Genomic DNA, 72089 nt, shown 5'->3' with positions numbered 1-72089 from the left:
CCCCGAGCAGGCCCCTGAAAACACGAAAGTGAGAGAAAACTCTGAAAAGTGAAAAACTTTTTCACAATGGATTTTCTCCAAAACACTTTTATCCAGTATTAGACCTTCCCAGCAATGCCCCCAGACCCGCCAACCCAGGCGAAAACAAGTCTAACACCTCCAAACAGCCAAAAAGCAAAACCGGAAAAAGTGAGACAATAATTAAGGCCTCATTCCCAAATCTCTCAGCGCCCGCTCTGCAGCTAGGCCCTAACTCCCCTTTGCCACCATTAATTTTCTTCAAACCACTTGCAATGATAACTATCCATACCCAGCGTTGCTCCAAGAACCCCCAACCCCCCAAACACCAGGAACACCCCGAGCAGGCCCCCCAAAACACGAAAGTAAGCGAAAACAATGAAAAGGGAAAAACTTTTTCACCATGGATTTTCTCCAAAACACTTTTATCCAGTATTAGACCTTCCCAGCAATGCCCCCAGACCCGCCAACCCAGGCGAAAAGAAGTTTAACACCCCCAAACAACCAAAAAGCAAAACCGGAAAAAGTGAGACAATAATTTAGGCCTCATTCCCAAATCACTCATTGCGCGCTCTGCAGCTAGGCCCTAACTCCCCTTTGCCACCATGAATTTTCCTCAAACCAGTTGCAATCAAAACTATCCATATCCAGCGTTGCTCCAAGAACCCCCAACACCCTCAAACACCAGGTACCCCCTCAAGCAGGCCCCGGAAAACACAAAAGTGAGCGAACACTCTGAAACGTGAAAAACTTTTTTACCATGGATTTTCTCCAAAACACTTTTATCCGATATTAGACCTTCCCAGCCATGCCCCCAGACCCGTCAACAAAGGCGAAAACAAGTTTAACACCCCCAAACAGCGAAAAAGCTAAATTGGAAAAAGTGAGACAATAATTTAGGCCTCATTCCCAAATCACTCAGTGCGCGCTCTGCAGCTAGGCCCTAACTCCCCATTGCCACCATGAATTTTCCTCAAACCAGTTGCAATCAAAACTATTCATATCCAGCGTTGCTCCAAGAACCCCCAACCCCCCAAAACACCAGGAACCCCCCCCAAGCAGGCCCCCGAAAACACAAAAGTGAGCGAAAACTATGAAACGTGAAAATCTTTTTCACCATGGATTTTCTCCAAAACACTTTTATCTGATATTAGACCTTCCCAGCCATGCCCCCAGACCCGTCAACAAAGGCGAAAACAAGTTAAACACCTCCAAACAGCCAAAAAGCAAAACTGGAAAAAGTGAGACAATAATTTAGGCCTCATTCCCAAATCACTCAGTGCGCGCTCTGCAGCTAGGCCCTAACTCCCCTTTGCCACCATGAATTTTCCTCAAACCAGTTGCAATCAAAACTATTCATATCCAGCGTTGCTCCAAGACCCCCCAACCCCGCCAAACACTAGGAACCCCCCAAGCAGGCCCCCCAAAACACAAAAGTGAGTGAAAACTCTGAAAAGTGAAAAACTTTTTCACCATGGATTTTCTCCAAAGCACTTTTATCCGATATTAGACCTTCCCAGCAATGCCCCCAGACCCATCAACAAAGGCGAAAACAAGTTTTACACCCCCAAACAGCCAAAAAGCAAAACCGGAAAAAGTGAGACAATAATTAAGGCCTCATTCCCAAATCTCTCAGCGCCCGCTCTGCAGCTAGGCCCTAACTCCCCTTTGCCACCATTAATTTTCTTCAAACCACTTGCAATGATAACTATCCATACCCAGCGTTGCTCCAAGAACCCCCAACCCCCCAAACACCAGGAACACCCCGAGCAGGCCCCCGAAAACACGAAAGTGAGTGAAAACTCTGAAACGTGAAAAACTTTTTCACCATGGATTTTATCCAAAACACTTTTATCCGATATTAGACCATCCAGCCATGACCCTAGACCCGTCAACAAAGGCGAAAACAAGTTTAACACCCCAAAACAGCCAAAAAGCAAAATTGGAAAAAGTGAGAAAATAATTTAGGCCTCATTCCCAAATCACTCAGTGAGCGCTCAGCAGCTAGGCCCTAACTCCCCTTTGCCGCCATGGATTTTCTTCAAACCGCTTGCAATCAAAACTATCCATACCCAGCGTTGCTCCAAGACCCCCCCACCCCCCCAAACTCCAGGAACCCCCCCAAGCAGGCCCGCGAAAACACAAAAGTGAGCGAAAACTCTGAAACGTGAAAACTGTTTCACCATGGATTTTCTCCAAAACACTTTTATCCGATATTAGACCTTCCCAGCAATGCCCCGAGACCTGTCAACAAAGGAAAAACAAGTTTAACACCTCCAAACAGCCAAAAAGCAAAACTGGAAAAAGTGAGACAATAATTTAGGCCTCATTCCCAAATCACTCAGTGCGCGCTCTGCAGCTAGGCCCTAACTCCCCATTGGCACCATGAATTTTCTTCAAACCACTTGCAATCAAAACTATCCATACCCAGCATTGCTCCAAGACCCGCCAACCCCCCAAACACCAGGAACCCCCCAAGCAGGCCCCCCAAAACACGAAAGTAAGCGAAAACAATGAAAAGGGAAAAACTTTTTCACCATGGATTTTCTCCAAAACACTTTTATCCAGTATTAGACCTTCCCAGCAATGCCCCCAGACCCGCCAACTCAGGCGAAAACAAGTCTAACACCTCCAAACAGCCAAAAAGCAAAACCGGAAAAAGTGAGACAATAATTAAGGCCTCATTCCCAAATCTCTCAGCGCCCGCTCTGCAGCTAGGCCCTAACTCCCCTTTGCCACCATTAATTTTCTTCAAACCACTTGCAATGATAACTATCCATACCCAGCGTTGCTCCAAGAACCCCCAACCCCCCAAACACCAGGAACACCCCGAGCAGGCCCCCCAAAACACGAAAGTAAGCGAAAACAATGAAAAGGGAAAAACTTTTTCACCATGGATTTTCTCCAAAACACTTTTATCCAGTATTAGACCTTCCCAGCAATGCCCCCAGACCCGCCAACCCAGGCGAAAAGAAGTTTAACACCCCCAAACAACCAAAAAGCAAAACCGGAAAAAGTGAGACAATAATTTAGGCCTCATTCCCAAATCACTCATTGCGCGCTCTGCAGCTAGGCCCTAACTCCCCTTTGCCACCATGAATTTTCCTCAAACCAGTTGCAATCAAAACTATCCATATCCAGCGTTGCTCCAAGAACCCCCAACACCCTCAAACACCAGGTACCCCCTCAAGCAGGCCCCGGAAAACACAAAAGTGAGCGAACACTCTGAAACGTGAAAAACTTTTTTACCATGGATTTTCTCCAAAACACTTTTATCCGATATTAGACCTTCCCAGCCATGCCCCCAGACCCGTCAACAAAGGCGAAAACAAGTTTAACACCCCCAAACAGCGAAAAAGCTAAATTGGAAAAAGTGAGACAATAATTTAGGCCTCATTCCCAAATCACTCAGTGCGCGCTCTGCAGCTAGGCCCTAACTCCCCATTGCCACCATGAATTTTCCTCAAACCAGTTGCAATCAAAACTATTCATATCCAGCGTTGCTCCAAGAACCCCCAACCCCCCAAAACACCAGGAACCCCCCCCAAGCAGGCCCCCGAAAACACAAAAGTGAGCGAAAACTATGAAACGTGAAAAACTTTTTCACCATGGATTTTCTCCAAAACACTTTTATCTGATATTAGACCTTCCCAGCCATGCCCCCAGACCCGTCAACAAAGGCGAAAACAAGTTTAACACCCCAAAACAGCCAAAAAGCAAAATCGGAAAAAGTGAGAAAATAATTTAGGCCTCATTCCCAAATCACTCAGTGAGCGCTCAGCAGCTAGGCCCTAACTCCCCATTGGCACCATGAATTTTCTTCAAACCACTTGCAATCAAAACTATCCATACCCAGCATTGCTCCAAGACCCGCCAACCCCCCAAACACCAGGAACACCCCGAGCAGGCCCCCCAAAACACGAAAGTAAGCGAAAACAATGAAAAGGGAAAAACTTTTTCACCATGGATTTTCTCCAAAACACTTTTATCCAGTATTAGACCTTCCCAGCAATGCCCCCAGACCCGCCAACCCAGGCGAAAAGAAGTTTAACACCCCCAAACAACCAAAAAGCAAAACCGGAAAAAGTGAGACAATAATTTAGGCCTCATTCCCAAATCACTCATTGCGCGCTCTGCAGCTAGGCCCTAACTCCCCTTTGCCACCATGAATTTTCCTCAAACCAGTTGCAATCAAAACTATCCATATCCAGCGTTGCTCCAAGAACCCCCAACACCCTCAAACACCAGGTACCCCCTCAAGCAGGCCCCGGAAAACACAAAAGTGAGCGAACACTCTGAAACGTGAAAAACTTTTTTACCATGGATTTTCTCCAAAACACTTTTATCCGATATTAGACCTTCCCAGCCATGCCCCCAGACCCGTCAACAAAGGCGAAAACAAGTTTAACACCCCCAAACAGCGAAAAAGCTAAATTGGAAAAATTGAGACAATAATTTAGGCCTCATTCCCAAATCACTCAGTGCGCGCTCTGCAGCTAGGCCCTAACTCCCCATTGCCACCATGAATTTTCCTCAAACCAGTTGCAATCAAAACTATTCATATCCAGCGTTGCTCCAAGAACCCCCAACCCCCCAAAACACCAGGAACCCCCCCCAAGCAGGCCCCCGAAAACACAAAAGTGAGCGAAAACTATGAAACGTGAAAAACTTTTTCACCATGGATTTTCTCCAAAACACTTTTATCTGATATTAGACCTTCCCAGCCATGCCCCCAGACCCGTCAACAAAGGCGAAAACAAGTTAAACACCTCCAAACAGCCAAAAAGCAAAACTGGAAAAAGTGAGACAATAATTTAGGCCTCATTCCCAAATCACTCAGTGCGCGCTCTGCAGCTAGGCCCTAACTCCCCTTTGCCACCATGAATTTTCCTCAAACCAGTTGCAATCAAAACTATTCATATCCAGCGTTGCTCCAAGACCCCCCAACCCCGCCAAACACTAGGAACCCCCCAAGCAGGCCCCCCAAAACACAAAAGTGAGTGAAAACTCTGAAAAGTGAAAAACTTTTTCACCATGGATTTTCTCCAAAGCACTTTTATCCGATATTAGACCTTCCCAGCAATGCCCCCAGACCCATCAACAAAGGCGAAAACAAGTTTTACACCCCCAAACAGCCAAAAAGCAAAACCGGAAAAAGTGAGACAATAATTAAGGCCTCATTCCCAAATCTCTCAGCGCCCGCTCTGCAGCTAGGCCCTAACTCCCCTTTGCCACCATTAATTTTCTTCAAACCACTTGCAATGATAACTATCCATACCCAGCGTTGCTCCAAGAACCCCCAACCCCCCAAACACCAGGAACACCCCGAGCAGGCCCCCGAAAACACGAAAGTGAGTGAAAACTCTGAAACGTGAAAAACTTTTTCACCATGGATTTTATCCAAAACACTTTTATCCGATATTAGACCATCCAGCCATGACCCTAGACCCGTCAACAAAGGCGAAAACAAGTTTAACACCCCAAAACAGCCAAAAAGCAAAATTGGAAAAAGTGAGAAAATAATTTAGGCCTCATTCCCAAATCACTCAGTGAGCGCTCAGCAGCTAGGCCCTAACTCCCCTTTGCCGCCATGGATTTTCTTCAAACCGCTTGCAATCAAAACTATCCATACCCAGCGTTGCTCCAAGACCCCCCCACCCCCCCAAACTCCAGGAACCCCCCCAAGCAGGCCCGCGAAAACACAAAAGTGAGCGAAAACTCTGAAACGTGAAAACTGTTTCACCATGGATTTTCTCCAAAACACTTTTATCCGATATTAGACCTTCCCAGCAATGCCCCGAGACCTGTCAACAAAGGAAAAACAAGTTTAACACCTCCAAACAGCCAAAAAGCAAAACTGGAAAAAGTGAGACAATAATTTAGGCCTCATTCCCAAATCACTCAGTGCGCGCTCTGCAGCTAGGCCCTAACTCCCCATTGGCACCATGAATTTTCTTCAAACCACTTGCAATCAAAACTATCCATACCCAGCATTGCTCCAAGACCCGCCAACCCCCCAAACACCAGGAACCCCCCAAGCAGGCCCCCCAAAACACGAAAGTAAGCGAAAACAATGAAAAGGGAAAAACTTTTTCACCATGGATTTTCTCCAAAACACTTTTATCCAGTATTAGACCTTCCCAGCAATGCCCCCAGACCCGCCAACCCAGGCGAAAAGAAGTTTAACACCCCCAAACAACCAAAAAGCAAAACCGGAAAAAGTGAGACAATAATTTAGGCCTCATTCCCAAATCACTCATTGCGCGCTCTGCAGCTAGGCCCTAACTCCCCTTTGCCACCATGAATTTTCCTCAAACCAGTTGCAATCAAAACTATCCATATCCAGCGTTGCTCCAAGAACCCCCAACACCCTCAAACACCAGGTACCCCCTCAAGCAGGCCCCGGAAAACACAAAAGTGAGCGAACACTCTGAAACGTGAAAAACTTTTTTACCATGGATTTTCTCCAAAACACTTTTATCTGATATTCGACCTTCCCAGCCATGCCCCCAGACCCGTCAACAAAGGCGAAAACAAGTTAAACACCTCCAAACAGCCAAAAAGCAAAACTGGAAAAAGTGAGACAATAATTTAGGCCTCATTCCCAAATCACTCAGTGCGCGCTCTGCAGCTAGGCCCTAACTCCCCTTTGCCACCATGAATTTTCCTCAAACCAGTTGCAATCAAAACTATTCATATCCAGCGTTGCTCCAAGACCCCCCAACCCCGCCAAACACTAGGAACCCCCCAAGCAGGCCCCCCAAAACACAAAAGTGAGTGAAAACTCTGAAAAGTGAAAAACTTTTTCACCATGGATTTTCTCCAAAGCACTTTTATCCGATATTAGACCTTCCCAGCAATGCCCCCAGACCCATCAACAAAGGCGAAAACAAGTTTTACACCCCCAAACAGCCAAAAAGCAAAACCGGAAAAAGTGAGACAATAATTAAGGCCTCATTCCCAAATCTCTCAGCGCCCGCTCTGCAGCTAGGCCCTAACTCCCCTTTGCCACCATTAATTTTCTTCAAACCACTTGCAATGATAACTATCCATACCCAGCGTTGCTCCAAGAACCCCCAACCCCCCAAACACCAGGAACACCCCGAGCAGGCCCCCGAAAACACGAAAGTGAGTGAAAACTCTGAAACGTGAAAAACTTTTTCACCATGGATTTTATCCAAAACACTTTTATCCGATATTAGACCATCCAGCCATGACCCTAGACCCGTCAACAAAGGCGAAAACAAGTTTAACACCCCAAAACAGCCAAAAAGCAAAATTGGAAAAAGTGAGAAAATAATTTAGGCCTCATTCCCAAATCACTCAGTGAGCGCTCAGCAGCTAGGCCCTAACTCCCCTTTGCCGCCATGGATTTTCTTCAAACCGCTTGCAATCAAAACTATCCATACCCAGCGTTGCTCCAAGACCCCCCCACCCCCCCAAACTCCAGGAACCCCCCCAAGCAGGCCCGCGAAAACACAAAAGTGAGCGAAAACTCTGAAACGTGAAAACTGTTTCACCATGGATTTTCTCCAAAACACTTTTATCCGATATTAGACCTTCCCAGCAATGCCCCGAGACCTGTCAACAAAGGAAAAACAAGTTTAACACCTCCAAACAGCCAAAAAGCAAAACTGGAAAAAGTGAGACAATAATTTAGGCCTCATTCCCAAATCACTCAGTGCGCGCTCTGCAGCTAGGCCCTAACTCCCCATTGGCACCATGAATTTTCTTCAAACCACTTGCAATCAAAACTATCCATACCCAGCATTGCTCCAAGACCCGCCAACCCCCCAAACACCAGGAACCCCCCAAGCAGGCCCCCCAAAACACGAAAGTAAGCGAAAACAATGAAAAGGGAAAAACTTTTTCACCATGGATTTTCTCCAAAACACTTTTATCCAGTATTAGACCTTCCCAGCAATGCCCCCAGACCCGCCAACCCAGGCGAAAAGAAGTTTAACACCCCCAAACAACCAAAAAGCAAAACCGGAAAAAGTGAGACAATAATTTAGGCCTCATTCCCAAATCACTCATTGCGCGCTCTGCAGCTAGGCCCTAACTCCCCTTTGCCACCATGAATTTTCCTCAAACCAGTTGCAATCAAAACTATCCATATCCAGCGTTGCTCCAAGAACCCCCAACACCCTCAAACACCAGGTACCCCCTCAAGCAGGCCCCGGAAAACACAAAAGTGAGCGAACACTCTGAAACGTGAAAAACTTTTTTACCATGGATTTTCTCCAAAACACTTTTATCCGATATTAGACCTTCCCAGCCATGCCCCCAGACCCGTCAACAAAGGCGAAAACAAGTTTAACACCCCCAAACAGCGAAAAAGCTAAATTGGAAAAAGTGAGACAATAATTTAGGACTCATTCCCAAATCACTCAGTGCGCGCTCTGCAGCTAGGCCCTAACTCCCCATTGCTACCATGAATTTTCTTCAAACCACTTGCAATCAAAACTATCCATACCCAGCGTTGCTCCAAGACCCGCCAACCCCCCCCAAACACCAGGAACCCCCCAAGCAGGCCCCCCAAAACACGAAAGTGAGCGAAAACAATGAAAAGGGAAAAACTTTTTCACCATGGATTTTCTCCAAAACACTTTTATCCAGTATTAGACCTTCCCAGCAATGCCCCCAGACCCGCCAACCCAGGCGAAAGGAAGTTTAACCCCCCCAAACAACCAAAAAGCAAAACCGGAAAAAGTGAGACAATAATTTAGGCCTCATTCCCAAATCACTCATTGCGCGCTCTGCAGCTAGGCCCTAACTCCCCTTTGCCACCATGAATTTTCCTCAAACCAGTTGCAATCAAAACTATCCATATCCAGCGTTGCTCCAAGAACCCCCAACACCCTCAAACACCAGGAACCCCCCAAGCAGGCCCCCCAAAACACGAAAGTGAGCGAAAACAATGAAAAGGGAAAAACTTTTTCACCATGGATTTTCTCCAAAACACTTTTATCCAGTATTAGACCTTCCCAGCAATGCCCCCAGACCCGCCAACCCAGGCGAAAAGAAGTTTAACACCCCCAAACAACCAAAAAGCAAAACCGGAAAAAGTGAGACAATAATTTAGGACTCATCCCCAAATCACTCAGTGCTCGCTCTGCAGCTAGGCCCTAACTCCCCATTGCCACTATGGATTTTCTTCAAACCACTTGCAATCAAAATTAATCATACCCAGCATTGCTCCAAGACCCCCCAACCCCCCAAACACCAGGAACCCCCCGAGCAGGCCCCTGAAAACACGAAAGTGAGAGAAAACTCTGAAAAGTGAAAAAAAAATTCACAATGGATTTTCTCCAAAACACTTTTATCCAGTATTAGACCTTCCCAGCAATGCCCCCAGACCCACCAACCCAGGCGAAAACAAGTCTAACACCTCCAAACAGCCAAAAAGCAAAACTAGAAAAAGTGAGACAATAATTTAGGCCTCATTCCCAAATCACTCAGTGCGCGCTCTGCAGCTAGGCCCTAACTCCCCTTTGCCACCATGAATTTTCCTCAAACCAGTTGCAATCAAAACTATTCATATCCAGCGTTGCTCCAAGAACCCCCAACCCCCCAAAACACCAGGACCCCCCCAAGCAGGCCCCCGAAAACACAAAAGTGAGCGAAAACTATGAAACGTGAAAAACTTTTTCACCATGGATTTTCTCCAAAACACTTTTATCCGATATTAGACCTTCCCAGCCATGCCCCCAGACCCGTCAACAAAGGCGAAAACAAGTTAAACACCTCCAAACAGCCAAAAAGCAAAACTGGAAAAAGTGAGACAATAATTTAGGCCTCATTCCCAAATCACTCAGTGCGCGCTCTGCAGCTAGGCCCTAACTCCCTTTTGCCACCATGAATTTTCCTCAAACCAGTTGCAATCAAAACTATTCATATCCAGCGTTGCTCCAAGAACCCCCAACCCCCCAAAACACCAGGAACCCCCCCCCAAGCAGGCCCCCAAAAACATGAAAGTGAGCGAAAACTCTGAAAAGTGAAAAACTTTTTCACCATGGATTTTCTCCAAAACACTTTTATCCAGTATTAGACCTTCCCAGCAATGCCCCCAGACCTGTCAACCCAGTCTAAAACCATTTTAACACCCCCAAACAGCCAAAAAGCAAAACCGGAAAAAGTGAGACTTGGAATAATTTAGCCTCATTCCCAAAACCATCCGTGCACGATCTGCAGCTAGGCCCTAACTCCCCTTTGCCGCCATGGATTTTCTTCAAACAACTTGGAATCAAAACTATCCATACCCAGCTTGGCTCCAAGCCCCCTCAGCCCCCCAAACACCAGGAACCCCCCAAGGAGGCCCCCGAAAACATGAAAGTGAGCGAAAACTCTGAAACGTGAAAAACTTTTTCAAGATGGATTTTCTCCGAAACACTTTTATCCGATATTAGACCTTCCCAGCCATGCCCCCAGACCCGCCAACAAAGGCGAAAACAAGTTTAACACCTCCAAAGAGCCAAAAAGCAAAACCGGAAAAAGTGAGACAATAATTTAGGCCTCATACCCAAATCACTCAGTGCGCGCTCTGCAGCTAGGCCCTAACTCCCCTTTGCCACCATGAATTTTCTTCAAACCACTTGCAATCAAAACTATCCATACCCAGTCTTGCTTCTAGAACCCCCAACCCGCCAAACACCAGGAACCCCCCCAAGCAGGCCCCCAAAAACACGAAAGTGAGCAAAAACTCTGAAAAGTGCAAAACATTTCCACCGTGGATTTTCTCCCAAAAACTTTTATCCGGTATTAGACCTTCCCAGTATTGCCCACAGACCCGTCAACCCAGGTGAAAACAAGTTTAACACCCCCAAACAGCCAAAAAATCAAAACCAGAAAAAGTGGGACTAGAAAAATGTAGGCCTCATTCCCAAATCACTCCGATCTCTCTCTGCAGCTAGGCCCTAACTCCCCTTTGCCACCATGGAGTTTCTTCAAACCACTTGCAATCAAAACTATCCATACCCAGCGTTGCTCCAAGACCCCCCAACCCCCCCAAACACAAGGAACCCCGCAAGCAGGTCCCCGAAAACACGAAAGTGAGTGAAAACTCTGAAACGTGAAAAACTTTTTCACCATGTATTTTCTCCAAAACACTTTTATCCGATATCAGACCTTCCCAGCCATGCCCCCAGACCCGTCAACAAAGGCGAAAACAAGTTTAACACCCCCAAACAGCCAAAAAGCAAAACCGGAAAAAGTGAGACAATAATTTAGGCCTCATTCCCAAATCACTCAGTGAGCTCTCTGCAGCTAGGGCCTAAATCCCCTTTGCCTCCATGAATTTTCTTCAAACCACTTGCAATGAAAACTATCCATACCCAGCGTTGCTCCAAGAACCCCCACCCCCCAAGCACCAGGAACCCCCCCCCCCAAGCAGGCCCGCGAAAACACAAAAGTGAGCGAAATCTCTGAAAAGTGAAAAACTTTTTCACCATAGATTTTCTCCAAAACACTTTTATCCAGTATTAGACCTTCCCAGCAATGCCCCCAGTCCTGTCAACCCAGGCGAAAATAAGTTTAACACCTCCAAACAGCCAAAAAGCAAAACCGGAAAAAGTGAGACAGAATAATTTAGGCCTCATTCATAAATCACTCCGTGCACACACTGCAGCTCGGCCCTAACTCCCCTTTGCCTGCATGAATTTTCTTCAAACCACTTGCAATCAAAACTATCCATACCCAGCGTTGCTCCAAGAACCCCCACCCCCCCAAGCACCAGGAACCCCCCCCAATCAGCCCCCCAAAACACAAAAGTGAGCGAAAACTTGAAAAGTGAAAAGCTTTTTCACCATGGATTCTCTCCAAAACACTATTATCCGGTATTAGACCTTCCCAGCAATGCCCCCAGACCCCTCAACCCAGGCGAAAACAAGTCTAACACCCCCAAACAGCCAAAAAGCAAAATCGGAAAAAGTGAGACAATAATTAAGGCCTCATTCCCAAATCACTCAGTGCCCGCTCTGCAGCTGGGCCCTAACTCCCCTTTGCCACCTTGGATTTTCTTCAAACCACTTGCAATCAAAACGATCCATACCCAGCATTGCTCCAAGACCCCCCAACCCTCTCAAACACCAGGAACCCCCCCAAGCAGGCCTCTGAAAACATGAAAGTGAGCGAAAACTCTGAAAAGTGAAAAACATTTTCACAATGGATTTTCTCCAAAACACTTTTATCCGGTATTAGACCGACCCAGCAATGCCCCCAGACCCGTCAACCCAGGCGAAAACAAGTTTAACACCCCCAAACAGCAAAAAAGCAAAACCGGAAAAAGTGAGACAGAATAATTTAGGCCTCATTCCCAAATCACTCAGTGCGTGCTCTGCAGCTAGGCCCTAACTCCCCTTTGCCACCATGAATTTTCTTCAAACCATTTGCAATCAAAACTATCCATACCCAGTGTTGCTCCTCCTAGAACCCCCAACCCCCCCAAACACCAGGAACCCCCCCAAACAGGCCCCCCAAAACACAAAAGTGAGCGAAAACTCTGAAAAGTGGAAAACTTTTTCACCCTGGATTTTCTCCAAAACACTTTTATCCGATATAAGACCTTCCCAGCCATGCCTCAGACCTGTCAACAAAGGTGAAAACAAGTTTAACACCCCCAAACAGCCAAAAAGCAAAATCGGAAAAAGTGAGACAATAATTTAGGCCTCATTCCCAAATCATTCAGTGCGCGCTGTGCAGCTAGGCCCTAACTCCCCTTTGCCGCCATGGATTTTCTTCAAACCACTTGCAATCAAAACTAATTATACCCAGCGTTGCTCCAAGACCCCCCCCTCCCACCTCCCCAATCGCCAGGAACCCCCCAAGCAGGCCCGCAAAAACACGAAAGTGAGCGAAAACTCTGAAACGTGAAAACTGTTTCACCATGGATTTTCTCCAAAACACTTTTATCCGATATTAGACCTTCCCAGCAATGCCCCGAGACCTGTCAACAAAGGCGAAAACAAGTTTAACACCTCCAAACAGCCAAAAAGCAAAACTGGAAAAAGTGAGACAATAATTTAGGCCTCATTCCCAAATCACTCAGTGAGCGCTCTGCAGCTAGGCCCTAACTCCCCATTGCCACCATGAATTTTCTTCAAACCACTTGCAATCAAAACTATCCATACCCAGCGTTGCTCCAAGACCCCCCAACCCCCCAAAACACCAGGAACCCCCCCAAGCAGGCCCCAGAAAACACAAAATTGAGCGAAAACTCTGAAAAGTGCAAAACATTTCCACAGTGGATTTTCCCCAAAAAACTTTTATCCCGTATTAGACCTTCCCAGCAATGCCCCCAGACCCGTCAACCCAGGTGAAAACAAGTTTAACACCCCCAAACAGCCAAAAAGCAAAACCGGAAAAAGTGGGACTAGAATAATTTAGGCCTCATTCCCAAATCACTCCATGCTCTCTCTGCAGTTAGGCCCTAACTCCCCTTTGCCACCATGGATTTTCTTCAAACCAGATGTAATCAAAACTATCCATACCCAGCGTTGGTCCAAGAACCCCACACCCCCCCAAACACCAGTAACCCCCAAGCAGGCCCCAGAAAACACAAAAGTGAGCGAAAACTCTGAAACGTGAAAAACTTTTTCACCATGGATTTTCTCCAAAACACTTTTATCCAATATTAGACCTTCCCAGCAATTCCCCCAGACCCGTTAACAAAGGCGAAAACAAGTTTAACACCTCCAAACAGCCAAAAAGCAAAACCGGAAAAAGTGAGACAATAATTTAGGCCTCATTCCCAAATCACTCAGTGCGCGCTCTGCAGCTAGGCCCTAACTCCCCTTTGCCACCATGAATTTTCTTCAAACCACTTGCAATCAAAACTATCCATTCCCAGTGTTGCTTCTGGAACCCCCAACCCCCCAAACACCAGGAACCCCCCAAAGCAGGTCCCCCAAAACACGAAAGTGAGCAAAAACTCTGAAAAGTGCAAAACATTTCCACCGTGGATTTTTTTCCCAAAACTTTTATCCGGTATTAGACTTTCCCAGTGTTGCCCACAGACCCGTCAACCCAGGTGAAAATAAGTTTAACACCGCCAAACAGCCAAAAAGCAAAACCAGAAAAAGTGGGACTGGAAAAAATAAGGCCTCATTCCCAAATCACTCCGATCTCTCTCTGCAGCTAGGCCCTAACTCCCCTTTGCCACCATGGATTTTCTTCAAACCAGATGTAATCAAAACTATCCATACCCAGCGTTGGTCCAAGAACCCCCAACCCCCCCAAACACCAGTAACCCCCAAGCAGGCCCCCGAAAACACAAAAGTGAGCGAAAACTCTGAAACATGAAAAACTTTTTCACCATGGATTTTCTCCAAAACACTTTTATCCAATATTAGACCTTCCCAGCAATTCCCCCAGACCCGTTAACAAAGGCGAAAACAAGTTTAACACCTCCAAACAGCCAAAAAGCAAAACCGGAAAAAGTGAGACAATAATTTAGGCCTCATTCCCAAATCACTCAGTGCGCGCTCTGCAGCTAGGCCCTAACTCCCCTTTGCCGCCATGAATTTTCTTCAAACCACTTGCAATCAAAACTATCCATTCCCAGTGTTGCTTCTGGAACCCCCACCCCCCTAAGCACCAGGAACCCCCCCCCAAGCAGGCCCCCGAAAACACAAACGTGAGCGAAATCTCTGAAAAGTGAAAAACTTTTTCACCATAGATTTTCTCCAAAACACTTTTATCCGGTTTTAGACCTTCCCAGCAATGCCCCCAGACGCCTCAACCCAGGCAAAAACAAGTTTAACACCTCCAAACAGCCAAAAAGCAAAACCGGAAAAAGTGAGACAGAATAATTTAGGCCTCATTCCCAAATCACTCCGTGCACACACTGCAGCTCGGCCCTAACTCCTCTTTGCCACCATGGATTTTCTTCAAACCACTTGCAATCAAAACTATCCATACCCAGCGTTGCTCCAAGAGCCCCCAACCCCCTCAAACACCAGGAACCCCCCCAAGCACGCCTCTGAAAACATGAAAGTGAGCGAAAACTCTGAAAAGTGAAAAACATTTTCACAATGGATTTTCTCCAAAACACTTTTATCCGGTATTAGACTTACCCAGCAATGCCCCCAGGCCCGTCAACCCAGGCGAAAACAAGTTTAACACCCCCAAACAGCAAAAAAGCAAAACCGGAAAAAGTGAGACAGAATAATTTAGGCCTCATTCCCAAATCACTCAGTGCGTGCTCTGCAGCTAGGCCCTAACTCGCCTTCGCCACCATGAATTTTCTTCAAACCATTTGCAATCAAAACTATCCATACCCAGTGTTGCTCCTCCTAGAACCCCCAACCCCCCCAAACACCAGGAACCCCCCCAAACAGGCCCCCAAAAACACGAAAGTGAGCGAAAACTCTGAAAAGTGAAAAACTTTTTCACCATGGATTTTCTTCAAACCAGATGTAATCAAAACTATTCATACCCAGCGTTGGTCCAAGAACCCCCAATCCCCCCAAACACCAGTAACCCCCAAGCGGGCCCCCGAAAACACAAAAGTGAGCGAAAACTCTGAAACATGAAAAACTTTTTCACCATGGATTTTCTCCAAAACACTTTTATCCAATATTAGACCTTCCCAGCAATTCCCCCAGACCCGTTAACAAAGGCGAAAACAAGTTTAACACCTCCAAACAGCCAAAAAACAAAACCGGAAAAAGTGAGACAATAATTTAGGCCTCATTCCCAAATCACTCAGTGCGCGCTCTGCAGCTCGGCCCTAACTCCCCTTTGCCACCATGAATTTTCTTCAAACCACTTGCAATCAAAACTATCCATTCCCAGTGTTGCTTCTGGAACCCCCACCCCCCTAAGCACAAGGAACCCCCCCAAGCAGGCCCCCGAAAACACAAACGTGAGCGAAATCTCTGAAAAGTGAAAAACTTTTTCACCATAGATTTTCTCCAAAACACTTTTATCCGGTATTAGACCTTCCCAGCAATGCCCCCAGACGCGTCAACCCAGGCAAAAACAAGTTTAACACCTCCAAACAGCCAAAAAGTAAAACCGGAAAAAGTGAGACAATAATTTAGGCCTCATTCCCAAATCACTCCGTGCACACACTGCAGCTCGGCCCTAACTCCCCTTTGCCTCCATGAATTTTCTTCAAACCACTTGCAATCAAAACTATCCATACCCAGCGTTGCTCCAAGAGCCCCCAACCCCCTCAAACACCAGGAACCCCCCCAAGCAGGCCTCTGAAAACATGAAAGTGAGCGAAAACTCTGAAAAGTGAAAAACATTTTCACAATGGATTTTCTCCAAAACACTTTTATCCGGTATTAGACTTACCCAGCAATGCCCCCAGACCCGTCAACCCAGGCGAAAACAAGTTTAACACCCCCAAACAGCAAAAAAGCAAAACCGGAAAAAGTGAGACAGAATAATTTAGGCCTCATTCCCAAATCACTCAGTGCGTGCTCTGCAGCTAGGCCCTAACTCGCCTTCGCCACCATGAATTTTCTTCAAACCATTTGCAATCAAAACTATCCATACCCAGTGTTGCTCCTCCTAGAACCCCCAACCCCCCCAAACACCAGGAACCCCCCCAAACAGGCCCCCAAAAACACGAAGGTGAGCGAAAACTCTGAAAAGTGAAACACTTTTTCACCATGGATTTTCTCCAAAAAACTTTTATCCAGTATTAGACCTTCCCAGCAATGCCCCCAGACCTGTCAACCCAGTCTAAAACAATTTTAACACCCCCAAACAGCCAAAAAGCAAAACCGGAAAAAGTGAGACAATAATTAAGGCCTCAATCCCAAATCACTCAGTGCCCGCTCTGCAGCTGGGCCCTAACTCCTCTTTGCCACCTTGGATTTTCTTCAAACCACTTGCAATCAAAACTATCCATACCCAGCTTTGCTCCAAGCCCCCTCAGCCCCCCCAAACACCAGGAACCCCCCAAGCAGGCCCCCGAAAACACAAAAGTGAGCGAAAACTCTGAAACGTGAAAATCTTTTTCGCCATGGATTTTCTCCAAAACACTTTTATCCGATATAAGACCTTCCCAGCCATGCCCCCAGACCTGCCAACAAAGGTGAAAACAAGTTTAACACCCCCAAACAGCCAAAAAGCAAAATCGGAAAAAGTGAGACAATAATTTAGGCCTCATTCCCAAATCACTCAGTGCGCGCTCTGCAGCTAGGCCCTAACTTCCCTTTGCCGCCATGGATTTTCTTCAAACCACTTGCAATCAAAACTATCTATACCCAGAGTTGCTCCAAGACCCCCCCCCAGCCCCCCCAAACTCCATGAACCCCCCCAAGCAGGCCAGCAAAAACACGAAAGTGAGCGAAAACTCTGAAACGTTAAAACTGTTTCACCATGGATTTTCTCCAAAACACTTTTATCCGATATTAGACCTTCCAGCCATGCCCCTAGACCCGTCAACAAAGGCGAAAACAATTTTAACACCCCCAAACAGCCAAAAAGCAAAATCGGAAAAAGTGAGACAATAATTTAGGCCTCATTCCCAAATCACTCAGTGCGCGCTCTGCAGCTAGGCCCTAACTTCCCTTTGCCGCCATGGATTTTCTTCAAACCACTTGCAATCAAAACTATCTATACCCAGAGTTGCTCCAAGACCCCCCCCCCAACCCCCCCAAACTCCATGAACCCCCCCAAGCAGGCCAGCAAAAACACGAAAGTGAGCGAAAACTCTGAAACGTTAAAACTGTTTCACCATGGATTTTCTCCAAAACACTTTTATCCGATATTAGACCTTCCCAGCAATGCCCCGAGACCTGTCAACAAAGGCGAAAACAAGTTTAACACCTCCAAACAGCCAAAAAGCAAAACTGGAAAAAGTGAGACAATAATTTAGGCCTCATTCCCAAATCACTCAGTGTGCGCTCTGCAGCTAGGCCCTAACTCCCCATTGCCACCATGAATTTTCTTCAAACCACTTGCAATCAAAACTATCCATACCCAGCGTTGCTCCAAGACCCCCCAACCCCCCAAACACCAGGAACCCCCCAAGCAGGCCCCCCAAAACACGAAAGTGAGCGAAAACTCTGAAAAGGAAAACCTTTTCCACCATGGATTTTCTCCAAAACACTTTTATTCGGTATTAGACCTTCCCGGCAATGCCCCCAGACCCGCCAACCCAGGCGAAAACAAGTTTTAAACCCCCCAAACAGCCAAAAAGCAAAACCGGAAAAAGTGAGACAATAATTTAGGCCTCATTCCCAAATCACTCAGTGTGCGCTCTGCAGCTAGGCCCTAACTCCCCTTTGCCACCATGAATTTTCCTCAAACCAGTTGCAATCAAAACTATTCATGTCCAGCGTTGCTCCAAGAACCCCCAAATCCCCAAAACACCAGGAACCCCCCCAAGCAGGCCCCCGAAAACACAAAAGTGAGCGAAAACTCTGAAACGTGAAAAACATTTTCACCATGGATTTTCTCCAAAACACTTTTATCCGATATTAGACCTTCCCAGCCATGCCCGCAGACCCGTCAACAAAGGCGAAAACAAGTTTAACACCCCCAAACAGCCAAAAAGCAAATCTGGAAAAAGTGAGACAATAATTTAGGCCCCATTCCCAAATCACTCAGTGCGCGCTCTGCAGCTAGGCCCTAACTCCCCATTGCCACCATGGATTTTCTTCAAACCATTTGCAATCAAAACTATCCATACCCAGTGTTGCTCCTCCTAGAACCCCCATTCCCCCAAATTCCAGGAACCCCCCCCAAGCAGGCCCCCAAAAACACAAAAGTGAGCGAAAACTCTGAAAAGTGAAAATCTTTTTCAACGTGGATTTTCTCCAAAACACTTTTATCCAGTATTAGACCTTCCCAGCAATGCCTCCAGACCTGTCAACCCAGTCTAAAACAATTTTAACACCCCAAACAGCCAAAAAGCAAAACCAGAAAAAGTGAGACTTGGAATAATTTAGCCTCATTCCCAAAACCACCCGTGCACGATCTGCAGCTTGGCCCTAACTCCCCTTTGCCGCCATGGATTTTCTTCAAACAACTTGGAATCAAAACTATCCATACCCAGCTTGGCTCCAAGCCCCCTCAGCCCCCCAAACACCAGGAACCCCCCAAGGAGGCCCCCGAAAACATGAAAGTGAGCGAAAACTCTGAAACGTGAAAAACTTTTTCACCATGGATTTTCTCCAAAACACTTTTATCCGATATTAGACCTTCCCAGCCATGCCCCCAGACCCGCCAACAAAGGCGAAAACAAGTTTAACACCTCCAAACAGCCAAAAAGCAAATCCGGAAAAAGTGAGACAATAATTTAGGCCCCATTCCCAAATCACTCAGTGCGCGCTCTGCAGCTAGGCCCTAACTCCCCATTGCCACCATGGATTTTCTTCAAACCATTTGCAATCAAAACTATCCATACCCAGTGTTGCTCCTCCTAGAACCCCCAATCCCCCCAAACACCAGGAACCCCCCCCAAAAACACAAAAGTGAGCGAAAACTCTGAAAAGTGAAAAACTTTTTCACCGTGGATTTTCTCCAAAACACTTTTATCCAGTATTAGACCTTCCCAGCAATGCCCCCAGACCTGTCAACCCAGTCTAAAACAATTTTAACACCCCAAACAGCCAAAAAGCAAAACCGGAAAAAGTGAGACTTGGAATAATTTAGCCTCATTCCCAAAACCATCCGTGCACGATCTGCAGCTAGGCCCTAACTCCCCTTTGCCGCCATGGATTTTCTTCAAACAACTTGGAATCAAAACTATCCATACCGAGCTTGGCTCCAAGCCCCCTCAGCCCCCCAAACACCAGGAACCCCCCAAGGAGGCCCCCGAAAACATGAAAGTGAGAGAAAACTCTGAAACGTGAAAAACTTTTTCACCATGGATTTTCTCCAAAACACTTTTATCCGATATTAGACCTTCCCAGCCATGCCCCCAGACCCGCCAACAAAGGCGAAAACAAGTTTTACACCCCCAAACAGCCAAAAAGCAAAACCGGAAAAAGTGAGACAATAATTTAGGCCTCATTCCCAAATCACTCAGTGTGCGTTCTGCAGCTAGGCCCTAACTCCCCTTTGCCACCATGGATTTTCTTCAAACCAGATGTAATCAAAACTATCCATACCCAGCGTTGGTCCAAGAACCCCACACCCCCCCAAACACCAGTAACCCCCAAGCAGGCCCCAGAAAACACAAAAGTGAGCGAAAACTCTGAAACGTGAAAAACTTTTTCACCATGGATTTTCTCCAAAACACTTTTATCCAATATTAGACCTTCCCAGCAATTCCCCCAGACCCGTTAACAAAGGCGAAAACAAGTTTAACACCTCCAAACAGCCAAAAAGCAAAACCGGAAAAAGTGAGACAATAATTTAGGCCTCATTCCCAAATCACTCAGTGCGCGCTCTGCAGCTAGGCCCTAACTCCCCTTTGCCACCATGAATTTTCTTCAAACCACTTGCAATCAAAACTATCCATTCCCAGTGTTGCTTCTGGAACCCCCAACCCCCCAAACACCAGGAACCCCCCCAAGCAGGCCCCCCAAAACACGAAAGTGAGCAAAAACTCTGAAAAGTGCAAAACATTTCCACCGTGGATTTTTTTCCCAAAACTTTTATCCGGTATTAGACTTTCCCAGTGTTGCCCACAGACCCGTCAACCCAGGTGAAAACAAGTTTAACACCGCCAAACAGCCAAAAAGCAAAACCAGAAAAAGTGGGACTGGAAAAAATAAGGCCTCATTCCCAAATCACTCCGATCTCTCTCTGCAGCTAGGCCCTAACTCCCCTTTGCCACCATGGATTTTCTTCAAACCAGATGTAATCAAAACTATCCATACCCAGCGTTGGTCCAAGAACCCCCAACCCCCCCAAACACCAGTAACCCCCAAGCAGGCCCCCGAAAACACAAAAGTGAGCGAAAACTCTGAAACGTGAAAAACTTTTTCACCATGGATTTTCTCCAAAACACTTTTATCCAATATTAGACCTTCCCAGCAATTCCCCCAGACCCGTTAACAAAGGCGAAAACAAGTTTAACACCTCCAAACAGCCAAAAAGCAAAACCGGAAAAAGTGAGACAATAATTTAGGCCTCATTCCCAAATCACTCAGTGCGCGCTCTGCAGCTAGGCCCTAACTCCCCTTTGCCGCCATGAATTTTCTTCAAACCACTTGCAATCAAAACTATCCATTCCCAGTGTTGCTTCTGGAACCCCCACCCCCCTAAGCACCAGGAACCCCCCCCAAGCAGGCCCCCGAAAACACAAACGTGAGCAAAATCTCTGAAAAGTGAAAAACTTTTTCACCATAGATTTTCTCCAAAACACTTTTATCCGGTATTAGACCTTCCCAGCAATGCCCCCAGACGCCTCAACCCAGGCAAAAACAAGTTTAACACCTCCAAACAGCCAAAAAGCAAAACCGGAAAAAGTGAGACAGAATAATTTAGGCCTCATTCCCAAATCACTCCGTGCACACACTGCAGCTCGGCCCTAACTCCCCTTTGCCACCATGGATTTTCTTCAAACCACTTGCAATCAAAACTATCCATACCCAGCGTTGCTCCAAGAGCCCCCAACCCCCTCAAACACCAGGAACCCCCCCAAGCACGCCTCTGAAAACATGAAAGTGAGCGAAAACTCTGAAAAGTGAAAAACATTTTCACAATGGATTTTCTCCAAAACACTTTTATCCGGTATTAGACTTACCCAGCAATGCCCCCAGGCCCGTCAACCCAGGCGAAAACAAGTTTAACACCCCCAAACAGCAAAAAAGCAAAACCGGAAAAAGTGAGACAGAATAATTTAGGCCTCATTCCCAAATCACTCAGTGCGTGCTCTGCAGCTAGGCCCTAACTCGCCTTCGCCACCATGAATTTTCTTCAAACCATTTGCAATCAAAACTATCCATACCCAGTGTTGCTCCTCCTAGATCCCCCAACCCCCCCCAAACACCAGGAACCCCCCCAAACAGGCCCCCAAAAACACGAAAGTGAGCGAAAACTCTGAAAAGTGAAAAACTTTTTCACCATGGATTTTCTTCAAACCAGATGTAATCAAAACTATTCATACCCAGCGTTGGTCCAAGAACCCCCAACCCCCCCAAACACCAGTAACCCCCAAGCGGGCCCCCGAAAACACAAAAGTGAGCGAAAACTCTGAAACATGAAAAACTTTTTCACCATGGATTTTCTCCAAAACACTTTTATCCAATATTAGACCTTCCCAGCAATTCCCCCAGACCCGTTAACAAAGGCGAAAACAAGTTTAACACCTCCAAACAGCCAAAAAGCAAAACCGGAAAAAGTGAGAAAATAATTTAGGCCTCATTCCCAAATCACTCAGTGCGCGCTCTGCAGCTCGGCCCTAACTCCCCTTTGCCACCATGAATTTTCTTCAAACCACTGGCAATCAAAACTATCCATTCCCAGTGTTGCTTCTGGAACCCCCACCCCCCTAAGCACAAGGAACCCCCCCCAAGCAGGCCCCCGAAAATACAAACGTGAGCGAAATCTCTGAAAAGTGAAAAACTTTTTCACCATAGATTTTCTCCAAAACACTTTTATCCGGTATTAGACCTTCCCAGCAATGCCCCCAGATGCGTCAACCCAGGCAAAAACAAGTTTAACACCTCCAAACAGCCAAAAAGTAAAACCGGAAAAAGTGAGACAGAATAATTTAGGCCTCATTCCCAAATCACTCCGTGCACACACTGCAGCTCGGCCCTAACTCCCCTTTGCCTCCATGAATTTTCTTCAAACCACTTGCAATCAAAACTATCCATACCCAGCGTTGCTCCAAGAGCCCCCAACCCCCTCAAACACCAGGAACCCCCCCAAGCAGGCCTCTGAAAACATGAAAGTGAGCGAAAACTCTGAAAAGTGAAAAACATTTTCACAATGGATTTTCTCCAAAACACTTTTATCCGGTATTAGACTTACCCAGCAATGCCCCCAGACCCGTCAACCCAGGCGAAAACAAGTTTAACACCCCCAAACAGCAAAAAAGCAAAACCGGAAAAAGTGAGACAGAATAATTTAGGCCTCATTCCCAAATCACTCAGTGCGTGCTCTGCAGCTAGGCCCTAACTCGCCTTCGCCACCATGAATTTTCTTCAAACCATTTGCAATCAAAACTATCCATACCCAGTGTTGCTCCTCCTAGAACCCCCAACCCCCCCAAACACCAGGAACCCCCCCAAACAGGCCCCCAAAAACACGAAGGTGAGCGAAAACTCTGAAAAGTGAAAAACTTTTTCACCATGGATTTTCTCCAAAAAACTTTTATCCAGTATTAGACCTTCCCAGCAATGCCCCCAGACCTGTCAACCCAGTCTAAAACAATTTTAACACCCCCAAACAGCCAAAAAGCAAAACCGGAAAAAGTGAGACAATAATTAAGGCCTCAATCCCAAATCACTCAGTGCCCGCTCTGCAGCTGGGCCCTAACTCCTCTTTGCCACCTTGGATTTTCTTCAAACCACTTGCAATCAAAACTATCCATACCCAGCTTTGCTCCAAGCCCCCTTAGCCCCCCCAAACACCAGGAACCCCCCAAGCAGGCCCCCGAAAACACAAAAGTGAGCGAAAACTCTGAAACGTGAAAATCTTTTTCGCCATGGATTTTCTCCAAAACACTTTTATCCGATATAAGACCTTCCCAGCCATGCCCCCAGACCTGCCAACAAAGGTGAAAACAAGTTTAACACCCCCAAACAGCCAAAAAGCAAAATCGGAAAAAGTGAGACAATAATTTAGGCCTCATTCCCAAATCACTCAGTGCGCGCTCTGCAGCTAGGCCCTAACTTCCCTTTGCCGCCATGGATTTTCTTCAAACCACTTGCAATCAAAACTATCTATACCCAGAGTTGCTCCAAGACCCCCCCCCAGCCCCCCCAAACTCCATGAACCCCCCCAAGCAGGCCAGCAAAAACACGAAAGTGAGCGAAAACTCTGAAACGTTAAAACTGTTTCACCATGGATTTTCTCCAAAACACTTTTATCCGATATTAGACCTTCCAGCCATGCCCCTAGACCCGTCAACAAAGGCGAAAACAATTTTAACACCCCCAAACAGCCAAAAAGCAAAAGCGGAAAAAGTGAGACAATAATTTAGGCCTCATTCCCAAATCACTCAGTGCGCGCTCTGCAGCTAGGCCCTAACTTCCCTTTGCCGCCATGGATTTTCTTCAAACCACTTGCAATCAAAATTATCTATACCCAGAGTTGCTCCAAGACCCCCCCCAACCCCCCCAAACTCCATGAACCCCCCAAGCAGGCCAGCAAAAACACGAAAGTGAGCGAAAACTCTGAAACGTTAAAACTGTTTCACCATGGATTTTCTCCAAAACACTTTTATCCGATATTAGACCTTCCCAGCAATGCCCCGAGACCTGTCAACAAAGGCGAAAACAAGTTTAACACCTCCAAACAGCCAAAAAGCAAAACTGGAAAAAGTGAGACAATAATTTAGGCCTCATTCCCAAATCACTCAGTGTGCGCTCTGCAGCTAGGCCCTAACTCCCCATTGCCACCATGAATTTTCTTCAAACCACTTGCAATCAAAACTATCCATACCCAGCGTTGCTCCAAGACCCCCCAACCCCCCAAACACCAGGAACCCCCCAAGCAGGCCCCCCAAAACACGAAAGTGAGCGAAAACTCTGAAAAGGAAAACCTTTTCCACCATGGATTTTCTCCAAAACACTTTTATTCGGTATTAGACCTTCCCGGCAATGCCCCAAGACCCGCCAACCCAGGCGAAAACAAGTTTTAAAGCCCCCAAACAGCCAAAAAGCAAAACCGGAAAAAGTGAGACAATAATTTAGGCCTCATTCCCAAATCACTCAGTGTGCGCTCTGCAGCTAGGCCCTAACTCCCCTTTGCCACCATAATTTTTCCTCAAACCAGTTGCAATCAAAACTATTCATGTCCAGCGTTGCTCCAAGAACCCCCAAACCCCCAAAACACCAGGAACCCCCCCAAGCAGGCCCCCAAAAACACAAAAGTGAGCGAAAACTCTGAAACGTGAAAAACATTTTCACCATGGATTTTCTCCAAAACACTTTTATCCGATATTAGACCTTCCCAGCCATGCCCCCAGACCCGTCAACAAAGGCGAAAACAAGTTCAAACACCCCCAAACAGCCAAAAAGCAAATCTGGAAAAAGTGAGACAATAATTTAGGCCCCATTCCCAAATCACTCAGTGCACGCTCTGCAGCTAGGCCCTAACTCCCCATTGCCACCATGGATTTTCTTCAAACCATTTGCAATCAAAACTATCCATACCCAGTGTTGCTCCTCCTAGAACCCCCAATTCCCCCAAACACCAGGAACCCCCCCCAAGCAGGCCCCCAAAAACACAAAAGTGAGCGAAAACTCTGAAAAGTGAAAATCTTTTTCAACGTGGATTTTCTCCAAAACACTTTTATCCAGTATTAGACCTTCCCAGCAATGCCCCCAGACCTGTCAACCCAGTCTAAAACAATTTTAACACACCAAACAGCCAAAAAGCAAAACCGGAAAAAGTGAGACTTGGAATAATTTAGCCTCATTCCCAAAACCACCCGTGCACGATCTGCAGCTTGGCCCTAACTCCCCTTTGCCGCCATGGATTTTCTTCAAACAACTTGGAATCAAAACTATCCATACCCAGCTTGGCTCCAAGCCCCCTCAGCCCCCCAAACACCAGGAACCCCCCAAGGAGGCCCCCGAAAACATGAAAGTGAGCGAAAACTCTGAAACGTGAAAAACTTTTTCACCATGGATTTTCTCCAAAACACTTTTATCCGATATTAGACCTTCCCAGCCATGCCCCCAGACCCGCCAACAAAGGCGAAAACAAGTTTAACACCTCCAAACAGCCAAAAAGCAAATCCGGAAAAAGTGAGACAATAATTTAGGCCCCATTCCCAAATCACTCAGTGCGCGCTCTGCAGCTAGGCCCTAACTCCCCATTGCCACCATGGATTTTCTTCAAACCATTTGCAATCAAAACTATCCATACCCAGTGTTGCTCCTCCTAGAACCCCCAATCCCCCCAAACACCAGGAACCCCCCCCAAAAACATAAAAGTGAGCGAAAACTCTGAAAAGTGAAAAACTTTTTCACCGTGGATTTTCTCCAAAACACTTTTATCCAGTATTAGACCTTCCCAGCAATGCCCCCAGACCTGTCAACCCAGTCTAAAACAATTTTAACACCCCAAACAGCCAAAAAGCAAAACCGGAAAAAGTGAGACTTGGAATAATTTAGCCTCATTCCCAAAACCATCCGTGCACGATCTGCAGCTAGGCCCTAACTCCCCTTTGCCGCCATGGATTTTCTTCAAACAACTTGGAATCAAAACTATCCATACCGAGCTTGGCTCCAAGCCCCCTCAGCCCCCCAAACACCAGGAACCCCCCAAGGAGGCCCCCGAAAACATGAAAGTGAGAGAAAACTCTGAAACGTGAAAAACTTTTTCACCATGGATTTTCTCCAAAACACTTTTATCCGATATTAGACCTTCCCAGCCATGCCCCCAGACCCGCCAACAAAGGCGAAAACAAGTTTTACACCCCCAAACAGCCAAAAAGCAAAACCGGAAAAAATGAGACAATAATTTAGGCCTCATTCCCAAATCACTCAGTGTGCGCTCTGCAGCTAGGCCCTAACTCCCCTTTGCCACCATGAATTTTCTTCAAACCACTTGCAATCAAAACTATCCATACCCAGTGTTGCTCCAAGACCCCCCAACCCCGCCAAACACTAGGAACCCCCCCCAAGCAGGCCCCCAAAAACACAAAAGTGAGTGAAAACTCTGAAAAGTGAAAAACTTTTTCACCATGGATTTTCTCCAAAGCACTTTTATCCAATATTAGACCTCCCCAGCAATGCCCCCAGACCCATCAACAAAGGTGAAAACAAGTTTTACACCCCCAAACAGCCAAAAAGCAAAACCGGAAAAAGTGAGACAATAATTAAGGCCTCATTCCCAAATCACTCAGTGCCCGCTCTGCAGCTAGGCCCTAACTCCCCTTTGCCACCATGGATTTTCTTCAAACCACTTGCAATCAAAAGTATCCATACCCAGCGTTGTTCCTAGACCCCCCAACCCCCCCCAAACACCAGGAACCCCTCCAAGCAGGCCTCCGAAAACACAAAAGTGAGCGAAAACTCTGAAAAGTGAAAAACATTTCCACCATGGATTTTCTCCAAAACACTTTTATCCGGTATTAGACCTTCCCAGCAATGCCCCCAGACCCGTTAACCCATGCGAAAACAAGTTTAACACCCCCAAACAGCAAAACCGGAAAAAGTGAGACAGAATAATTTAGGCCTCATTCCCAAATCACTCAGTGCGCGCTCTGCAGCTAGGCCCTAACTCCCCTTTGCCACCATGAATTTTCTTCAAACCATTTGCAATCAAAACTATCCATACCCAGTGTTGCTCCTCCTAGAACCCCCAACCCCCCCAAACACCAGGAACCCCCCCAAGCAGGCCCCCAAAAACACGAAAGTGAGCGAAAACTCTGAAAAGTGAAAAACTTTTTCACCATGGATTTTCTCCAAAACAGTTTTATCCAGTATTAGACCTTCCCAGCAATGCCCCCAGACCTGTCCACCCAGTCTAAAACAATTTTAACACCCCCAAACAGCCAAAAAGCAAAACCGGAAAAAGTGAGGCTTGGAATAATTTAGCCTCATTCCCAAATCCCTCCGTGCACGCTCTGCAGCTAGGCCCTAACTCCCCTTTGCCGCCATGGATTTTCTTCAAACCACTTGGAATCAAAACTATCCATACCCAGCTTTGCTCCAAGCCCCCCCAGCCCCCCAAACACCAGGAACCCCCCAAGCAGGCCCCCGAAAACACAAAAGTGAGCGAAAACTGAAATGTGAAAAACTTTTTCACCATGGATTTTCTCCAAAACACTTTTATCCGATATTAGACCTTCCCAGCCATGCCCCCAGACCCGCCAACAAAGGCGAAAACAAGTTTAACACCCCCAAACAGCCAAAAAGCAAAACTGGAAAAAGTGAGACAATAATTTAGGCCTCATTCCCAAATCACTCAGTGCGCACTCTGCAGCTTGGCCCTAACTCCCCTTTGCCACCATGAATTTTCTTCAAACCACTTGCAATCATAACTATCCATACCCAGCGTTGCTCCAAGAACCCCCAACCCCCCAAACACATGGAACACCCCGAGTAGGCCCCCGAAAACAAGAAAGTGTGGGGTTCTTGGAGCAACGCTGGATATGGATTATTTTGATTGCAACGGGTTTGGGGAAAATTCAAGGTGGCAAAGGGGAGTTAGAACCTAGCTGCAGAGTGCGCAATGAGTGATTTGGGAATAAGACCTAAATTATTGTCTCACTTTTTACAGTTTTGCTTTTTGGCTGTTTGGAGGTGTTAAACTTGTTTTCGCCTTTGTTGACAGGTCTCGGGGCATTGCTGGGAAGGTATAATATCGGATAAAAGTGTTTTGGAGAAAATCCATGGTGAAACAGTTTTCACCATGGAGTTTGGGGGGGTTGGGGGGGTCTTGGAGCAACGCTGGGTATGGATAGTTTTGATTGCAAGTGGTTTAAAGAAAATCCATGGCGACAAAGGGGAGTTAGGGCCTAGCTGCCGAGCGCGCACTGAGTGATTTGGGAATGAGGCCTAAATTATTGTCTCACTTTTTCCGATTTTGCTTTTTGGCTGGTTAGGGGTGTTAAACTTGTTTTCGCCTTTGTTGACGGGTCTAGGGGCATGGCTGGAAGGTCTAATATGGGATAAAAGTGTTTTGGAGAAAATCCATGGTGAAAAACTTTTTCACGTTTAAGAGTTTTCACTCACTTTCGTGTTTACGGGGGCCTGCTCGGGGTGTTCCTGGTGTTTGGGGGTTTGGGGGTTCTTGGAGCAACACTGGGTATGGATAGTTATGATTGAAAGTGGTTTGAAGAAAATTCATGGTGGCAAAGGGGAGTTTTAGGGCCTAGCTGCAGTGTGCGCACTGAGTCATTTGGGAATGAGGCCTAAATTATTGTCTCACTTTTTCCAGTTTTGCTTTTTGGCTGTTTGGGGGTGTTAAACTTGTTTTCCCCTTTGTTGGCGGGTCTGGGGGCATTGCTGGGAAGGTCTAATACCGAATAAAAGTGTTTTGGAGAAAATCCATGGTGAAAAAGTTTTTCACGTTTCAGAGTTTTCACTCACTTTCGTGTTTTCGGGGGCCTGCTCGGGGGGTTCCTGGTGTATGGGGGGTTGGGGGTTTTGGAGCAACGCTGGGTATGATTACTTTTGTTTGCAAGTGGTTTGAAGAAAATCCATGGCGGCAAAGGGAAGTTAGGTCCTAGCTGCAGAGCGCGCACTGAGTGATTTGGGAATGAAGCCTAAATTATTGTCTCACTTTTTCCGATTTTGCTTTTTGGCAGTTTGGGGGTGTTAAACTTGTTTTCGCCTTTGTTGACGGGTCTAGGGGCATGGCTGGATGGTCTAATATCGGATAAAAGTGTTTGGGAGAAAATCCATGGTGAAAAAGTTTTTCACGTTTAAGAGTTTTCACTCACTTTCGTGTTTTCGGGGGCCTGCTCGGGGTGTTCCTGGTGTTTGGGGGGTTGGGGGTTCTTGGAGCAACGCTGGGTATGGATAGTTATGATTGAAAGTGGTTTGAAGAAAATTCATGGTGGCAAAGGGGAGTTAGGGCCTAGCTGCAGAGTGCGCACTGAGTGATTTGGAAATGAGGCCTAAATTATTGTCTCACCTTTTCCGGTTTTGCTTTTTGGCTGTTTCGGGGTGTTAAACTTGTTTTCGCCTGTGTTGACGGGTCTGGGGGCATGGCTGGGAAGTTCTAATATCGGATAAAAGTGTTTTGGAGAAAATCAATGGTGAAAACGTTTTGCACTTTTCAGAGTTTTCGCTCACTTTCGTGTTTTCGGGGGCCTGCTCGGGGTGTTCCTGGTGTTTCGGGGGTTGGGGGTTCTTGGAGCAATGCTGGGTATGGATAGTTATGATTGAAAGTGGTTTGAAGAAAATTCATGGTGGCAAAGGGGAGTTAGGGCCTAGCTGCAGAGTGCGCACTGAGTGATTTGGGAATGAGGCCTAAATTATTGTCTCACTTTTTCCGATTTTGCTTTTTAGCTGTTTGGGGGTGTTAAACTTGTTTTTGCCTTTGTTGACGGGTCTGGGGGCATGGCTGGGAAGGTCTAATATCAGATAAAAGTGTTTTGGAGAAAATCCATGGTGAAAAAGTTCTTCACGTTTCACCTCTAAGGTTCAGGAAGGGACAGTCAACGTTTTATTAACATTACACATTATATATAGTAAAACTTTACAATTGAATCCAATACAGTAGGCGTAACAGGCGAAAAGAGAGAGATAAGAACACATGTGCATAATAGGAGGCGTGAAAAAGGCGTACACATGGGCGTGTACTGTACATGTCAGAGAAACACCACAAGAATCGTCACATGTGGGTGGATGCATAGGGAAAAGTTGCAGAATCAGCAGACACCCTTAACCGGGATGCGCGCGCAACTAGCATGACGTGAAACTGGGGGCTTTGACTTTAGCACTAGTGGAGGAGACTGGTGTCTGGAGTGTCAGGGCAACCTGTACCTATAGCATATCTGGTATCTGTTGTTTGGAGGATGTAATGTCTGGAGTAAAAGTTCTCTCGGGCAGGGGCCATCCAATACTGAAAGCTGGTGCATGCATACGTGTCTTGGTGCAACGTGCGGAGCCATGGGCCTACCATGGTAACGGGTTCAGTAAATCACTTGCAGGAGGACAGGAAGGCCGGGCCCTTTGCTCTGCAGCCGGGAATATGTTTACCTATTCCAATAGACTGGAATGTGTTTTCGAGGAGGCTGAGCAGATAACTGTAGGCAAAACATGAATTTGGCAGGTAGTCCAGGCCGAGCCGGGCACCGCTGCGCTGGCAGGAAGTAAGGCAGGGGTCAGGGATGCGTACAGCTTTCGGAGACAGGAGAGATGAGGCAGAGAGGCCTCGTTTAAGGGCCTAGCTCGACTGGGCCAGGAAACATGGAGAAAACGTGTGCGAATTTCAGATGTGCACCATATAAAGACGGTGGCACCGTATGCCTAGGAACATAATTAACAGGATTTCTTTGCATGACTGGATAGCTAACACGTTAAGGATGGACACAAATGTATTTGCGTCTGTCTAGCATGTACAGAACAGAAGTTACACGACATACATGGAACATGGGTGCATGGACAGGGTGCGAGTGGGGGACACATTAGCTACCTGAAAATTTCTATTACCTCAGCACACAGACTACAAGGTAGGTCAAATTCGCAATCCAATGTCCTGATGGGCTCCAATTCAAAAGGGCCCCAGAACCGCCATCACTGTCCCGGTGGGGTGCGCCTCCACGCCTGGACAGCCGTGAATATATTCCTTTGCACCTTTGTCCGAAACGAAGCACACTCAAATTGGTTTAAAATAACCATGCAACCAGCCAGAATCTGCATGAACCTTCCATTTTTAATTATTCGCCCAACGCATTTCAAATATTCCATATCCTTCTTTACGGTCTGACCGCACATGAAGAAATCGATCAAAGGGAGTCTCTCTGAATACCCAACAGAAAGAAAGATTTTACAATTCAGCTCAGCTGAGGAACTGATAGTTCATAATGCTATATGGGATATGTAGTCCGTCATGTATTGTCAATATTAACAATCAATAATGTAACAACAACCATGATAAGTTGTGAAGGCACACAGACTTCTAGGTAGGTCAAATCCGCAATCCGATGTCCTGATGGGCTCCAATTCATAGAGCCCCAGACCCGCCATCACAGTCCAAGCGGGGGTGCACTTATATGGCTGGACGGCCGTGAATATATTCCTTTTCACCTTTGTCCAAAATGAGGCGCACTCACATTGTATTAAAATAACCATGCAACCAGCCAGAATCTGTGTGAACCTACCATTGTTTATTTTTCGCCCAACGCGTGCCAGATTTTCCATATCCTTGTTCAGGGGCTGACGACACATGAAGAAATCGATCACAGGGACTCTCTCTAAATACCTAACAGAAAGAAAGATTTTACAATTCAGCTCAGGTGAGCGACTGATAGTTCTTATAGCTATCTGTGATATGTAGTCCATTATGTATTGTCAATATTAACAATCAATAATGTAACAACAACCATGAGAAGTTGTGAAGGCACACAGACTACAAGGTAGGTCAAATCATCAATCCGATGTCATGATGGGCTCCACTTCAAAGGGCACAAGACCCGCTATCACAGTCCCGGGGGGGGGGGGGAGGGGGGGCCCATCAAGGACTGGATGGCCATGAATATATTCCTTTCCACCTTTGTCCAACACGAGGCGCACTCTCATTGGATTAAAATAACCATGCAACCAGCCAGAATCTGCGTGAACCTTCCATTTTTAATTATTCGCCCAACCCATTTCAGATATTCCATATCCTTGTTCACGGGCTGACGACACATGAAGAAATCGATCACAGGGACTCTCTCTAAATACCTAACAGAAAGAAAGGTTTTACAACTCAGCTCATGTAAGCGACTGATAGTTCGTATTGCTATCTGTGATATGTAGTCCATTATGTATTGTCAATATTAACAATCAGTAATGTAACTACAACCATGATAGGTTTTGAAGGCACACAGACTACAAGGTAGGTCAAATCCGCAATCCAATGTCCTGCTGTGCTCCAATTCAAAGGGCCCCAGACCCGCCATCACTGTCCCGGCGGGTGCGCCTCCACGCCTGGACTTCCGTGAATATATTCCTTTCCACCTTTGTCCAAAACGAGGCACGCTCACATTGGATTAAAATAACCATGCAACCAGCCAGAATCTGCATGAACCTTCCATTCTTAATTATTCGTCCAACGCGTTTCAGAGATTCCATATCCTTGTTTATGGGCTGACCGTACTTGAAGAAATCGATCAAAGGGAGTCTCTCTGAATACCCAACAGAAAGAAAGATTTTACAAATCAGTTCAGGTGAGAGACTGATAGTTCATAATGCTATATGGGATATGTAGTCCGTCATGTATTGTCAATATTAACAATCAATAATGTAACAACAACCATGATAAGTTGTGAAGGCACACAGACTACAAGGTATGTCAAATCCGCAATCCGATGTCCTGATGGGATCCAATTCAAAGGGCCCCAGACCCGCAATCACAGTCCCGGCAGGGCTGCACTTCCACGGCTGGACGGCCGTGAATATATTCCTTTCAACCTCTGTCCAAAACGATGCGCACTTACATTGGATTAAAATAACCATGCAACCAGCCAGAATCTGCGTGAACCTTCCATTATTAATTATTCGCCCAACGCGTATCAGATATTCCATATTCTTGTTCATGGGCGGATAACACATGAAGAAATCGATCACAGGGACTCTCTCTAAATACCCAACAGAAAGATAGATTTTACAATTCAGCTCAAGTAAGCGACTGATAGTTCGTAATGCTTTATGGGATATGAAGTCCATCATGAATCGTCAATATTAACAATAAATAATATAACAACAACCATGATAAGTTGTGAAGGCACACAGGCTACAAGGTAGGTCAAATCCGCAATCCAATGTCCTGATGGGCTCCACTTCAAAGGGCACCAGACCCGCTATCACAGTCCCGGGGGGTGGGGGGGGGGTGCGCCTCAATGGCTGGACGGCCATGAATATATTCCTTTCCACCTTTGTCTAACACAAGGGGCACTCACATCGGATTAAAATAACCATGCAACCAGCCAGAATCTGCGTGAACCTTCCAATTTTTTATTTTTCGCCCAACGCGTGCCAGATTTTCCATATCCTTGTTCAGGTGCTGACGACACATGAAGAAATCGATCACAGGGACTCTCTCTAAATACTCAACAGAAAGATTTTACAATTCAGCTCAGGTGAGGGGCTGATAGTTCATAATGCTATATGGGATATGCAGTCCGTTATGTATTGTCAATATTAACAATCAATAATGTAACAACAACCATGATAAGTTGTGAAGGCACACAGACTACAAGGTAGGTCAAATCCGCAATCTGATGTCCTGATGGGCTCCAATTCAAAGGGCCCCAGATCCGCCATCACAGTCCCGGCGGGGTTGCACTTCCACGGTTCCACGGCAGGACGGCCGTGAGTATATTCCTTTCAACCTCTATCCAAAAGGATGCGCACTTACATTGGATTAAAATAACCATGCAACCAGCCAGAATCTGCATGAACCTTCCATTTTTAATTATTCGCCCAACGCATTTCAGATATTCCATATTCTTGTTCACGGGTTGATAACACATGAAGAAATTGATCACAGGGACTCTCTCTAAATTAGTTTGTAATGCTATATGGGATATGTAGTCCATCATGAATCGTCAATATTAACAATAAATAATGTAACAACAACCTTAATATTTTGTGAAGGCACACAGACTACAAGGTAGGTCAAATCCGCATTCCAATGTCCTGATGGGCTCCACTTCAAAGGGCACCAGACCTGCTATCACAGTCCCGGGGGGGGGGGAGGGGTGGTGCGCCTCAACGGCTGGACGGCCATGAATATATTCCTTTCCACCTTTGTCCAACATGAGGCGCACTCCCATTGGATTAAAATAACCATGCAACCAGCCAGAATCTGCGTGAATATTCCATTTTTAATTATTCGCCCAACCCGTTTCAGATATTCCATATCCTTGTTCATGGGCTGACGACACATGAAGAAATCGATCACAGGGACTCTCTCTAAATACCCCCCAGAAAGGAAGATTTTACAATTCAGCTCAGGTGAGCGACTTATAATTTGTAATGCCATATGGGTAATGTAGTCCATCATGTATCGTCAATATTAACAATCCATACTGTAACTACAACCATGATAAGTTGCGAAGGCACACAGACTACAAGGTAGGTCAAATCCGCAATCCAATGTCCTGATGGGCTCCAATTCAAAGGGCCCCAGGCCCACGATCACAGTTCCGTCGGGGGTGCGCCCCCACTGCTGGACAGACATGAATATATTCCTTTCCACCTTTATCCAAAATGAGGTGCACTCACATTGGATTAAAATAACCATGCAACCAGTCAGAATCTACGGTACCTGCCATTTTTAATTATTCGCCCAACACGTTTCAGATATTCCATATCCTTGTTCACTGGCTGACGACACATGAAGAAATTGATCACAGAGACTGTCTCTAAATACTCACAAGAAAGAAAGATTTTAAAATTCAGCTCAGGTGAGCGACTGATAGTTTGTAATGCTATGGGAAATGTAGTCCATCATGTATCATCAATATTAACAATCAGTAATGTAACAAAAACCATGATAAGTTTTGAATGCACACAGATTACAAGGTAGGTTAAATCCGCAATCCGATGTCCTGATGGGCTCAAATTAAAAGGGCCCCAGACCCGCCATCCCAGTCCCAGCGGGGGTGCGCCTCAACGACTGTACGCCTTGAATATATTCCTTTCCACCTTTGTCCAACACGAGGCGCACTCACATTGGATTAAAATAACCATGCAACCAGCCAGAATCTGCGTGAATATTCCATTTTTAATTATTCGCCCAACCCGTTTCAGATATTCCATATCCTTGTTCATGGGCTGACGACACATGAAGAAATCGATCACAGGGACTCTCTCTAAATACCCCCCAGAAAGGAAGATTTTACAATTCAGCTCAGGTGAGCGACTTATAATTTGTAATGCCATATGGGTAATGTAGTCCATCATGTATCGTCAATATTAACAATCCATACTGTAACTACAACCCTGATAAGTTGTGAAGGCACACAGACTACAAGGTATGTCAAATCCGCAATCCGATGTCCTGATGGGATCCAATTCAAAGGGCTCCAGACCCGCCATCACAGTCCCGGCGGGGCTGCACTTCCACGGCTGGACGGCCGTGAATATATTCCTTTCAACCTCTGTCCAAAACGATGCGCACTTACATTGGATTAAAATAACCATGCAACCAGCCAGAATCTGTGTGAACCTTCCATTATTAATTATTCGCCCAACGCGTATCAGATATTCCATATTCCTGTTCATGGGCGGATAACACATGAAGAAATCGATCACAGGGACTCTCTCTAAATTCCCAACAGAAAGATAGATTTTACAATTCAGCTCAAGTAAGCGACTGATAGTTCGTAATGCTATATGGGATATGTAGTCCATCATGAATCGTCAATATTAACAATAAATAATATAACAACAACCATGATAAGTTGTGAAGGCACACAGACTACAAGGTAGGCCAAATCCGCAATCCAATGTCCTGATGGGCTCCACTTCAAAGGGCACCAGACCCGCTATCACAGTCCCGGGGGGGAGGGGGGGTGCGCCTTAACGGCTGGACGGCCATGAATATATTCCTTTCCACCTTTGTCTAACACGAGGGGCGCTCACATTGGATTAAAATAACCATGCAACCAGCCAGAATCTGCGTGAACCTTCCAATTTTTTATTTTTCGCCCAACGCGTGCCAGATTTTCCATATCCTTGTTCAGGTGCTGACGAGACATGAAGAAATCGATCACAGGGACTCTCTCTAAATACTCAACAGAAAGAAAGATTTTACAATTCAGCTCAGGTGAGGGACTGATAGTTCATAATGCTATATGGGATATGCAGTCCGTCATGTGTTGTCAATATTAACAATCAATAATGTAACAACAACCATGATAAGTTGTGAAGGCACACAGACTACAAGGTAGGTCAAATCCGCAATCTGATGTTCTGATGGGCTCCAATTCAAAGGGCCCCAGACCCGCCATCACAGTCCCGGCGGGGTTGCACTTCCACGGTTCCACGGCTGGACGGCCGTGAGTATATTCCTTTCAACCTCTATCCAAAAGGATGCGCACTTACATTGGATTAAAATAACCATGCAACCAGCCAGAATCTGCATGAACCTTCCATTTTTAATTATTCGCCCAACGCATTTCAGATATTCCATATTCTTGTTCACGGGTTGATAACACATGAAGAAATTGTTCACAGGGACTCTCTCTAAATTAGTTTGTAATGCTATATGGGATATGTAGTCCATCATGAATCGTCAATATTAACAATAAATAATGTAACAATAACCTTGATAATTTGTGAAGGCACACAGACTACAAGGTAGGTCAAATCCGCAATCCAATGTCCTGATGGGCTCCACTTCAAAGGGCACCAGACCTGCTATCACAGTCCCGGGGGGGGGGGGGGGGGGGGTGGTGCACCTCAACCGCTGGACGGCCATGAATATATTCCTTTCCACCTTTGTCGAACACGAGGCGCACTCACATTGGATTAAAATAACCATGCAACAAGCCAGAATCTGCATGAATATTCCATTTTTATATATTCGCCCAACCCGTTTCAGATATTCCATATCCTTGTTCATGGGCTGACGACACATGAAGAAATCGATCACAGGGACTCTCTCTAAATACCCCACAGAAAGAAAGATTTTACAATTCAGCTCAGGTGAGCGACTTATAATTTGTAATGCCATATGGGTAATTGTTATATTTAACCTGTCTTCTTTCTACCTCTGGGGTTTCATGGTCACATGGCTTGCATGTGTGGTTGTGTGTTGGGAGTTATAAACTTCTTTACTCATATTTTTAATGAAGTGTACCCTGCCTCTTTTATGGTTTTGGGATTATGAATGTATCCCAGTTATGGTTCACGGGGAGAGTTGTACCCCGTTATAGTTTAGAGTATGCTCTTTAAAATTTAAGGGTACCCCATTAGTATTTGGGGACGGAGCAGTGGCTACTCCATGGTGCAGTTCACGGGGAGAGTTGTACCCCGTTACGGAGCAAAGTTGACTCCACTAAGTTTGTGTTTGTGTTTCCCAAGGAAAGGGGATGGGACTTGGGACTAGTTGTGTTTGGGATGTGTTGTGTTTGTCTTATGTTTGTAACTGTTTGGGATGTGTTTGTTCTCCATCTGTGGAATGGATGCTATGTGTACTTTCATATGGATGTGTACACACAAGCTAATTTTATTTATTGTATTTCCATCTTGTTGATTTCCCTAAAGAAAGGAGATGTGTTATATTTAATCTGTCTTCTTTCTACCTCTGGGGTTTCATGGTCACTCACATGATGTCACCACTAGAACCTGGGTGACATCATGGAGTGTTTGTGGCTTAGCCTGGTGACAACTGGCAGTTGGAACCAGGCAGGCTGAGCGGCAAGCTAGTCACTCCTGGTGGGTCTTCTCTGTAACTTGACTTATCATCTTGAAGACTTCAATAAAGTAACCTACATGATACCAGGCTCCAGCACCTATTTACAACAGTAATGTAGTCCATCATGTATCGTCAATATTAACAATCCATACTGTAACTACAACCATGATAAGTTGTGAAGGCACACAGACTACAAGGTAGGTCAAATCCGCAATCCAATGTCCTGATGGGCTCCAATTCAAAGGGCCCCAGACCCGCCATCACAGTCCTGGCAGGGGTGCACTTCCACGGCTGGACGGCTGTGAATATATTCCTTTCAACCTCTGTCCAAAACGATGCACACTCACATTGGATTAAAATAACCATGCAAGCAGCCAGAATCTGCGTGAACCTTCCATTTTTAATTATTCGCCCAACGCGTTTCAGATATTCCATATCCATGTTCATGGGCTGAAGACACATGAACAAATCGTTCACAGGGACTCTCTCTAAATACCTAACAGAAAGAAAGATTTTACAATTCAGCTCAGGTGAGCGACTGATAGTTCGTATTGCTATCTGTGATATGTAGTCCATTATGTATTGTCAATATTAACAATCAATAATGTAACAACAACCATGAGAAGTTGTGCAGGCACACAGACTACATGGTAGCTCAAATCTGCAATCCAATGTCCTGATGGGCTCCAATTCAAAGGGCCCCAGGCCGTTCCGTCGGGGGTGCGCCCCCACTGCTGGACGGCCATGAATATATTCCTTTCCACCTTTGCCCAAAATGAGGTGCACTCACATTGGATTAAAATAACCATGCAACCAGTCAGAATCTGCGTGAACCTTCCATTTTTAATTATTCACCCAACGCGTTTCAGATATTCCATATTCTTGTTCACGGGCTGATGACACATGAAGAAATCGATCGCAGGGACTCTCTCTAAATACTCACAAGAAAGAAAGATTTTACAATTCAGCTCAGGTGAGCGCCTGATAGTTCATAATGCTATATGGGTTATGTAGTCCATCATGTATTGTCAATATTAACAATCAATAATGTAAAATTGGAAAGAGCTTGGCGGAAGGAATATGATTCCAATTCCCGGAGGCAGTATACTCAGGCACTCGCTAGCTATAAGCAGGCAATTATAGCAAGGAAGGCCGAGTTCCTTGAGGAGAGGATCATAACCGCTAGAAATCCCCAGAAAGAAGTCTTCAGAGTCCTTACGGAACTCAGGAAGAACAAGAAGCAGACTACAGAGTTCCTGCAGGAGGACTGCCAAAAATTCCAAGATTTCTTTGTTATTAAGATTTCGGATCTTGTAGCCGAAATTGATGCGACCCCTGAGATTGACTGCCCCTCACAGGATATACCTGCTAGAATGACAGTGACTGCCCCATTAACTGCCTTACCCTTGATTACGAAGGAAAGGCTAACAGCTCTCCTGGGTCGGGTCAAATCGGGCTCCCAGGCGGACCCGTGCCCACCAGAAGTGTTCAAACTTGCACTGCCTGGTATAGAGGAAGACGTGCTGAGCCTTTTGAACACTTCCTTACGAATATGACAAGTACCATCTTCCTTTAAGGAGGCCCGGCTGATACCTCTGCTGAAAAAAACAGGGGCGGATGTGAAATGCCTAAAAAATTTCAGGCCTATATCTCAGCTGCCATTTTTGGCAAAGTGGTGGAGCAACATGTACTCACTATCCTGTCAGAACATCTAGAAAGGAACATCTTGCTTGAACCGAACCAGGCTGGGTTCTGTGCGAATCACAGCACGTTATGCTGTCTATTTTGGATGAATTGAGGAACAGGGCAGATAAGAAAATCTCAGGTGCCCTGGTGCTGTTGGACCTCTCCGCGGCATTTGATACCGTGTGTCATGAACAACTTTTGTCACGGTTGATGGACTTTGGCATTCAGGGCACGGCACATGCCTGGTTCTCCTCTTTCCTCCAGGGGAGGTCACAGAGAGTGCAGCTTGGTGATCTTCTTTCCACCACTACATCAATTACCTGCGGAGTGCCGCAGGGGTCTGCCCTGTCACCCTTCCTTTTTAACATCTATCTACAGCCTCTGATTAGATTGCTTAACAAGATTGACTGCCAGGTGTACAATTATGCAGACGACACCCAGATCGTGATCCAACTGGAGGATGGTCCGGGTGCTTTCGCAAGATTGCAAAACATCTTGAAGTACACAGTCAATTGGATGTCCATGAACTCGCTAAAGATCAACCCGGATAAGACCGAGGTATTGCCTATCACCATCGCGGGCAACCCATGGAACAACCAATTTTGGCCAAAAGAACTAGGGTCTCCGCCGGAACCTGCGGCCGTGGTAAAAAGCTTGGGCATCCAGGTGGATGGCAAGCTGTCCATGCAGAAACAAGTTATGGCTGTCGTGGGAACCTGTGTTGGTCTCCTTCGACAACTCAGAAAAGTCTCCCCGCTGTTGTCTTTTTCCACCTTGAGGCATGCGGTTTCTGCCTTGATATTAGCCAGGCTGGCCTATGGCAACTCGCTATACATAGGGCTGCCACAAAAACTTCTTAATAAAATGCAAGTGGTCATGAACGACGCAGCCAGGCTTATTTTTAAAAAGTCAAGGAACACCCATGCATCCCCCCTCATGCGAGAACTGCACTGGTTGTCAGTTAAGCAGAGGGTGATGTTCAAGAGGCTATGCATTGTACACAAAGCCCTTTATGGTAAGGCGCCAATTTACATGAAATCTCGCCTAACTCCCTATAGGCCAGCTAGGGCGCTTCGATCTACAGATGACACTATTTCACTCAGCCACGTTGTAGATTGACCACAGTGGGTGGTCGTGCTTTCTCCTATACACTCCCTGCAGCTTGGAATAAGTTGCCAATGGTCTTGCAGAAGAAAACAAATTTATTGTCCTTCCGAAAGAAACTAAAAACAGTACTTTTTCAGCAAGCGTGGGGTGGCCTGTAATTTTATGACTAGTTGTGCTCCACTGTACTCCTTGTTCGATCCTGACAAAGCGCTTAGAGACCCCTGGGTTATAACGCGCTATATAAATTAAATAAATAAATAAAATGAATAAACAACAACCATGATAAGTTGTGAAGGCACACAGACTACAAGGTAGGTCAAATCCGCAATCCAATGTCCTGATGGGCTGCAATTCAAAGGGACCCAGACCCGCCATAACAGTCCCGGCGGTGGTGCGCTCCCACGGCTGGACAGCCGTGAATATATTCCTTTCAACCTTTGCCAAAACGAGGCGCACTCACATTGGATTAAAATAACCATGCAACCAGCCAGAATCTGCGTGAACCTTCCATTTTTAAATATTCTTCCAACGCGTTTCAGATATTCCATATCCTTGTTCAGGGGCTGACGACACATGAAGAAATCAATCACAGGGACTCTCTCTAAATACCCAACAGATAGAAAGATTTTACAATTCAGCTCAGGTGAGCGACCGATAGTTCCTAATGCTATATGGGATATGTAGTCCATTATGTATTGTCAATATTAACAATCAATAATGTAACAACAACCATGATAAGTTATGAAGGCACACAGACTACAAGGTAGGTGAAATCCGTAATCCAATGTCCTGAAGGGCTCCAAGTCAAAGGGCCCCAGACCCGCCATCACGGTCCCGGCGGGGTGCGCCTCAATGACTGGACGGCCGTGAACTTATTCCTTTCCACCTTTCTCCAAAACGAGGCACACTCACATTGGATTAAAATAACCATGCAACCAGAAGGAATCTGCGTGAACCAGCCATTTTTAAATATTCGCCCAACGCGTTTCAGATATTCCATATCCTTGTTTACGGGCTGATGGCACATGAAGAAATCGATCAAAGGGAGTTTCTCTGAATACCCAACAGAAAGAAAGATTTTACAATTCAGCTTAGGTGAGAGACTGATAGTTCATAATGCTATATGGGATATGTAGTCCGTCATGTATCATTAATATTAACAATCAATAAAGTAACAACAACCATGATAACTTGTGAAGGTCCACAGACTACAAGGTAGGTCAAATCCACAATCCGATGTCCTGATGGGCTCCAATTAAAAGGGCACCAGACCCGCTATCACAGCCCCGGGGGATGGGGGGGGGGGGGTGCGCCACAATGGCTGGACGGCCATGAATATATTCCTTTCCACCTTTGTCCAAAACGAGGCGCACTCACATTAGATTAAAATAACCATGCAACCAGCCAGAATCTGCGTGAACCTTCCATTTTTAGATATTCGCCCAACCCGTTTCAGATATTCCAAATCCTTGTTCATGGGCTGACGACACATGAAGAAATCAATCACAGGGACTCTCTCTAAATACCCAACAAAAAGAAAGATTTTACAATTCAGCTCAGGTGAGCGACTGATAGTTCGTAATGATATGTGGGATATGTAGTTCATCATGTATCCTCAATATTAAAAATCAAAAATGTAAAAATAACCATGAAAAGTTGTGAAGGCACACAGACTACAAGGTAGGTCAAATCCGCAATCCGATGTCCTGATGGGCTCCAATTCAAATGAACCCCAGATCCACCATCACAGTTCCGTCGGGGGTGTGCCCCCACTGCTGGACGGCCATGAATATATTTCTTTCCACCTTTGTCCGAAATGAGGTGCACTCACATTGTATTAAAATAACCATGCAACCAGCCAGAATCTGCGTGAACCTGCCATTTTTTATTATTCGCCCAACACGTTTCAGATTTTCCATATCCTTGTTCACTGGCTGACGACACATGAAGAAATCGAGCATATCGAGAAATGATAAGTTGTGAAGGCACACAGACTACAAGGTAGGTCAAATCCGCAATCCAATGTCCTGATGGGCTCCAATTCAAAGGCCCCAGACCCGCCATCACAGTCCCGTCGGGGGTGTGCTTCCACTGCTGGGCGGCCATGAATTTATTCCTTTCCACCTTTGTCCAAAATGAGGTGCACTCACATTGGATTAAAATAACCATGCAACCAGCCAGAATCTGCGTGAACCTGCCATTTTTAAATATTCGCCCAACACGTTTCAGATATTCCATATCCTTGTTCACTGGCTGATGACACTTACAAAAAATCGATCACAGAGACTGTCTCTAACTACAAAAAAGAAAGAAAGATTTTAAAATTCAGCTCAGGTGAGTGACTGATAGTTTGCAATGCTATATGGGATATGTAGTCCATCATGTATCGTCAATATTAACAATCAATAATGTAACAACAACCCTGATAAGTTTTGAAGGCACACAGACTACAAGGTAGGTCAAATCTGCATTCCGATGTCCTGATGGGCTCCAATTAAAAGGGCCCCAGACCCGCCATCCCAATCCCGGCGGGTGTGCGCCTCAACAACTGGACGCTTGTGAATATATTCCTTTTCACCTTTGTCCAAAACAAGGCGCACTCACATTGTATTAAAATAACCATACAAACAGCCAGAATCTGTGTGAACCTTCCATTTTTTATTTTTCGCCCAACGCGTGCCAGATTTTCCATATCCTTGTTCAGGGGCTGACGACACATGAAGAAATCGATCACAAGAACTCTCTTTAAATACTCAACAGAAAGAAAGATTTTGCAATTCAGCTCAGGTGAGCGACTTATAATTCATAATGCTATATGGGTTATGTAGTCCATCATGTATTGTCAATATTAACAATTCATAATGTAACAACAAGCATGATAATTTGTGAAGGCATACAGACTACAAGGTAGGTCAAATCTGCATTCCGATGTCCTGATGGGCTCCAATTAAAAGGGCCCCAGACCCGCCATCACAGTCCCATCGGGGGTGTGCTTCCACTGCTGGGCGGCCATGAATTTATTCCTTTCCACCTTTGTCCAAAATGAGGTGCACTCACATTGGATTAAAATAACCATGCAACCAGCCAGAATCTGCGTGAACCTGCCATTTTTAAATATTCGCCCAACACGTTTCAGATATTCCATATCTTTGTTCACTGGCTGATGACACTTACAAAAAATCGATCACAGAGACTGTCTCTAACTACAAAAAAGAAAGAAAGATTTTAAAATTCAGCTCAGGTGAGTGACTGATAGTTTGTAATGCTATATGGGATATGTAGTCCATCATGTAGCGTCAATATTAACAATCAATAATGTAACAACAACCATGATAAGTTGTGAAGGCACAAAGACTACAAGGTAGGTCAAATCCGCAATCCGATGTCCTGATGGGCTCCACTTCAAAGGGCACCAGACCCACTATCACAGTCCCGGGGGGGGAGGGTGCGCCTCAACGGCTGGACGGCCATGAATATATTCCTTTCCACCTTTGTCCAACACGAGGCGCGCTCACATTGTATTAAAATAACCATGCAACCAGCCAGAATCTGCGTGAACCTGCCATTTTTAATTATTCGCCCAACCTGTTTCAGATATTCCAGATCCTTGTTCATGGGCTGACGACACATGAAGAAATCGATCACAGGGACTCTTTCTAAATACCAACAGAAAGAAAGATTTTACAATTCAGTTCAGGTAAGCGACTGATAGTTTGTATTGCTATCTGTGATATGTAGTCCATTATGTATTGTCAATATTAACAATCAATAATGTAACAAAAACCATGATAAGTTGTGAAGGCACACAGACTACAAGGTAGATCAAATCCGCAATCCAATGTCCTGATGGGCTCCAATTCAAAGGGCCCGAGACCCGCCATGACAGTCCCGTTGGGGGTGCGCTTCCACTGCTGGATGGCCGTGAATTTATTCCTTTTCACCTTTGTCCAAAATGAGGTGCACTCACATTGGATTAAGATAACCATGCAACCAGCCAGAATCTGCGTGAACCTGCCATTTTTAAATATTCGCCCAACGCGTTCCAGATATTCCATATCCTTGTTCAGGGGCTGATGATACATTAAGAAATCAATCACAGGGACTCTCTCTAAATACTCAACAGAAAGAAAGATTTTACAATTCAGCTCAGGTGAGCGACTTATAGTTGGTAATGCTATATGGGATATGTAGTCCATCATGTATCGTCAATATTAACAATACATAATGTAACAACAACCAGGATAAGTCGTGAAGGCACAAAGACCACAAGGTAGGTAAAATCCGCAATCTGATGTCCTGATGGGCTGCAATTCAAAGGGCCCCAGACCCGCCATCACAGTCCCGGCGGTGGTGCCCTTCCACGGCTGGACGACCGTGAATATATTCCTTTCAAGCTTTGCCAAAACGAGGCGCACTCACATTGGATTAAAATAACCATGCAACCAGCCAGAATCTGTGTGAACCTTCCATTTTTTATTTTTCGCCCAAAGAGTGCCAGATATTCCATATCCTTGTTCAGGGGTTGACGACACATGAAGAAATCGATCATAGGGACTCTCTCTAAATACTCAACAGAAAGAAAGATTTTACAATTCAGCTCAGGTGAGCGACTTATAGTTCGTAATGCTATATGGGATGTGTAGTCCCTCATGTATCGTCAATATTTACAATCAATAATGTAACAACAACCATGATAAGTTGTGAAGGCACACAGACTACAAGGTAGGTCAAATCCGCAACCCGATGTCCTGATGGGCTCCAATTCAAAGGGCCCCAGACCCGCCATCACTGTCCCGGCGGGGTGCGCCTCCACGGCTGGACGGCCGTGAATATATTCCTTTCCACCTTTGTCCAAAACGAGGCACACTCACATTGGATTAAAATAACCATGCAACGAGCCAGAATCTGCATGAACCTTCCATTTTTAATTATTCGCCCAACGCGTTTCAGATGTTCCATATTCCTGTTCACGGGCTGATGGCACATGAAGAAATCGATCCCAGGGACTCTCTCTAAATACCCAACAGAAAGAAAGATTTTACAGTTCAGCTCAGGTGAGCGAATGATAGTTCGTAGTGCTATATGGGATATGTAGTCCATCATGTATCATCAATATTAACAATCAATAATGTAACAACTATGATAAGTTGTGAAGGCACACAGACTACAAGGTAGGTCAAATCTGCATTCCGATGTCCTGATGGGCTCCAATTCAAAGGGCCACAGACCCGCCATTACTGTTCCGGCATTGGTGCGCCTCCACGGCTGGATGCCCTAAATATATTCCTTTCCACCTTGGTCCAGAACGAGTTGCACTCACATTGGATTAAAATAACCATGCAACCAGCCAGAATCTGCGTGAACCTTCCCTTTTTAATTATTCGCCTAAACCGTTTCAGATATTCCATATCCTTGTTCATGGGCTGACGACACATGAACAAATCGTTCACAGGGACTCTCTCTAAATACCTAACAGAAATAAAGATTTTACAATTCAGCTCAGGTGAGCGACTGCTAGTTCGTATTGCTATCTGTGATGTGTAGTCCATCATGTATTCACATTGGATTAAAATACCCATGCAACCAGCCAGAATCTGCGTGAACCTGAAATTTTTATTTATTCGCCCAACACGTTTCAGATATTCCATATCCTTGTTCACTGGCTGACGACACATGAAGAAATCGATCACAGGGAATCTCTCTAAATACTCAACAGAAAGAAAGATTTTAAAAATCAGCTCAGGTGAGCGACTGATAGCTCGTGATGCTATATGGGTTATGTAGTCCATCATGTAATGTTAATATTAACAATCCATAATGTAACAACAACCATGATAATTTGTGAAGGCACACAGACTACAAGGTAGGTAAAATCCGCAATCTTATGTCCTGGTGGGATCCAATTCAAAAGGCCCCAGACCCGCCATCACAGTCCCGGCGGGGGTGCGCCTCTACGGCTGGACGACCGTGAATATATTCCTGTCCACCTTTGTCCAAATCGAGATGCAATCACATTGGATTAAAATAACCATGCAACCAGCCAGAATCTGTGTGACCCTTCCATTTATAATTATTCACCCAACCCGTTTCAGATATTCCATATCCTGGTTTACGGGCTGACGACACATGAAGAAATCGATCACAGGGAATCTCTCTAAATACTCAACAGGAAGAAAGATTTTACAATTCTGCTCAGGTGCGCGACTTATAGTTCGTAATGCTATATGGGTTATGTAGTCCATCATGTATTGGCAATATTAACAATCAATAATGTAACAACAACCATGATAAGTTGTGTAGGCACACAGACTACAAGGTAGGTCAAATCCGCAATCCAATATCCTGATGGGCTCCAATTCAAAGGGCCCCGGACCCGCCATCACAGTCCCGTCGGGGGTGCGCCTCCACTGCTGGACGGCCGTGAATTTATTCCTTTCCATCTTTGTCCAAAACGAGGCGACAAAATCGATCACAGGGAGTCTCTCTAAATACCCAACAGAAAGAAAGATTTCACAATTCAGCTCAGGTTAGGGACTGATAGTTTGTAATGCTATATGGGATCTGTAGTCCATCAAGTATCTTCAATATAACCATGATAAGTTGTGAAGTCACACAGACTACAAGGCAGGTCAAATCCGCAATCGGATGTCCTGATGGCCTCCAATTCAAAGGGCCCCAGACCCACCATCACTGTCCCGGCGGGGGGGCGCCTCCATGGCTGGACGGCCGTGAATATATTCCTTTCATCCTTTGTCCAAAACGAGGCACACTCACATTGGATTAATATAACCATGCAACCAGCCAGAATCTGCATGAACCTTCCATTTTTAATTATTCACCCAAACCGTTTCAGATATTCCATATCCTTGTTCATGGGCTGACGGCACATGAAGAAATCGATCAAAGCGAGTCTCTCTAAATACCCAACAGAAAGAAAGATTTTACAATTCAGCTCATGGTTGTCCAATTCCAAAAGAAGAAATGGCTGTTAGGAGTGCAGAAGAAATAATAGCTGAAAAAGTGCAAAGGTAGCGCACACAAGTTCCTGTATATAAGTGGGATTGTAGCAGTATTTGCAGTATTTAACAGGAATCTTTTGACGTAATGCAAAAAAATGCACGACAATATGCAAGCAAAAGTGTTAAACAGAAGATGAGGTTGTTACAAGGACTTTTTAGCACTTAAGAATGTTAGCAGTGTACTATGTAAAAACTCCTGCATTATGTGTAAATGAACTGAACACAGCTCTTTTATACGGTTGTTTATAAGATGTACAAAAAAATATGTGATGAAATAGAGTTTTGTTTCTTTGGTTCAGAACAGCACTGTTTGAAAAGTGAGAGCTTGACAAGTGCAGATGTTGAAGAACATGGGAAAGAGATGAACATTGATCAGTTGATAGAAGAACTTACAAAGCTTTAGAGAGTGTATTCTGTAAAATCAAACCATATTTGTATTTGTTGTCAAAGTACTCATTATAGAAGTCAAACTAGGAATGTTAATTCATATTTAAAAAGTGAAAAGGAGAACAATGACAGGTGGCAGCAATTTGGAGCTTACTTGTTGGTGGAAGGTAGATTTGAGTTGTGTACTAATCAAAGTGTTTGTAAATAGTGTTACAACAAATTAGAAGAGAACATAATGCTAGCTATAGGAGTACATAACAACTTAGAATAAGTAGCTATTCCAGAGGAACTGGCAGATTTAAATACATATGAGTCAGTTCTTATTTAATCTTTTCACCCATTACAACCTATAATCCGTATGGAGCATATAACTGGTAAACGGCCACCAACAGATTTACCAAGCGGTCTGAAAGGAATATTTGTGTACATAGCTTTAGATTTTAAGAAAAATATTGAAACTGTTGGTAAAGACAAAGAAGAAAATTAGCCAGTAGTTATTCTAGTAAACGGTGTGCCATCAAAGAGTTCGAAAATATGGCAAGAGTTTGTAGAAGTTAATCAACCTCAAAAGGCTACGTTATATCTTGTAGAGAAAAATATTTATTATAATATTGTAAATGTTGATGAACAGGTAATATGTTTAGAGGAAGAATCAGAAATTTCATGTGGTCAAATAGAGAAAGTGGACAAATCGAGGAGAGATGAAATTTATGAACAATACACAATATTTCCTCTACATTCAAATGAAGTAATAGGAAACAGCATTGAATTATTTCAAAGGAAAAAAAGCAAAGGGAACTCCAATGTATGGGAGAAAAGCTTAGAAGCTTGTTGTTGTATGGATTCCACTTTCTGATATTGCTCAACAAGATTATACTCTGAAGATCCTAGATTTTGGACAGTACATTCCATATCAATTTCACCTTCTATTTGATAGTGATTTGTCTTCTCTTTCATATGCAGTGAACCACATCCTTAAAACAGGAGTTCATCAATCACATGTTTCTGCAAAAGAATTAATGGACAAAGTTCAATAAAGAGATGAAAATTGAGAAACACAGTTAATAAATTTGCATGTCAACGTGGAACCAATGAATATTGGCATTGTAGTCATGGTGAACTTAAGTGTATGTTAAGAAACTTGGGTACACCAACATGGTTTGTAACACTTAACTATGCTGAGTATGCATGGGTAGATTTACTTACATTTCTACGAAAAGCAAATTTGTAGATAAATAAAATTGAAATGAAGACACCTGGAGAACTGTGTTAATTGGATCCTGTAAATGTGTGCAGGTATTTTAATCATAGGATTTAAACTATGATGTCTTTTATCTGCAATAAAAATAATTGTTCTCTTGGAGAAGTAATTGATTTTTTTGTGGAAAAGAGTACCAAGTGAGATGTGCTCCTCATGTACACATGCTATTATGGATAAGGAATGCTTTGAAATTTGGAATGGATATTGATGAAACCGTATTGTCTTTCATCGAACTGTATGTTACCTGTGACATCCCAAAAGAAGGAGGAGAAAAAAGCATGAGACAACAAGTTTTACGTTTCTAAAGTCAACGTTGTGGAAAGTATTGTCGACGAAAACACAAGTCTAAAGGAAAATTTGATACCAAATGTTGGTTTGGATTCCCACGTTCAATAATTTCTAAAGTAAGAGTACATTCTTTTTTGTCTGCCATAAGGCATACAATTACTCGGAAACTCCCAAGACTATGTACAAGTTAAAAAGAACAAAACAGTCAAAGTATATTAATGACTACAATCCAGTTATTTATAAAATGTCAAATGCAAACATGGACATTCAGTATGTTGCAGATAACTCAATTGTCGTTGCACACAATTTTTTACATCATATATAACTAAATCAGAAAGGGCTGCGATTAAAGAAATGTGGGAAGAAATTTCACAAGAGAAGAGCCTTAGCAAAAATTGTACAGCTTTAGCTTGAAAATGCTTTCCCCCAGAGAAATTGGATCCTATGAATGTTCAGATCGCTTGTACTCTTCCAGTTTATATTCAAAGTCACAAGGAATCATTTGGGCAAGTTTAGGTCTTGGGTGCTTTGTTTGTACTAGCGCAACGAGAGTGTGCTGCTGCTTTATCGGCTCCTACCGACGGACTGTGTTTCTACCTCAAGCTTCCCACCGCTCGCGGCCCCCGCTTCGCGGGCGCCGCTCGTCAAGCCATCTGTGTGGGAGTGCTGCTATTGAGTCCCAGAGGTAGTGAGGAATTGAATCAGCCAAGAGACTACTCTTTTGACGCTCAGCGGGACTGCGAGGACCAGCGTGCTGTGCGGCTGGGATCTGCCGCAGCTGGTCCTCTTCCCGCCCTTCCCTGCAGTTTAAAAATCTCGCCAGGACTGTGAGTCACCGGGTGCTTTGTTTGTACTAGCGCAACGAGAGTGTGCTGCTGCTTTATCGGCTCCTACCGACGGACTGTGTTTCTACCTCAAGCTTCCCACCGCTCGCGGCCCCCGCTTCGCGGGCGCCGCTCGTCAAGCCATCTGTGTGGGAGTGCTGCTATTGAGTCCCAGAGGTAGTGAGGAATTGAATCAGCCAAGAGACTACTCTTTTGACGCTCAGCGGGACTGCGAGGACCAGCGTGCTGTGCGGCTGGGATCTGCCGCAGCTGGTCCTCTTCCCGCCCTTCCCTGCAGTTTAAAAATCTCGCCAGGACTGTGAGTCACCGGGTGCTTTGTTTGTACTAGCGCAACGAGAGTGTGCTGCTGCTTTATCGGCTCCTACCGACGGACTGTGTTTCTACCTCAAGCTTCCCACCGCTCGCGGCCCCCGCTTCGCGGGCGCCGCTCGTCAAGCCATCTGTGTGGGAGTGCTGCTATTGAGTCCCAGAGGTAGTGAGGAATTGAATCAGCCAAGAGACTACTCTTTTGACGCTCAGCGGGACTGCGAGGACCAGCGTGCTGTGCGGCTGGGATCTGCCGCAGCTGGTCCTCTTCCCGCCCTTCCCTGCAGTTTAAAAATCTCGCCAGGACTGTGAGTCACCGGGTGCTTTGTTTGTACTAGCGCAACAAGAGTGTGCTGCTGCTTTATCGGCTCCTACCGACGGACTGTGTTTCTACCTCAAGCTTCCCACCGCTCGCGGCCCCCGCTTCGCGGGCGCCGCTCGTCAAGCCATCTGTGTGGGAGTGCTGCTATTGAGTCCCAGAGGTAGTGAGGAATTGAATCAGCCAAGAGACTACTCTTTTGACGCTCAGCGGGACTGCGAGGACCAGCGTGCTGTGCGGCTGGGATCTGCCGCAGCTGGTCCTCTTCCCGCCCTTCCCTCACCTACTATTTACATCAGCACTTCTCCGCGCACGCGGGACGCGCGCGGGCGACGCCGGGCTAAGCCCGGGCAAAGGGCGGGCCGTCTGTGGCCGTCCGGGGACGACCGAGGACGGGACGGGCCAACCCATTAACATCCACGCCCCAAAAAATAACAAATAGTGATCATCGTAGAGTCACAACTTTAAAGAAAGATAACAACCTCCTCTTACGTCCTGTGTTGCGATACTAGTGGCTGTCTCCTCAAAAATGGGTCTTAAGAAACTACGTTCGCGAACAATCTTCATGAAACGATTGGGAACCGAGGAAGCCGTTAGAAAATCCACTGACAAAGGAATTAAAGCTGGTCGCAACAGCTTGACCCCAGCAATCAGTGAATATTTCTCGTCACTATCGGCAAAAAAGAAACCGGAAAAAACAATGTCTGCTTTTGAAAATAAAACACCAGGGAGTCTGGAAGATCGATCTTGTTTATCGGCATCCCCCCATCTGTCTCATAATGTCAGCGACACTGTGTTTAATAACAAGTCTACACACACAACAAGAGAACAACAACCTGAAAATTCCAATTCTAGTGCGGTGAAATCATCAACACCTATAAAAAACCATGAGGGTGTACACAAATCAGACGACTTGAGTATTTTAAATTATACAGCAGAACAAAAAAGTCTGATCTCTGAAATTTTCTTGATAAAGGGCAACGGGAGCCCTCAAACACTAAAAGACTCATGTTCACCCAACCAAAAAGTAGGAGAAAACAGCCCAGAGCTAAAGTCAACAAGCACAGACGCAAAAAAACTTTCTATACATGAACAAGATTCCTTTTTAGATCCATTTTTAATAGAAAGCAATAACCTTGAAAAATCGTCTATTCCCTTATCCAAGGCTTTCTTCACACTACAAGAAATTCTCGAATCAGTTCTCTCCTTTCTAGGTAACATCCTTGAAAACTCTGACCAAACTTTGGATGTCCAAATTGGCATTCTGAAGTTTTTAGTTGAAGAGAAAAGAAAAAAGGAGTCCTCTAAAAACATAGAAGGAAAACTAGAGGATACCAACCAACGACAAGCAAATGAAAACAAGCAAACCATCTGTCACTCATCTACTCAGACATCAGATGATGATTCCAAATCAACCGATAATAGGAAAAAGAATGAATATCTTAATGAATCCACTTTATTCTCTCTGAAACGTCTGTTTAGAGAAAATCCCCCAAAAAAGCAAAAACAATACCCGATATTCAATAAAAAAACGGGAACAGAAAGACTTGACAAGGAATCTGTAATTCAAGGCGAGGAATCAAATGTAGACATCAAATCAGAAATATCTTCAGGAGAAATGACACCAAACTCGACTAAGGATGTTACGTTAAAGGAAAAAAATAAAAGGAAGAGAAAACCTATGAGAAGGATTCATAAAAAGCAAGCACGCAAATTGAAATTTCAAAAAAATATAATACCACAAAAAGAACTACAAGTGAAAGACGACGAGAAAAGTACTCCGTGTAGGAGTAAAAAAGAAGAATCCCCCAAAGGAACAACTACAGATAGAAAGAAATCCTTGAACCCAAAGGCGGATATATATCTCCCAGTAAACTCAGCTACTACGACAACAGATGAAAACGCTGAAAAAATCTTTCCTGAAAAGGAAAATTACTGCAGGAATGCCACACAATCTAAGGTACTTCAATTTGAAGAACTATTTCCCACTGACAATATCTCTCTTAACAGAAGTAGGATTCTACACCTTTTACAGAACATAAAACCTCTTCAATCTATGACAAGTAGTGACATAGACCTAGTATCACTCCCAACGCGAGGTCAAAGTAAAATTGCAATAGTCTCGTTTTGGTCTCCAGTGATACCAAGTATCATTTTGAAGGAAAAAGAGATAATACACCGATTCGGTTATGACATCATAGAGAAAGCTGAGCTTAAAGGAAACAAAAAACAACCAACTTTTAATAGTAACACGACTCTCTTTTCTACACTGCAATCGAACGAGGGACAAAGATCCTCGGGGACCTTAAGACATCTAGAGGGTATACAAAACAGAGATATAGAACAGGGAGAAGAGATACTGAAAATCCGAGTAAAAAAAGGGGAAAGGGAAGTGTGGCACATGGAACCAAAGGAAAATTATGCAGAAAATAAGATGGAGAATTCATGGACCTGGCTTCCAGGGATTTTAAACTATAACAAAGGTTTTAACCACCTAAAGCACCCTGTTTAACCAAGGTCTAAAGATCATATCGTGGAACATCGCTGGTAGAACAATGAAAAAAATGAAGGAAGTCCTCAGAAACCAGCCCGACATACTGACCCTGCAAGAAACCTGGGCAACAGAGCCCTTTTCACAAAAAGGTTACTATGTGTATAATATATGTGCGAAAGCCTCAAACCGGGGCCATGCCAAAGGGGGACTGGCTTTTTTAATGAGAGAGGATCACTTGTGGGCCCAAGAGATAGTGGAAACCAACAGTGAGAACGTGCAATGTATGAAACTGTCTCTGAAAGCCTCCAATCTAACCACAACTAATCCAACATTGCTTTTCAACGTATATGCCCCTCCAGGAAAAAACCACGACAGCTTATATGACGAGACCTTGCAAATTATCATACAAATAATTGAAGCCCACACGTCCTCACCCTATATAATCACGGGAGATTTCAATGGGAAAATTTCCAACACAGAAATAAAAAAATGGGGAAAAATTCTGGAAGAAGAAAGCCTGGAACATGTAATCCCTCAATTCCCTAATGATATTCGATCCAACAAAAGAGGGAAAACACTGTTAACAGTACTGCTCTCCATAAACGGAACAATCCTTAACGGGAATGTGGAAGGCGATATCCCGGCAGTGTATACAAGACAGGGAAACGGGAGACCATCTATAATAGACTATATTATTTGTGGTAAAGACCAGCTTGAAACAATGTTCCACCTGTGCTCCAATTTTACTTCAGAGAGCGATCATGCCGTCATGCAACTTGTAACTAGTTGGTCGGTTCCGTCCGCTGAAGAAGGCTTGATGACCCTTGACAGAAAGGAAACTCTGGTAAGCAGCGATCAGAGACGTATTTTCTGGAATCCTACCTCGTTGAGTAAAATGACAAATCTGGTCGATCAACAACAGTTTTTAAGGAATCTATACTCAGAAGACCCTATAGAAAACTTCGAGACCATGCTCATCGAACTCAAGGAGGTATTAATTGAAAGAAATCTTCAAAAAATTAATATAATCCCAAAAAGAAAAAATAATAACAAAACAGGGAATTCATTGACAAAGAAAACCCTAAACAAATTGATACGTGCGCAATACTTACATTTCTCTCCCACTAAAAATAAAGAAATAAACAAACTGAAAAACCAACTCAAGAGAGAAAAAACAAGCGAGAGAAAATCCTTTGAAGACCGAAACTGGGTAGAATTACAAAACGCTGCCAAAGAACCAAACCAAAGAACGTATTGGTCCATAATAGCCAAGATATCAGGGACAAAAAAGAAATTACAAGCAGTACCTGTTCCTCCGAAAGAGTGGGAAATTTACCTGGCAGAACTGTATAAAAAAAACGTGGACAAACTACAAACAAATAGTCCAGATAAGGTAAAGGAAAAAGTTATGGAAAAAATAATCCCGAAAACTACAACTATAATGGTTGAAACACATATTCGGAGGGCAAGAAGCTCAGGAGCCTTTGGTCCCGACCAAATCCCTATAAAGGCCCTACAAATAAATTCTAGGGAATGGAGCCTTTTTCTAACCCCACTTTTCAACCATATTTTCTCCACTGGTCAGGTTCCCAAGTCATGGCAAGGGAGCACTATTATTCCTATTCACAAAAAAGGTTGCAAAACGGTAGCAGGCAACTACCGCCTAATAGCCCTGATGGACGCTACCGGAAAAATCTTCGCAGCAGAGGTACTATTGCAATTAAAAAACTGGGCCTTCTCGATGGGTCTGATCCCCATGTTCCAGGCAGGCTTCAGACCCAAACATTCTGTCACGGACAACATTGCAATTATCCAGTTTTTTCTGGACAAATACGTCACACGAAGAAAACAGACGGTCTACATGGCTTTCATAGATTATTCGACCGCATTCGACCGAGTGGATCGCCCTACACTGTGGAAAAAATTGAGGAGCTTGGGAATCAATGATCTCCTGTTACAGGCAATAATAAGTCTCCATACAACGACATGGTGTCGTGTCCAAATGGGGGGCCAAAAAGGACTAACGAAAATAATAGACACCGAAAACGGCCTTAAACAGGGTTGTCTACTAGCTCCCATGTTGTTTTCGCTATATCTCAACGATCTGCCAAATCAACTACAAAAGGGCTCAAGCCTGCCCCCAAAAATTAACCAACAAAGAGTTCACTTGTTGCTCTATGCGGACGATATAGTCCTATTCGATCTTACTCCATACGGTCTGCAAAAATCTCTGGACATTCTGTTTAAGTATTCAAATGACAACTATTTAATCCCGATCGTAAGAAAAACCAAAGTTGTAGCCTTTTCCGGGAGGAAGAAAAGTGTTAAATATAATTGGAAGCTAGGTGAGGAAAAGGTCGATGAAGAGAAAGAATATATTTACCTTGGCAGGATTCTCTCCAAGAATCTAACAAATACAAAGCATATCGAAAAGTTAACGAAAAAATCTGAATTACATGCAGGTGCACTAACGAGACTATATAATGCCACGGGGAGCAGACACTTTTCCTCATTGATAAAAATTTACAAAGCTAAAATACCAGCGGTCTTGTCTTATGCCACAGAATGTATTCCAATCCAACAATGGGGCTTCATGGACCGTCAGGAGGGAAAAATCCTGAAAAAAATAATGAAGGTCCCAACAGCTACTCCAGTTCAGGTCCTACGGCTGGAATTCGGAATTACTAGTGCTTTTGCCACGGCCGTGGCAAACATAATTAGATGGGCCTACCAGCTACTTCATGCTACGGAGGGAACTCTTCGATTTCTGCTACAAAAAGAGACTTTTGGCACAGATATCGTTAAACAAACTTTCTTAATGAACATGTCTGCGGCGTTCCAAATGGCTGAAATCTCAAGAGAAATCCTGCAGACTTGGTCCATGTCACAACTAAAACTCTTTCTCAAATGTTTTACACCGAGGTTAAGTTATGATTTGGACTATGCTCACAGCTATAGGCTAAAAATATTCAAGCCATTCACTACAGTTATTGAGTATAAACATATACAGCCATATATCTCTTTTTGTCTCTCTCATAGCGCGAGGAGGGTAATTTTCATGTATCGAGTGGGGATTTTACCTGTACAAGCTTATAAAACAAAATGGTTACCTGGAGATCACTCCAACTTATGTTTGTTGTGTCTAGGGGGTGAGCAGACTGTGGAGCACTTATTGTCCATTTGCCCTAACTCTAAGGTGGTAGCAGCTCGCGCCCAGTATATTTCACCGATTTACAGATCCTGCAGGCTAACAATGGAAAAAGAAATTTTAACAACGGCCATAAATCCCCCGAATGAATTTGTGTGTTATAACTTGTACAAATTTTTTAAATCCATGTTAGTTCTATACTGATTATTGATGTACTTATCTTATGTAAAGTTTACTTCTTATCTCATGTTATATTTGTGGTCCTCGGTTGAGTACCAACACAAATAAAATCTTTTTGACTTTGACTTTGAGGTCTTGCCTGCACATGAAATAGAGTATTGAAAACATTAGAAGAAATTGAATACTTAGCATTGAATGAACCAGAAAGTAAAACTAATATTTTGGATACATACTATCCCAAAAGGAGTCCACATCTGGAATAGCTATGTCTGTATGAAAAACTTCAACATTACAGCTTTAAAGGAAATTTTACACCAAATATAAAACAAGGAAAATATGCAGTAACTGGATGTGATGGTTGTTTAGTAAGACATGCCGAAGAAAATCTTATTAACCACAGAAAACTCAGTTGGAAACTCCTCCAGATAATAGAGAATTTTTCTATTTAGCACTTTTGCAACTGTTCAAGCCATGGCATAGCAAAACTGAATTACTTGGACATTTCGACTCCTACGAAGATTCTTTTAATGCATGCAAAGATAGCATTGCATTCACAATTTTCCCTACATATCCACAAATGTTAAATGATGAAATTGAGCAAGAAAACACAATGGCAGCTAAAATAGCTAACAACCGCTCCCTAGACAGTCAAAGTTCTGGTCCACTTAGTCAAGATCCACTGGGACAATCAGCAATCAAAAATGAAGCAGCAATGCAACAAGCATAACAGGAGAATACTATGTTGGAAAACTTAAAAGAACAAGTAAATATTAAACAGAAAGAAATATATCTACAAGTGACTGAACAGATACAACATGGTTTGTTGCAGAAAAAAAAAGAATGTCTGTGTTCATCTTTTAAACCTACTCGTATTACATCAGTGGTTAAGGTGGAACAGGTAAAAGTTTTCTCATTAAAGTTTTGACCATTTATCTACAGAAAACTACAGATTCACATTTATCTTGTGTTGTAACAGCTCCAACTGGATTAGCAGCACACAGTATTAAAGGGATTACTTTACATAGATCACTTATGCTTCCAGTTGAACATGATAATACATTGGAATATCAGAAGCTGTCTGGAGATGCTTGTTATGAAGTGTCAAGAGTGCTAATGAAAATGAAACTTTTAATCATTGATGAGGTGAGCATGGTCTCAAACTTAATGCTTGCGTTTGTACACTTGAGAATGCAAAGTGTTTTAACAAGATGAGAATGTTCTATTTGGAGGAAAACATTTAATTGTATTTGGAGATCTACTACAACTAACTCCTGTAAAAGGACAACCAGTTTTTAAAACAGTTGTGCATGATGACGTTAGGAAATCTTTGGAAAGTATTGGGAATGTGAACATTTGGTTACATTTTGTATATAAAGAACTGTTAAAGAATATGCGTCAAGCAAGTGATGAAGATTATGGAAACATTCTCAAAGATATAAGAATTCGTGTCCTAACGAAACATTCTAAACAAGCTTTAGAAAGTCGGCTACTAAGGAACTTGTTGACAACTGAAAACACAGCAGCTAAATTAATGCACAAGAAGATTGGAGAAAAAAGTATAGAGTTTGCCTAATGCCTACACTGCAAGAGTGTTTTACATTTAATCAAGGGCTTCTAAAACTGGAAAAACAAGAATTAGTGCACGATAAAATTGAGCACCAGGGAGTGACAATTCTTCTTTCAGAGAAACTACAGACTAAATTGCACTCTTTGGAAAAGTCTGTATCTAAAACTGCTGGCTTAGAAAAAACTTTAGATGTATGTATAAACTGTTGGGTAATTTTGCAGCGTAATTTTAATGTAGAAATGTAGAAGAAGTTTTAGTAAATGGAGCAATGCGGAAAGTTGTTGTTGTTGTTGTAATATATCAGAGCAGAGATGGAATAGAATTCTTGATTTTTTTTAATCAGATTACAGAGGTAAGACCGATTGGGCATTGTGATGTACGTTTTTTTGCTCGTAAAAGACTTGCATGTCCGTAGAAAACAGCTTCCTCTTTCTTTAGCATATGCAGTAACTGTTCTTAAATCACAATCTGCTCTGTAATATATCAGAGCAGAGATGGAATAGAATTCTTGAATTTTTTTATCAGATTACAAAGGTAAGACCGATTGGGCATTGTGCTGTACGTTTTTTTTGCTCGTAAAAGACTTGCATGTCCGTAGAAAACAGCTTCCTCTTTCTTTAGCATATGCAGTAACTGTTCTTAAATCTCAAGGTTTAAGTATTAACAGTGCTTTAGTAAATATTGGAATGGCATATGTTGCATTATCTCAAGTAAGAACATTGTCTGATTTGTATTTGATTGATTTTGATGACAACAAGCTTAGTGCAGATGTAAATTGTGTAAGATAACATAATTGTTTAAGAAGACTTTATACATCAAGTTTTAGTGAATATCCCATTCATGAGAAACGTGTTGTGTGTCCAAAACAAAAATATGTTAAAGGATTAAGGGGCATATCAACAAGCGGCAACAATAATATTATCACCGCTTTAGAGCCCGTTTTCGGGCGAAAAGAGGCAATAATATTATCGCATTATCAACAAGGAAATGCTATTGCATGTTTCCTTGCATTAGCATCCCTTGTCAGCACGGCTTCCATCGCATCGCTAATGAGATGCAAAGGAGGCGTACCTGACAAAACACCATGGTGAAATATCGCTAACCCAGCTTCGTGAAATTAACAACGATGGTAAGCGATATTTGAAATCGCGTTAAGTATGCCTTAACGCAGGAATTTATTGTGTGTTAAATTCCTGACTAAGGCATACCTAACATGGGGGGTGGATTGTGTGGCTAACACCACAGGCCCTATCACCAAGGATATCGCAGTTTTCCATGGAACATTGCTGGAAAACCAGCGATGTTCAAAGGAAAACACCGCTATCACTGGAATAATTATCGCCAATGCGCTATGTGTGTTGATACAATACTAGCATGGCCATATGCAATCGGATGCTAAGAGAAGCCAGAGATAACTATTGCTGCTGCTTGTTGATATGACCCCAAGTGAGGTTGAAAATAAATAAAAAAATTGAAGAGAAAGCTAAAGGTGTAAAGAAACAGAAAATGGAAAGTGTTGATGACCTTGTGGGATACCCATTAGAAAATAGTTCATGAATCAACTGTTACACTAATGTGATTCTGAACGTTGCATTATATCTACAAAATCTTCATCATGACATCATGGGAAATCATGAGAAAAGGTCATGTTCTGCACATCATTATGTATTTCAACAATTGACAACTGACAGAAGTAAAATCCATACTGCTTCTGGTATTCACCATCTCTTGGATATATGTACTGGTTCTTTGACCTTCACTCTTAATATACAACATGATGCACAAGAATTTCTAAGCTTATGTTTGGAGTATTAGATGATGAAGGAATACAGGTTGAAAACTTATTTGGACTAAGTTACAAATGGGATCATAAATGTGAAAAGTGTTCATTAACTTCAAGCACTGAAGTCGACACAGAACGATCCATATACTTAACAATACCAGACTCCAAATCTGTACCTTTTAACAAATTAGCAAAAGTGGAAAATCATTCCATGAAATGTTCTCATTGTAATTCAGAGATGTTATCTACAGTAAACATAGAAAGGTATGGAAAATATTGTTTTTTAGTGCTACAATGTTGTAGAGAAAATGGAAGAAAACTAGAAACCAAAATTACAAATGTTGTTGCCATTCAAATATCTATTTCTGGAAGAACTTTTACAACAGTGGATAATATTTTCCAAGTTGGACCTGCTACAACATCTGGACACTATACTGTGTATTTGAAGTGTAATAAAGGATAGACATATTGCAATGATGCCCACTTGGAAATAAAACCCAGATTGTCTTACCAATTACCAAATTCATGTTTGATATTTTTGAAGCCAAAGTTTTGAATACATCATTTGGCCTATGGGGACGATGTGAACACGCTTTAACGAATTCATATTGGATATTTGGCAACTCAAAGTTTTAAATACATTATTCAGCCTATTGGGAAGATGTGAACAGAAAGTAGAGAGCACTAGACACAATTACTAATTATAACTAGTGTTTGGACAAATATTTGTGCTGATTGGTATTGCATTTGAAAAGATTGCGTTAAAAAACAAATAGTTTACATATTTGGTCTTTATATTGTAGGAGATGTAAATGAGTGTAGATTTTGAAAATGTTCTTGAGATAAATGAAAGACATCCTGTACAAGAAGGATGTAATGAAAAATTGTAATGAGGAACACATATAGGTACAAATATAGAAAATAAATGTGCACACTGATTTGGTTTTTTTCAACAATCTAGTTGATTGTTTTTTTACCCCACTGTTTCGTGGTGATACTACATTGACTACACTGTGTATAGTGAAGTTATGTGGAATCTGAGAACAGCAAAACAGGGAACATGAAATGTAAATGTTAAATTATGTTGTGGTCTTAACTTAAAAAAGTAATAGTATAATTTGTGTAATACATTACATTACACAGCAGTTTTTTGTTTTCTTTCATTGTACGTAGTGGTAAACTTTAAAAATAGTTTTTATGATGAATAGCACAATAGTACTCTGAAATAGTTGAAGAGTCATATTTCTAAATTAACTAAACAGGTAACATTGCATAACATAATATGTATCATAACGTAAGAGAATGTCTGAACAACATTCATATCTTATTTGTTTGAAATTTAAAAAAAATGTGAAACTCTAAAGTATTGGGTAACTTTGGTCATATAGCTGATGTAATCGGTTAGGTAGTTTTTCTTTTATACTGACAATATCTTTGCTCTCAAGTATCTCTGTAGCACAATGTTAGCATTTAAACCAATAATCCAGGCATTAGATTTTCGTTTTTCTATTTGCAGAGGCACAACCTATGCACTGATAGCATCATCCACACAGTACTCCTGCACTTATGCAATCTCGAACATAGTACACATGTTCTCATACAATCACACTAGTGTTGCATTCAGGCATACAGTCAGACAGTACCCATGAAATAATCTATTCACTGAGATTGGTGCAGCGATTCTGGGTAAGAAGACAAGTACGTGTATAATTATGGGAACTTACTAGGTAGCAACTGAGTCATTCTATTACCTAAGTGCCCATAAGGCCTGAAGCAACTTGTTATATTATATTATTTGCTGTCCTAATCCATTACAGAGAAATAAATGATTATACAAACCAGAACACACTATTCCCACATGTCTCAGGAATTCTGTTAACAAAACACCCCTTTTAACTGTCACTATTGTATTTGTAACATCTACCCCAGACAAAAAAAAAACATTAAAAAAATTATTTTAAATCACATGGCATAATGTGCAGTATATGTGTCACAACAAAAATAAAATTGTTTGCCAGAATTATAATCAGTATAACAGTGAATCAATATCTGATTAAGGGAGATGTCATCATAAAAAGATAATAGATAAAATAATAATAATAATAATAATAATAATAAGCCATTTGTTAAGCGCCTGGTTACACAGAAAACAGTGTGTCCCCGCGCTGAAAGCTGCTAAGATTTCCAAAGACAGATGGCAAGAAAGAGCCATTTAAGGGAGAAATTACTTCATGGGAAACAGATATGTCTTAAGTTTACTTCTAAATCTCGTTTCCGAGGGTTCCATACGAAGATGTAATGGAAGTCCATTCCATTGTTTAGGGGCCAAGTAACTGAATGAGCGGCCACCCATTCCGGCCCTTTTGACTCGAGGAAGTTTGAACACCATCGTATCGGAAGATCTTAGATTCCGGGTAGGACGATGTATAATAAGGAGATTTTTAAGATAATCTGGACCTTTTCCTTGAGCAATACGATGTACAAAACAAAGGACTTTGAACTTGATTCGTTCCCTAACTGGGAGCCAATGAAGCTTTGCCAGCGCGGTCTTCCCGGAGGCTCTTCGAGGCAGCCCAAGCACAAGGCGTGCGGAGCGTTCTGGACGCATTGAAGCTGGTGAAGGCCTTTCACACTCAAGCCTGCTAGCAGGACATTTCCATAATCAAGGTGAGGGGTCACCAGAGCATGGACAATAGTCTTCCTGGCGCTTATGGGAAGGAGATCCAAAATCTTCCGAAGGACCCTTAGTACGCTGAGACACCTTCCTGTCACCTTGCTGACATGTGACTTTGAAGAAAGATCCGAATCAAGCATAACACCAAGATTTCTTACTGAATCCACAGGAGTGGGAGGGCTACCCAATTCCGTGGGCCACCACCTATGAGACCAGGCGGATACTGCTTTCCCCAACACTAACAGTTCTGTTTTATCGCCATTAAGGCGCAAGCAGTTATTGGTCATCCATGATGTTACTGATGATAAGCAGTTGGAGAAGTTGGTGGCCTCATCACTGTGGTCGGGCGAAAGCTTGAGTATTAGTTGGGTGTCATCAGCGTAACTAACACTGGTCACCCCAAATGCTTCCACCACGTGAGCCAGGGGTTCCATATACATGTTGAACAAAGTAGGGCTCAAGCTTGATCCCTGAGGAACCCCATGGCTTACCTTCCTAATGGATGACCTTAAGGGTGGGCAGTGAATTTGGAAACTCCTATTGGCCAGAAAGGAACGTATCCACTCCAGTGCTGATCCTTCCACCCCCATCTCAGAGAGTCGAGACAGCAGCGTTGTATGCAGCACGGTGTCAAACGCTGCACTTAGATCTAAAAATACCAACGCTGCTGTCTCTTCCTCATCTACTAGCTTTCTGAGGCACTCAGAGGAATAAAGAACGGCCGATTCCGTGAAGTAGCCGGGTCTGAATCCTGACTGTGATGGATGGAGGCGGTCTTCTTTCTCCAGGTATGCCATAAGCTGCTTATTCACACCATTCTCTACAACTTTAGAGCAGAAAGGAAGGAGGGAAACGGGACGGAGATTTGAAAGTTGAGAGATGTGTATGTTAGGTTTCTTTTTAAGAGGGATCACCTGAGCAGTTTTCCATGCTTCAGGTACCAAACATTCCTGAAAGGACAATGTCACCATATGGCTAATATGGTCGATTAGCATACTTTCCATAACTTCTTTACAGCGTGCCGGGGGGCATACATCGTTAGGTGAGCCAGATTGTATGCTATTGATGATTACTATCTTGTGTAACGCCTCTCTCCCTGCTAAAAAGAAGTATTATTATAAAATAGAACATCTCAGAGCTTTGCCTGCATATTACATAACTTTTAATATAGACAGTAATTGTAAACTACAGAGTCTGTTTTGCTGTTCTCCTTGGAAATGGTTCTATCTAAGTGTGTGTGCCACATATTCTTATATCCCAATTGTATCACGGTATGGCTGTTCAACAAGAATGTCAGTATATATTTTTAAACAAGTGCTATGCCCAAAATAACAAGGGACACTGTTTATCGACTATGCCTACAATGTTCAATTTAAAGTTCCACAAAATGTTCAACACAAACACAGTAGATAGTTCTCATGTGAAACGTACGAACAAGGTATTTAGTAAAATTTATGTTTGTGTTATTGTGCATAAAAGCTGGATAACGGATGTACGGTTTATGGTAACTTAGTGAAGTCGATAATGTCCCCAACCGCCAAGTCGCCCGTTTCGTTGACCAGCTCTGTAACACTCAGGCAAACAGAGTGCAAACATAATGAGAGCGAAACCAAGTCTATAAAAAGGAATTTGTAAAAAAATCAATATCTGAAAATCCAAAAAGGAACAAAAAGCAAAATGACGAAAAGGACAAAAAAATACAGCGTTATTGAAGTCTAAAAATAAGAGGCTGTCATATTGAGTTACCATGTGCACTTATGGGGATCCATCGAAATTCAAGAACTCACAAGCACCGTGAAATGCAATCAGCTCCAAAAGGCTATCCACACCTCTCCATTAACCCTGGGCGGCCAACTACGCTACGCTCGCGAAGTTTGCATAGTTTGTGCTACTTCGCACTACGCAAATTGCACGTAGCACAGTGTAAAATCGAGTAGCCTAGTGCAGTTGGCATAATGACATCACGATGAGATATTTTTCTCATTCACGATCAGCAACATCAACGTATGCTCGCGACCGCTCATGATGAGAAACTACCAGTCCGCATTGTGAAAGCTGCCACTCGAGTAAAAATCTACTTGAGTGGCAGAAAACGACAGCTCGTACTGTGCGAGATGCCATTTTCAATGATTGCACAGTGCGGACAAGCATCCGGCACTGTGCAATCATCGTGAACAGCGCACTACACAGTTCACGTAGCACTACGCGTATCTCACATAGTGAGAAGTGCACTTCGACTAGCTATGCGTTACGCAACTACACGTACTACGCCCAGGGTACTCTCCATGCAAAAGGGTCACCATCCAATTCAGCAAGTCAAAAGAACAGACATGGTCATCGTAATGTTCTGCAAGCCGGAGCATGTCAGTGCAACTTGCGTGATATTCGTTGATATTCTCCTTCAAGAGGTGCTGCGTATGAACGCACGTACTTCAGTTTCCCCTTATTGCATGATAAAACCCATCCACCAAGTGTGTGTCTCCAGAACACTTGTGGTCACCAATAGTTCATTATCCAGGCGAACATGTGAAGTAGTAGAGAGGCTGACATGCAGGTCACATTCAAAGGGGCACCGGAGACAGTAGAACACTGGTTGCACGCAGGTGAAATACACGTAGCGGAAATTCAGCCTATAGCGGATGGCAAAAATCGCCAATGGCAAGCATCCCAAAAGTTGTAGCATCTGTTCACGGTACAGCCACAATTGACCCGGATGGGGTTGAGGCACAGGACGGGCAGCCATTTCGTAGTAGGAGTGGAAGAACGAGCACTGTGGAAACCAGCAGCAGCAGCAAGGGAATCCACCAAATGCGCTTGCAAAATTAGAATGAATAAAATCCGGAACCACTATAAAAATAGTCTGAAAAGAGATGCAAAGGCGTGAGTCGACTAGTTGAAAAAAATGTGGTAGGTCTTCGGTTTCAGACTCATTAAATATTTGGCGTATTAATTCTGCAAAATGTAGTGGGAGATTGGTATAGAGCAGTGAGTCAATGTCACTTGGTGGTTTAGCCAACTGCTATTTGAAGGTCCCAGGAGCTGATGTGAGACCCACTTCTTGTTGAAACAATAGCGCTTTGAATTATTGTATGCTATTAAAATCTGTTTTCAAAGTAGGAATGGAAGGCCAGACCAAACTATCAACAAACACATGTGGGGGAGGCAAAATACATTGGTGCAACATGTAACAGGTTGTGAAAGAGTTGGTATGTATGGGACTCCTGCTTGTTAAGCTTCAGCACTTGCGGTTATTTGGAATAAGATAACTGCTGTTGAAAAGCACACTGATCGTGGGAATAACAGCAGCTACTGGAGTTTTTTCAAAAAATAGTTTAGATTACGGGTGGAAAGTTAAAATCTCCATTTAATTCAACTTGTGTACAAACTCAAAAGTATTCCACGGAACAAACACTGGGGCTCTCTGTTAAGAAAACTTACTTATCATCATTCTGAAAGCAAAATGTAAAAGCAAGAAATCCAATTCATGAATAATAGTAGTTTCAAGGTAGTTAAATGTACGAACGGGGTAATGTTTTATGCAATCAAGGAGGCAGTGCTATACACACATTCAATCAATTAGACATTACCAACACAATTATGCAATCCCCTGTAATAAATGTGACTTCTCACCAATAAGACAACCCGAAACCCTGCACTCCCACTTGGGAGGCAAATTTACCACTGAAAAACTGGTCTGTTTATTTTCCTGCACATCCATATTTTCCCGGTTCATTTCTGGTTGAGAAACATTCTATAAAGAATTAATTGAGACCGTCTGTGAAGACTGTGGATTAACTGGCACGTTCTCTAAGTTCATATTTTTCACATATGACTCATCTTGACTATCGGAATTGCTGGTTAAAACAAATGGTTTCAGAGCTTGGTAAATGTTTAATTCAGTGTTCAAAAACTTCTTTTCAAATTGAGTGTCAGCCAACTCTTGTCTCAGCTCACTGCATTCCTTTTCTAGGTGTTCATACTTTTGATACCTGCTAAACAATACATTCAAAATGACACCAGTGTTACTGTCTGAAATACCAAATTGTTTTCCTTCATTGAGAGAGACCAGCTTCCCCTGAAATGACTCAATTGATATCTGAGAGTATGAAAACATTGGCATTTAGAAAGCATTTTCCCCTTTAATTTTTGAATCCTGTGAAAGTGATGACAAAATGTAATAAATGTGACTTCTCACCAATAAGCCACACCCAAACCCTGCACTCCCACCTGGGAGGCAAAGTTACCACCCCACCTTTAAAAGATACACTTTGAGCAGCACTTCCTAAAGACGAAGAAGGGACACAGCACTCCCTTGGGGACATGTCATAGCCAACAGTAAGAACTAATTAAGCAAGGCAACGTCAGGAAACAAGATTACATGAGGCCTTGTCAAAGCCAATAGTAAGCACTTAATTCAAACAGCTTGCAAGCACTGCTGTGCACGCAGAAGCAAGGTAAAGTCAGAAAACATGATGACATGAGGCCATGTCAAAGCCAATAGCAAGCACTTATAATTCTAATAACCCAAACAACTTGTAAGCACTGCTGCGCACGCAGAAGCAAGGCAAAGTCAGAAAACAAGATGACATGAGGCCATGTCAAAGCCATTAGTAAGAACCCATAATTAAGCAAAGCAAAGTGAGAAAACAAGATGACATGAGGCCATGTGAAAGAACTCATCAATGTACAACACCGAGCACATATGTGCATCACTGCCCACAACACTGCACTTCGAAACAAAAGATTACATTCCACACCTCTCTCTCTCTCTCTCTCTCTCATGCTTTCATATTGACATCCCACACACTCTGCTCCAGGCAAGACTATTCTACTCTGTGACAGCTCCTACTGAAAGACAGCAAGATTACAAGAAAAAAGAGAAGCAGACATATGCAGTCTAAGAAAACAACAGTTCCCTTTTCTTAAGTTTTATAGAGGTATCGAAACCACTAAGGGATTTTTAATCACCAATTTCAAGGATAAACCGTATGTTGTATCCAGGGTTGCAAAGAGATTGACAAATTTACAAATAAAACATTTTCAAAAACAATCTATCAAAGACAGTTAGGACCCATAAACACAAATAGTGCACTCAGAGTTCTTTGGCAACGCTGGACTGATGAGAATATGCACATTCACAGGAGAATTTTTTTTAAAAAACAATTTCTTTATTTAGTGATATAACCGACCATTTGAATTTAAAAACAGAATACTTCACATTCATTCAATAATCACATTAAAAAAAGCTTAAAAAATACAGAAACATGAAATGTGTCGACGCGGCGTTTCGGTGATGTAAGTTGTCACCTTCTTCAGGGCAAGATTTCAATTTAAAATCACTATGAAATTAAAAATTCAAGATTTACAGTTACTTCATATCTCCAGTACAGAAAATTATTTAAAAAAACATTTTTTTTTAAAACATTTTCAAAGTAAATGGTGCGGCACTTCCTATATAAATCACATATGATCTATTAATTTATTAGACATGTGCATCCTGATCAGTCTTTTAGCTATTCTCAAAGGGGTCTTGGTGTCAAAAAACAGATATTTTGGGGGCAAACCACATTCATAAATCCATTGACAAATATATGAGAAATTTGTTAATCTTGCATCCTGCTACGGTATGACCTTGATTGGTATCCCTCTGCGCAAAGCGTTTATTCATCCTTGACACCATTTGAAGTTGTCTATTGGAAACGAGAAACCCCCATTTTAATTGGGTGGCTTTTCAAGGCTGTTGGGTTTTGCTAACTGAAAAGAACCTCCTGCCCGCTATGTCTATCAATTGACGTCTCATCTTATATTATATTTTGATGGTTCTTTAATTACTTAAAACTTAATATTATTGTACATACCTACTTAGTAGTTCAGCAATCGCTTTTATCAATGGGCGATTTCCGGAGTTTTTACAACTTTAATGCAGATTCTGAAATTAAAACACAAGTGTCATGCATTTATTCGAGTCTTTATCATTATTCAAAAGTCATTCAATCGCCTGTTTATAACTACCTTGTTTCTATGTCTTTTCATAAGGGTAGAGGTTTCAAATTGTTGTTCCCCTTGAAGTTCTTTGAATCAAAAGGTCGTATTCTCTGTATGGTAAAAAGGTATTTGATTCTCATTACTCTTTTATAAGTGCCTCATATCTTTGCTCATTTTTAGTAAACAAGACTCAAAAGAACGGTTGGGGTGAGATTATCTTTAATTCTTTTAAGTCCATTTTTACAACTAAGATAATATGTCCCTCATGTGTCTACCGTTACAGTGCGTATCTCATCGATACTTTTACAGCCTTTATTATCTTCAGGCGTACTAGTTTTGTTGAGGGCTTATTAACCTGGATCATTTTATTACGATCCTAGAGTGGACGGTCGTTTTATCTCCTTGCCCAGCCGGACTGTAGGGAAGTATCCCTAAAAGAATATGCGAGGATATATTACACATCTGCAGATTTGTCTCAGTTTACAAGAAAGTCTCATTTAGTTATTGTGTCTTTCTTACCTTGCAGCTGTTTTTTATATTTATCTGTATGCTCACACTATTTCTTGGTTGGCGGCTTGTTCTTAAAACCTTGAACGCTCTTGGGCTTCTAGTGCAAGAGTTTTGAAGAGAGAAAAAAAATCTTTTTATTCTTTTACCTACTCTAATTTGCTTAAGGCAGTAGGGTACAAGAGCAGAATCCTCTACTATTTAGAGGGTTTTTTTAGGATCTAAGTACTTACTATTTTGAAAGGTTCTTCTGGCGTCTCGGGTGGGCACCTACAACGACCGTCTTTCCGGGCTGGAATGGCTTGGCTAGATTCATGTCTGTTTATATACTCTTCCTAATTGCCAAATTGAACACATGTAATGTTGTACACCTGTACATTTTACGCGGTTATACTCGTGTGGAGCAAAAACGGCGGTGGCCATCTTTTAGTTCCTTCCTTATAGTTAATGGGATATTCCGGTTTCCCTAAATGTTATATATTCTAACTTTTGTGTTGTCCGAATGTTGTTTGTAAACAACATTCACTTCATGTGATTAGAATTTCTAGTGTCACTTGTTGAGGGATTGGATTTTGTGTTCCAGGTTAGAATACGTTATGTTTGGTGGATCGAATTGCGGTCACGGGCTATATACGAGTACGGTCGAGGAGGAATAAGGCGAAAGTATCATAAGAATCGAATAACCAAAATAATGTGGCAACATAGGAACAGTAGCGCATATATAAAGCCTGGGTACGTATAGGAAATACACACGGTTGCGAGGCATTCTAAGATGGCCGCCATCGCAATGAGCAGAAACAAGGCATTTAAATAGGACACGTGACCGCAATTCGATCCACCAAACAGAACGTATTCTATCCTGGAACACAAAATCCAATCCCTCAACAAGTGACACTAGAAATTCTAATCACATGAAGTGAACGTTGTTTATAAACAACATTCGGACAACACAAAAGTTAGAATATATAACATTTAGGGAAACCGGAATATCCCATTAACTATAAGGAAGGAACTAAAAGATGGCCGCCGCCGTTTTTGCTCCACACGAGTATAACCGCGTAAAACGTACAGGTGTACAACATTACATGTGTTCAATTTGGCAATTAGGAAGAGTATATAAACAGACATGAATCTAGCCAAGCCATTCCAGCCCGGAAAGACGGTCGTTGTAGGTGCCCACCCGAGACGCCAGAAGAACCTTTCAAAATAGTAAGTACTTAGATCCTAAAAAAACCCTCTAAATAGTAGAGGATTCTGCTCTTGTACCCTACTGCCTTAAGCAAATTAGAGTAGGTAAAAGAATAGAAAGATTTTTTTTCTCTCTTCAAAACTCTTGCACTAGAAGCCCAAGAGCGTTCAAGGTTTTAAGAACAAGCCGCCAACCAAGAAATAGTGCGAGCATACAGATAAATATAAAAAACATCTGCAAGGTAAGAAAGACACAATAACTAAATGAGACTTTCTTGTAAACTGAGACAAATCTGCAGATGTGTAATATATCCTCGCATATTCTTTTAGGGATACTTCCCTACAGTCCGGCTAGGCAAGGAGATAAAACGACCGTCCACTCTAGGATCGTAATAAAATGATCCAGGTAAATAAGCCCTCAACAAAACTAGTACGTCTGAAGATAATAAAGGCTGTAAAAGTATAGATGAGATACGCACTGTAACGGTAGACACATGAGGGACATATTACCTTAGTTGTAACAAAGGACTTAAAAGAATTAAAGATAATCTCACCCCAACCGTTCTTTTGAGTCTTGTTTACTAAAAATGAGCGAAGATATGAGGCACTAATAAAAGAGTAATGAGAATCAAATACCTTTTTACCATACAGAGAATACGACCTTTTGATTCAAAGAACTTCAAGGGGAACAACAATTTGAAACCTCTACCCTTATGAAAAGTCATAGAAACAAGGTAGTTATAAACGGGCGATTGAATGACTTTTGAATAATGATAAAGACTCGAATAAATGCATGACACTCGTGTTTTAATTTCAGAATCTGAATTAAAGTTGTAAAAACTCCGGAAATCGCCCATTGATAAAAGCGATTGCTGAACTACTAAGTAGGTATGTACAATAATATTAAGTTTTAAGTAATTAAAGAACCATCAAAATATAATATAAGATGAGACGTCAATTGATAGACATAGCGGGCAGGAGGTTCTTTTCAGTTAGCAAAACCCAACAGCCTTGAAAAGCCACCCAATTAAAATGGGGGTTTCTCATTTCCAATAGACAACTTCAAATGGTGTCAAGGATGTATAAACGCTTTGCGCAGAGGTATACCAAACAAGGTCATACCGTAGCAGGTTGCAAGATTCACAAATGTCTCATATATTTGTCAATAGATTTATGAATGTGGTTTGCCCCAAAATATCTGTTTTTTGACAC

This window comes from Lissotriton vulgaris, chromosome 2_1 (genome assembly GCF_964263255.1).
Source record: "Lissotriton vulgaris chromosome 2_1, aLisVul1.2, whole genome shotgun sequence".
NCBI classification, from domain to species: domain Eukaryota; kingdom Metazoa; phylum Chordata; class Amphibia; order Caudata; family Salamandridae; genus Lissotriton; species Lissotriton vulgaris.
The sequence above is the reverse complement of the archived record's forward strand: the minus strand, read 5'-3'. Positions refer to the sequence as shown.